This window comes from Dendrobates tinctorius, unplaced genomic scaffold (genome assembly GCF_039654945.1).
Source record: "Dendrobates tinctorius isolate UK_male_01 unplaced genomic scaffold, ASM3965494v1 ptg000093l, whole genome shotgun sequence".
Lineage (NCBI taxonomy): Eukaryota > Metazoa > Chordata > Amphibia > Anura > Dendrobatidae > Dendrobates > Dendrobates tinctorius.
This window is the reverse complement of record NW_027361761.1, coordinates 11,445,267-11,517,355: the sequence shown is the minus strand read 5'-3', so window position 1 is coordinate 11,517,355 and position 72,089 is coordinate 11,445,267. Positions and strand designations below refer to the sequence as shown.

General features: G+C 43.8%; 1 protein-coding gene across 1 annotated transcript; it reads right to left on the bottom strand.

The window, feature by feature from the left end:
* Nucleotides 1-26,742: 26,742 nt before the first annotated feature.
* LOC141098545 (cytochrome P450 2K4-like) lies at nt 26,743-59,238 on the bottom strand. The gene is made up of 9 exons (XM_073586423.1): nt 58,624-59,238; nt 55,819-55,981; nt 54,224-54,373; nt 53,364-53,524; nt 48,387-48,560; nt 40,854-40,995; nt 37,246-37,430; nt 28,971-29,112; nt 26,743-27,133 (listed from the first exon to the last, which is right to left on the bottom strand). Exons 1-9 carry the CDS (start codon nt 58,813-58,815, stop codon nt 26,952-26,954), a joined length of 1,491 nt encoding a protein of 496 aa, XP_073442524.1. The 5' UTR covers nt 58,816-59,238; the 3' UTR covers nt 26,743-26,951.
* Between the last annotated feature and the right edge of the window lie 12,851 nt (nt 59,239-72,089).

The following is a 72,089-nucleotide window of genomic DNA, read 5'->3' as shown; positions in this document are numbered from 1 at the left end:
CCAGATACTCCAGAGCTTCTGGTCAAACTAATCTACATCAGCTCCCATTTCCGTAAATCAGCTACTGTGCCGTCACTCTGGCAGTGCTGCAGCAGCGCATGCAAGTGCTAGCTCCCTAACTGGTGTGTGATTTGACCACTCACTGGAACTTCACATTGCTTATGCTGGCAATGCTTTATGAGCAGAAGAGTCCAGTTGTGTAATGTCAGCTCCACTGGAGCACTGAAGAGTGGGCATGAATGTCTGATCTCCAAGACTTTGTGGACTTCACAAAGATCGTGAATGGCGATGATGCCATAATCAGAGCAATAATCTTGCTTCTGTGCCTACTTAAACAGTCACCACTTGCAAATAAACTTGAATATTTACATTCAGACCAGGTGGAGATTGAGGTAGTCATGAGGCAGGGAGATACTACCATCCCAGCCTCATCTCATCTGCTCAGTGTGAATTGGGTAATAACGAGGAGATAGAAGATGAGGAGGAACAGGAGTTAGTTGCTAGCGCAACAGAGGCTAGTATCCACACAAGCTTTACTTCTGTCACTCTTACATGAATGAGGTGAGGAAGGGAATGGGTTGGTAGAGAGGGAAGAGGAGTTCGAGACTCATCATGGTGGAGAAGGGGATGTATTGGTTGAAGGGAGCTTGGCACATATAGACGACTTTATGCACCACTGCTTTTCCCATGACCGTCGCATTGTATTCATCTTGGCCAAAAAATAGTACTGGTTGTTCACTCTGGTAGACTCACACTACAAGGAAAACCTTGCATCTCTCTAGAGAGATCTACTAAAATGGTGCTATAACAGAAGGCCATTGTGGAAAATATGTTGAAAAAATTCCCATCAGACAATGCTAGTGGCAGGGGCAAGCCTTCCTTGCCCAACCAAGGAGGAGAGGCGTGGGAGAAACACCAAGTACAGCAGAAGTATGGATACACTTTCAAAGACCTGGGCCAATGTCATAACACCCTCCCAGCGCCCAAGCCCTGATGACTGCGTATTTTTGACAAGAAGTTTTCAAAAATGGTCAAGCAATACTTGGCCGACAAAACCTAATTCCACTGCGACCTTCAACTATTGTGTCTCCAAGCGGAACACTTGGCATGAGCTGTAGCACAATGCCATAGAGGTGTTGAGCTGCCCTTCCATTAGCGTCTTTTTAGTGCTGCCGGGGAAATCATAAGACAGAAGCTTTCGCCTGTCAACAGATAATGCTGACAGGGTCACTCTGATATAAATGAACAAAGCGTGGATTAGTCCAACTTTTGCGCACTACCAGATGACAACAGCACATAAAATGTTTTTAGTTTTCAATATTTGATTGAGGCCCTCCATTTATTGCCTTCAAGGGTGTATGGATGACTCTATTATATATTTTTTTGTACTTTGCAGTGTGTGCAGTTTTTTTGTGTGTAGAAGTACCAGAACTACACTTTCTTAATTTTTTTTTATGAGGCACTCGGGTTGGTGCTTTCAAAATTGTATGGATGACCCTGCTCATAAATTGTGGAAGGCTTTGCACTGTGTGCAAAAGCTTTTATGAGTGTGGGAGTGCCACAGCTAGACTTTCTTCGCAATATTTGAATGAGGTACTACAGTTGTTGCCTTGAAGGGTGTATGGGTGACCCTGTTTGTAATTTTTCAAAGGATTTTCACTGCATGCAGAGCTTTTATGAGTGTAGGAGTACCACAACTGCACTCTGTTCACAATATGTCAATGAGATTCTACAGTTTGTGCCTTGAAGGGTATATGGATGAACCTGTTTTAAATTTTTGGCAGGCTTTGCACTGTCTTCAGAGCTTTTATGACTGTAGGAGATTCATAACTACACTTTGTTCACAATATTTGAATTAGATACTACAGTTGGTATTTTTTAGGCTGGGTTCATATTGCGTTATGGCCCTGCGTTTAACGCATCCGTTACATAGCGGCAGTAACGCTATGTAACAGATGCGTTAACGCACCCATTGGCCTCCATTATAGTAACGCTTCCTAACGCATGCCAAATTCGGCATGCTTTAGCGATGATGCGTTACTTTGTGACGCACCCGAGAACACGGTCTACCACGTTTTCGGGTGCGTCATGTCTAATGTACAGCGAACGGATGCGTTCAATGTGCACAGACCTGTATGGCTAACGCATGGTAACAAAATGCTACCACGCATTAGCGCTAAGGGCACAAAAGATGTCAAAAATGACATCAGTGTTAGCGCATCCATGTAATGGATCCGTTAAATGGATGCCCCTAACGCAACGTGAACCTAGCCAAAGGGTGTATGTATGTCCCTGCTTGTAGTTTTTGGCAGGCTTTTCACTGTGCGCAAAACTTTTACGAGTGTAAATGTACCTCAACTACTCTTTGTTTGCAATATTTGAATGAGGTATGACAGTTGGTGCCTTCAAGGGTGCATGAATCACCCTGCTACTAATTCTTGGCAGCCTTTTCACTTAGTGCATAGGCTTTATGAGTCTAGGGGTTTCCATACATGACAGTTTGAACAGAATTGTTTATGAGGCTGTAGGGAAGGTGACCTGACGGACGGACGGACTAGTCAGAGTGAAGAAAGATAGGTTTGCACAGTGTAGGTAGGAGTCAGTGATTACAGTGGGGAAACAACTAGGAAAGTGTAGTGGACGTGCAGTACCTTGGGATGACCATTAGATGGCAGGGTGGAGTGTGAGCAAAGGACTTTACAGCAGCTTAGGGCTTTAGAAACCGTTGGTCATGGGGGGCGTGGTGACAGTTAGTGACAGTTTCAAGGAACCTGGGGAGTTATAAATACTGAGGGAGGGTTCCAGAAAGTTCCAGTCCCCAGGGGGAGCTCAGGTGACAGGAGGACTGTGACAGTCTTTGTGCTCTGAGGAGAATCTTACCAGGGGGACTGAGGAGAGAGAATGTCAGGGGGGTGGTCCTGACAGGAAGATACCGCAGAAGAGACGAGGCAGTGAGTGCTATATACCGTATTTGACACGACGACTGACCAGTGAAAGCGCTGTTGGTTATTGGGCCTAGGGCGGCCACAGTGGCGGACCTGTCAGGAGCGTCAAACACTGAAGGAGGGACGGTACGCATATGTACGTCCCTATTGTAAAAGTACGGTGTGTAAACGGCTCTAGAAACGGAGGGCCGACAAGTGAAGAAACGTGCGGTGTGCTGCGGAGGCCGTCAGGCGGACGGCATGTAAAGAAATAAACTTGGACCTGTTGCACCCAGTACCTGCCTCCATCTTGTCTCTGTGTCATCTCTGCGCGGTAGTGAAAGAGGGACCACCCCCCCCCCAGCTCGGCCCACCACCGACCCTACATTTGGCGTAGTCGGCAGGATCACCGCCGCTAATACATCATCTTCTGCGGCAGGCCTGCCTCAAAGACTGGAAAAGGACTTGGACTACTCTGTTTGGATTACAATTACCTGTGGATTACAAATGACCTACCTGTGGAATACAAATGGGAAGCGCTGTGGCGGATCTGTGTGGCCAGCAGAGGATCCGGGGCGGTACCAGGTACTGTGCAGTATGGCGGTGTTGCTTCAGCGCAGAGGAGAGGTCCGGGTGTTTGCAGTCGTGTTGAATGGACTGGGACCCCCTCCAACGTACCCCAAAAGGAAGCAGTATGTGCCTGGAAATCGACGCTTCCATATATTGGACCCTGACAGGATGGTGGAGAGGCCTGCCGACACCTCACCTCACAGAGGGAGTGGCACAGAAGAAAAACTTGGCTGCGGCTGTCTGATGCCATTCGAGTGCTGCCCAACGGACGGTATGAGACTCTGCAGGTGTCGGGGCATCGGCCGCCTAGAGTGGCAGTGGCGGCAGGGGATGGAGCTGTGCCAGAAGTCGCCCTCAGAGCCACGGGAGAGCAGCGGGATGCTGAGCTGGGGAGCGGAGCCTGAGCGGAGTCAGCGAAAACGGCCGCCACCAATACCAGCAGAGGACTTCTCATCGGAGCCCCCGAGTTTAGGGGAAAAACCCGCGGGACAGTGGAGCGAGGAACGGAGGCTGCGGGTGAAGCCACGTATTGATGTGATGGAGGCCGCAGCGCCGGGGAAGGTGAGAGTACCCCCGGCACCACCAGTGCCTCCGCCAGCGGCCCTCATCATTCCGCCGCAGCACGCTGCCCCCTGCGCACCGGAAGGCCTGGGTACATTGGGCCCAGTGGTGTATGCAGAGTTGTGCGAGGCCCCTGCTCAAGTCCCTGAGGTACCCCGCCTGGAGCCGCCAGTGCGGAAGTCATCCAAAGAAGACACTGCTGCGTTCCCCCTGCTGATAGCAGCTGCGTCGTTGGAACCGGCCGTTACTCCGGCTCCATTGGAAGTAGTGGATGCGGCCTGTCCTGAGGCCGCGGTTATGCCGCTGCTGGAGTCGGCTGCGACCGACTTAGCGGGCCCTGTGATTCCAGCCTCCGAGGACCCGGTTGTCCCCATTTGCCACCTGACCCCAGCGGCTGCTGGGCCACAGAAATCTTCGGCCGTTTCTGTCTTGCGGTCTTTTTCAGTGGAGTCCTGCCCACCGGACTCCAGGGCCCGTGCTGTTCCCTCCGTGTGGGGAGCGGAGGTGATCAGGAAGAAAAAGGCCCGGGAGCAGGAAGTGTGGAACCTGCTCCACACTCAAGGAGAGGCCGTCATGGAAAAGAAGAGGACTTGAATGGACACCCTCAGTATCCCCGAGGGCTCCACGGCTGTGGAGCCCTCACCTCTGTCCATTGAGAGTGGTATAGACTGTCAGGAGTTCGATGCACCGTTGTGCAGATTATAAGGACAGTTGCATTTAGAAAAAAAATTTTGTTGTTGTTTAACTGATGCAACTATTTTCTCTCTCTTTCTTTCTTCTTTCTATGTTCTTTATATACGAAAATATGTTTACCTGACAGAATGGGGATACGGAAAGCGGAGGAGTGTCAAGGTCCAAGGAAGGGGGGAGGAGGAAAGAAGACATGCAACGTTATGTTATATTTTGGTTTTAAAATGAGCAAAAGAAAACAAAAAAAAAAAAATAAAAAAATGGGGTACTTGTGCTATTATAAAGTTGTATGATGTATAATATGCAAAGTAAAATGCAACAGGTCCGGGTAAGGGAAGGTCTGCGGGACCAAAGGAAAGTGTGAGATCCGGTAGGGATCTAAGAGTTGAGGTCTGGGAGACCGGGACGCCGACCATGACATGTAATTGAAAGAAGGAAAATGAGTGGGAAGACGTGAGAAAGACAGCCGTCCTAGGTCAGGTCCCCAACACCACGGACACCCCTGAAGAAGGAAAGGCGGGCGCCGGCAATGATCTGGTAGGTGAGTGGCCTCGATCATGGCGTACCGGATAGTGAAAGGTAACAGTAGGGGAGAGTAGGGGAAAGATACACGCCGTAGAGAGAATACGGGTGTACCTTGCCCAATTTGAAAGACGTTGTCATGTGGCGTGCGCGCTGGTGAGTAGCAGTAGGCTGCTCAGAGCATAGTGCTCCCAGTATGGTTCGGCCCCCGCAGATAGTGGGTTTGGATCAACTTCTGGTCCGACAACAGAATGTAGGTGTAGATTCAGAACGACGAAGGCAGGGATGACGATTGTCGAGGACGACAATGGACAAAGGAAGGGGGAGTGTAGGGAAGGTGACCTGACGGACGGACGGACTAGTCAGAGTGAAGAAAGATAGGTTTGCACAGTGTAGGTAGGAGTCAGTGATTACAGTGGGGAAACAACTAGGAAAGTGTAGTGGACGTGCAGTACCTTGGGATGACCATTAGATGGCAGGGTGGAGTGTGAGCAAAGGACTTTACAGCAGCTTAGGGCTTTAGAAACCGTTGGTCATGGGGGGCGTGGTGACAGAGTGACAGTTTCAAGGAACCTGGGGAGTTATAAATACTGAGGGAGGGTTCCAGAAAGTTCCAGTCCCCAGGGGGAGCTCAGGTGGCAGGAGGACTGTGACAGTCTTTGCGCTCTGAGGAGAATCTTACCAGGGGGACTGAGGAGAGAGAACGTCAGGGGGGTGGTCCTGACAGGAAGATACCGCAGAAGAGACGAGGCAGTGAGTGCTATATACCGTATTTGAAACGACGACTGACCAGTGAAAGCGCTGTTGGTTATTGGGCCTAGGGCGGCCACAGTGGCGGACCTGTCAGGAGCGTCAAACACTGAAGGAGGGACGGGACGCATATGTACGTCCCTATTGTAAAAGTACGGTGTGTAAACGGCTCTAGAAACGGAGGGCCGACAAGTGAAGAAACGTGCGGTGTGCTGCGGAGGCCGTCAGGCGGACGGCAAGTAAAGAAATAAACTTGGACCTGTTGCACCCAGTACCTGCCTCCATCTTGTCTCTGTGTCATCTCTGCGCGGTAGTGAAAGAGGGACCACCCCCCCCCCAGCTCGGCCCACCACCGACCCTACAAGGCACGCCTTTATGTCTAATTCAGGGTATATCTAAGTCCCTCTTCCATTAAATATTTGGCAGTTCTTGCTTCCATTATAAATTGCACTGACATTTCCAGTTTTTTAATAGAGATTTCAATTTTGGTTTACAGGAAAGAATGTGTTAGGTGTCAAGATCCCACTGCTGCACAGGGGGAATCTTGAGCCATGTCCTCTGTAGTCTCCTATTCTTCTTCAGCCACAGAGGATCCTGCTCAGCAGAGATGTCAGTCCCAGCACCTTGCTCAGGCTAATGCCATGCGTTTGATTGCTGCTACTGCCCCAGGTTCAGCTATAGCAACCAGCATTAGTCAGCGGCGAGCAGATGCTCCTGGGACTAAGTCTTGCTTTTCTCCATCTGAGCATGCCCATGAGATGATCGCTCATTGGCGGTCATGGTGGTCAGAGGTCACATGCTCAGGTCCTCAAGCAGCTCAGATTGGACCATCAGCAAGGTCCCAGAAGGCTGCGGTTATAAAAGGATTGCATGGCCGCATGGCTGTGCACTAGTATAGACCATGTGGAGTGAGTGTTGTATGCATGTATGAATGTCTCTGGTGACTGACTCATTATGAAACCCCTACCCTTAGTATGCATGTGTTGTTCAGCCCTGCCAGTTAGTGCCTAGGCTGATAGTGCAGGTAGGAGGCAGAGTCAGCGCCTAGCATCAGCGCCAAGTAGTAGCTTTGCCTGTACGCCACTGTGCACTTAGTCCGCAGTCCACAGTAGCCAGAGGCTATTAGTGGCGTTCGTCAGTGCGCTTACTGGGTCTAGAGAGCCTCTTACCCCGCATCCTTGGGGCTGAGCCATGAGACCGAACACTAGCGCTGATTCAGCTGTGTCCTGTGACTGTTAACAGGGTACGATATATGTGCTCTGCGTTTCCGCGTCTCTGTGAAGTAACAGAGCTCGTCGCAACTACACACCGAGTGGCATTTAACCCACGTGTGTCCAGTGCGATATTTCCATTTTATGTCCGCCATTACTGAGCAGCAGTTAACATCTCAGCATGGTAGACCATGGGCTGCAAATGCACCTTATTACTATCTTTATATTATTTGGTGCGTTACGCTAACCTTAACAGAATGTTTCTTAACTTTTTTTTTCCTGTAAACTCCAATTTATTGTCGGTTTTCAATGTGTTATTGTCAGTTCTTCAAGTGGAGTAAAAGTGTGACACCATTGTTTTCAGCAGCTATCTGGGAGTTAGATAAGCTCCCAGGGGTCTTCCTCATGCTGTTTTCCTTCCATTTGGGTTGTCCTCCCAGGGCTGTGGGGTACTCGGTACCGGGCCGGTGTCAGGGGAACGTGTCACAGCAGCGGCGACCCGGTCCGTGGCCCTGGGCGCCCAAATCAATGGTGGTTTATGTAGTTAATGGAATGGAATAGTTTGTGACGCCACCTGTGGTGTTTGGCAAGCAAGATGTTAAGCCAACGCTGCATGCAGATCCTCTGGGGTTGATGATGTGCTGCAGCATAGATGGTGTACCTCCCCACAGATGAAGCTGTAACCCCAAAGCAGTGTAATTGCAATAGATGAGAATAGGCGCAGGCAGTGTGAGGAATGTTGGTACCCAGGTGTAGCAGTGCTGACGGTGCCCGCTTCCATGCCGTGTCGTCTGGGGCAGAGACTCAATCAACCTCCTGGGCAAGTCAGGATTCTCCTCTCCAACACTCCGCCAACATGTACCTTTCCTGAACGACTCCCCCAATGCGCCTTTTAGTGTGAAGCTCTCCAGTACCGTGGTACTCTGGAGTTCCTTCTGTCAGATGTTCCTAGCAATTCTACTCGTATGGCAGACAGCTGTAGGCTCTCTCGGGGACTCCCTTCTCCGGAGTCCTGGCTCTCTATTCAGTTGCTGTTGTGCCCCAAGTCTTTGATGGGAGTAGTGCATTTACAGCCAACTACTCCACCGGTGTCTGCTGCAGAACCATAAGTGTCCATACAACCTCGGGGACCGGGCCCCGGCCTTGCGCTGAGAACCTATAGGCAGGGTTCCTCTTCCAACTCACAACTCTTCTCTGTTCTCTCTACTCCTTCGTTCCGTACTTGTCTCTCTTTCCTATGGAAGCTTAGGTTGCAGTTCTACGTCTTTCTCTCTCTTGTTCCTTTCCCGTGCCAGCTGGCTCAGATCACTGAGGCAGCTGCAGCACTCCTTCTTCTCTCCCTCTTCTAGGGATCTCCTTACTCTCGGACAAGTCCTCAGACTCTTCTGACTGACTGTCCAGGCTCCCCTCAGACTGACTTCAGACTGACCTCCTCTCGCCTGACCTCCCGCCAGACTGAACCCGTAATTCTAAATCTTCCCCATCTTTTATATGGATCTCAACTCCACCTACCTCCCAGCACATCCAGTGTTCCAAGCAGGGAACCACCAAAGGCACTCCTAATGTCTAGGAGGAGAGAGAGACCTACATGTGGTTGTGCTGAACTACCCTGTTGCATGGGATGCGAGTGTTGGAGCGTGGAAAGGAGCTCCCAACTTATCCAGGCGGTGGGGCACTACACCTTAGGAGAAGGTGCAGTACCTCTGTGTGCGACTGAGCCTCAGGGGCACCACACATTCAGCACTTTTCCCATCAATTTCAACATTTTTACTGACCCCCGAACCTCCTTGTTGGGTCTGCTGGAAAAATACTCAGATTTTCCATTGACTCCCATTGTACTATTTACTCGAAACGAGCATCCGAGCATTATGAATTGTTTGGTTCGAGCAACGAGCACCCGATCATTTTAATGCTCTTTCATTCCCAGTTTTCACAAAAGGAGAAAATAATCTTGATGGTTACACAATCTTAAATTAGGCAATACTGTATATAATATCTGTTGATAATTGACAACTTCAACATCCAGTTAATAGTAACGAAGATTTGCTCCCATTTGAATCAGTTAACTAACAGATCTCACCCACACCTTCTTTACACTGCAGCTGTGTCACTTTCTCAAGAGCATAACACAGACTCTCATTGTTTGTGGTCCCCTCTCAACATTGTGCTGCATCTAGAACCATGCACCCAGTCATGGCCTAATCTTCTCACAACACAGTATCACACAAACTAATTTCCAGTGATCCTTGCTTGGGGCCCCTCCCCACAGATCTCAGACCCCAGATTCCTCTGGTGTGGATGTCTACCTACCTTCTTGTGCAGCCAACATGCAAAGTAACCGAGGGAGCTAGCCATTGATGAACTGATGCTCCATAATGTACTGGCATTTTACAGGAAAATTGTGTTGGCTGGGTGTTGGTGCTGTGAAGGCATTATGTTCATGTAGACCACCTGTAGCTGATGGTGTTGACTGGCCAGGACCACGAGTTCCACCAATTAATAAAGTTCACTTCCATTTAAACATGGGGTAAATACTGATCTTGATAAGGGTTATGTACAAAGGATACAAAGCACGTTTCCATCACAGTAAGAAGCCTTAACACACACATTGTTTCCTACTATACCTTTCTTCCATAGGTTTCTCCAGGGCCCTGCAGCTTATCTGTTTCGTTCTACGTCGCCACAAACCAGCTTCTACACCACAGTCCTGATCAGGGAGCGAGTCTCTCCACTTACTCAGCAGCAAGACGTCCTATCACTATGACATTCTGGATCTACCGCTCAGGACCCCAGGTAGTCCCATACTCTCAGTCCTGTTTGGTGCTAGCAAGTTCTTGGATTTCTCGTGACTCGGCATCTCAGGCGATAACATCTCATGGAACGTCACTCTGCATCGTCAGTAATTCTCTTTAGGATCTCATTATTCCTGCAAATGCATTTCTTTATACTGTGTATCACACCTTGTCAGCACTGCACACTTCTTTCTCTCCAAACTCTAGCTCCTATCTGACTATCAGGAATTAGTCTGCTTTCCCTGGCACTAGCCCCTCTCACTGTAGGCTAGTCCCAACTCTTCCCTACAAAACTATCTTACAGTCAACTACCTGTTAACATTATACTTGTCCTACATTACTACACACTATGCACATATTATACTATCCATACTTATACTATATCTTACTGTATCACATCCTATATTAATATACATTATGTATATTACACTTCTTATGTCATAATATATTACACCATTGAGGGTGTGAAGGAAGTATAAATATACTGCTCAAAAAAATAAAGGGAACATATCCTAATACACTGTATTGGTTAAGTGTTCCCTTTATTTTTTTGAGCAGTATAGATATATATATATATATATATATATATATATATATATATTTATAGTGAGGGAAATAATTATTTGGTGTTGAGGTCAGGCGAGTTTCCTTGCCAATCATGCACAGTGATACGGTTGTTTTTAAACCAGGTATTGGTACTTTTGGCAGTGTAGACAGGTGCCAAGTCCTGCTGATCAAGTGTGGCATGCTTGTAGCCTCCTATGGAGGCTATTGAAGCATACCAAAAGTAAAAAAAAGTGTTAAAAATGTAAAAAATAAAAAAACATGAAAGTCTAAATCACCATCCTTTCGCCCCAATCAAAATAAAGCAATAAAAAAAATCAAACCTACACATATTTAGTATCGCCGCTTTCAGAATCGCCTGATTTACCAATAAAAAGAAAGGATTAAGATTAACCAGATCGCTAAACGGCATAGCGAGAAAAAAAAATCAAAATGCCAGAATTACGTTTTTTTGGTCGCCGCAACGTTTCATTAAAATGCAATCACAGGCGATCAAAAGAACGTATCTGCACAAAAATGGTATCATTAAAAACATCAGCCTGGCATGCAAAAAAATAAGCCCTCACCCAGCCCAATATCACGAAAAATGTAGACATTACTGGTCTTGGAAAATTGGATTAAAAACACCTGTGACATGCACAAATGTGAACAAGTCGGTAGGACAATATTCACACCACCCACTGACTGAAACACAAACAAAGCACAGAAAGAAAAATGTGCAAAAATACCTTGCAGTAAGACATATAATAGTAGTCAGTAAGTGCTGATAAAAGGATAACAAATACAGGGTATTTAGTCGATACTTTTTTTTCAAAAAAATGTATGCCAAGCTGCTCCACCTTGTCAAGGTAACCTCTATTGAAGCAGTCCCTATCTAATATATTTAAAACCTGAACATATGAACAGTGTCTAAATGAGAAGGATTAAGACAGGCGCTTACTAGTATGGGCTCATGGTGTGAGACAGCTCCTTTTGTGCATGTCACACAAGAGAGGGGTGGGGTCACTCAAGTCATGCATAAGCACAAAAAAAACTGGATTAAAAACACATGTGACATGCACAAATGTGAACAAGTCGGTAGGACAATATTCACACCACCCACTGACTGAAACACAAACAAAGCACAGAATGAAAAATGTGCAAAAATACCTTGCAGTAAGACATATAATAGTAGTAAGCAAGGAGCTGTATCATGCCACGAGCCCATACTGGTAAGCGCCTGTCTTAATCCTGCTCATTTAGACACTGTTCACATGTTCAGGTTTTAAATATATTAGATAGGGACTGCTTCAATAGGGGTTACCTTGACTAGGTGGAGCAGCTTGGCATACATTTTTTTGCAAAAAAAGTATCGACTAAATACCCTGTATTTGTTATCTTTTTATCAGCACTTGCTGACTACTATTATATGTCTTACTGCAAGGTATTTTTGCACATTTTTCATTCTGTGCTTTGTTTGTATTTCAGGTCTTGGAAAATTGTGCATTTTTTTTAGCAAACTTTGGAATTTTTTTCTCCACTTATATAAAAGAGAACCTAGACATGTTTGGTGTCTATGAACTCGTAATGACCTAGAGAATCATAATGGCAGGTCAGTTTTAGCATTTAGTTAAACTAGCAAAAAAGCAAGTGTGGGATTGCACTTTTTTACAATTTTTTTTCGCATTTTCAAGTACACAACATGGTAAAACCAATGGAGTCGTTGAAAAGTGCAACTCATTCCACAAAAAATATGCCCTTACATGGCCATATTGACGGAAAATTAAAAAAAGTTATGGCTCTGGGAAGAAGGGGAGCGAAAAACGTAAACGAAAAATCGAAAAAAGCTCCGGTCATTAAGGGGTTAATGGAGCACTGCAGCAGTCCAGGAGGGAGTGGATCAGGGCGACAGTGAGGGTTTTTGTTGTTTCCATGGTGAGAAAATTGTGCATTCTAAACAAGCATACCACCTGCAGTAACGACTGATTGACCAAGCCACTTCACGACCAGCTCTACCCTCACCTACTGTATCCTCACCCATCCCTTGTAGATTGTGAGCCCTCGTGGGCAAGATGTTCTCTCTTCCTGTACCAGTCGTGACTTGTACTGTTTAAGAATACTGTACTTGTTTTTATTATGTATACCCCTCCGCACATGTAAACCGCCATGGAATAAATGGTGCTATAATAATTAATAATAACAATAATAATAATGTTCTTTATGTATAAGTGGCAAGATCAGGCAAGAGATTGTATATGGGAGATGAAGGGTGAAGGAAAGATTAGTTTCAAACATAACACCCAGACAGTGGACCTGCTACTGGGGTGTTATTATGGTGCCACCTATGGTGTTCTGCCCCCACATGAGGCGAATGGAGGTGTAGTTGATTGGGGCTGGGAGAGATTCCTGCCTTCTGATCATCAATGCAGAGCAGACAGGATCATGTTGCTGTTTTGTTGATCAGCGTCAGGAGAGATGATACACACCAGGGATTGTGAAGTCCAGACTTGTTTATTTGGAAATCTGGACATACAGCATATGATTGGTAATGCAGTACTCCAGAAATGCAGGTGTAACAACCAAGGTGATACAGCAAATTTGTGAAGCAAGATGCGAGCAAGGTGGATCAAATTGTGCAGCAAATGTGGTCGAAAAACTGATGCCTTTCACAGCTCAGTACAAGCGTGTCTCTCCCACAGAGAATGAAACTAAGAATGGCTGCTGGCAGGAAGAAGAAGGCTTGACCTGACCCGGAAGTGTAAGGCATGTACAAGAATTAATTAGCTGCAGGCTGCTATATAGAAAAAGGACAGCAGGTGGCAGCAGAGCAAATGCAGGACTATTATACGCGGCATGGAAAATAACACAGTCTATGAAACCATATATGCATAACTTTAGACGGAACAGCACACTCCCCGTCTGAAATTCTGTAAGGGATTTCACTATATTAATGTTTTTTTTTTTTTTAAATAAAGTTCAATAACCTGGAAAACAAACACAAATATGCATGCAATGCAATAATAACTCCAAACAAGGTAGATGACACAGTTCCTGAGACAATACAAAGATACCCATCTTCAGATCGGAGGAGCAGCACTAGGCCAAACTACCTCCGACACAATGGTAATCCAATGGATGAAGTACTAGGGCAGTGATCTGTTCATGGATCATGCTACCGGAATGTCCTCAACAGAGGTTGGTTTATGGCAGACATGCCAAGCGTGACAGTCTTTGTACCATGTGAGTTGTGATAAGATCTCGCTATGTGGACTAACTTTACGATAGTCTTGACGAGTTTCATCCAATTGGAGAAGCGTTCGAAGTGCTGGCAACCAAGGCTGGAGGTTGGTTTAGTGTTTGTCACCAGAGCACTGACCTCGGAACAGACCTCTGGATCGCCATCCAGATCCTGGATGCTGAAGACTTCCTGGACACGTTCACTTCCCTTCTGTTCCAACAGAAAATTAGGACCTGAAAGCAAAGAAGAGTTAGAAAAGGACCTTATAGACATAGGTCTAGTGGCATGGTCAGATAGGATATATTGCCATTGTTCAGGCTTGATAGACCTCCTTATTCTTCCGATGCGGTTACTGACGTACACGTAGAAGCACCTTGTTTGGTTGTAGATGTAACCTAAGACAACCTTACTGTCACTGTAGTATTCAACGTCATCTATGTTGGTGTCCAGCTTATGCTGTATAAAGTCTGCGAGTTCTACTGCAAGCACGGTCGCACAGAGTTCGAGGCTGGGAATAGTGTGGTCAGGCTTGGGAGCCAACTTAGCCTTGCCGAAAACGAACCCAACGTGATCTTGATTGTTGGGTCCCATCACTTTCAAGTAGGCAACTGCTGCAATGGTCTCCGTGGATGCATCCGAGAACACATGGAGTTCCTTCCTAGTGCTAACAGCAAGTGAGGTTCTGGCGTAGCATCTTGGTTTATGGATTTTATCCAAAGCACACAAAGACTGCTTCCAGGTTTCCCATTTTGGTTCCTTATCAGGAGGGAGTGGGGCATCCCAGTCCTTGACGGTTTCAGAAAGCTGTCTCAGAAGGGATTTAGCTTGTATGGTTATTGGTGCTACGAATCCCAGTGGGTCGTATAACCTATTCACCTCTGACAGGACACCACGCTTAGTGAATGCTTTGTCTGCACAGTTGATTTGGAAACTGAAGGTGTTGACTGACAGGTTCCACCTCAAGCCTAAGCATCTCTGCACAGGCAGACAGTCTGGTCCCAGGTCTATGTCCTTGAAACCTGGTGCGTAGTCACTTGAATCAAAGGCTCTCATGATAGCCAGGCTGTTTGAAGCAATTTTGTGCAATCAAAGCTTAGCTCGGTACAGCATACCTTGGGTCCTCTTGAGTAGGTCGATCGCCGCTTCTTCTGTGGGTAGAGATTTTAGTCCATCATCTACGTAGAAGTCTTTCTCTACAAAGTCTCTTGCATCTGTTCCATATTCAGACTCTCCTTCTTATGCGGTTCTCCGCAGGCCATAGGTTGCCACTGCGGGGGAAGGTCTGTTCCTGAATACGTGCACCCTCATGCGATACTCCAACATCTCTTTGCTGGGGTCATTGTCCTTGTACCGCAGGAACCTGAGGAAATTCCTATGGTCCTCTCTGACTGTGAAACAGTGGAGCATCTGTTCAATGTTGGCAGTGATGGCAATGGGCTCTTTTCGGAACCTCATCCACACTCCTACTAGGTTATTTGTAAGATTAGGACCCATGAGGAGGACATCGTTGAGAGATACGCCTTGATGTTTGGCGCTTGAATCAAAGACAACTCTAATTTGCTTAGGTTTCTGTGGGTGATATACTCCGAATGAGGGTAGGTACCAGCACTCCTCGTTTTCCTTTAAGAGAGGTGCTGGCTCCGCATGGTTATTCCGGAATATCTTGCTTATAAAGGTGACAATGTGTTCTTTCATCTTCGGTTTGTTGCTAAGTGTGCGCTGGAGAGAGTTGAATCTGGACAAGGCTTGTTCACTATTGTTCGGGAGTCTTACCCTGGTAGCTCAGAAGGGTAGGGGAAAAGCCCAGTGATTAGTCTTGTCTAGAGTTGAGCGACTTTTGGTTTTTTAGGGTCGCGTTTCGTTTCCTGAAACCCGACTTTTCCAAAAGTCGGGTCGAGCAAGATCGTCCGATTATAGGGAAAAGTCGGGTCGTCCCGAAACACGAAACCCAATGTAAGTCAATGGGGAATAAAAGTCGGCAGTGAGAGGAGGACAGGAAACACACCTACAGTGCCCATTTGAATGCCAAAAGCATCAATTCTTCTTACTTAAGCTTGTCAACCTTAATTAACTTCATAATACAAGTTACGCACTGAAAAATGGGGGTTATTTGGCTAAAGTTGTGGGGGGGGAGGGCTGGTTCCAGGTTTTCATGTGCCCTGGGCGAAAGAGCGCCCCTTTAACACATACCACAACTCATCATGCTCCGATACGGCAGAGAAATAGCGGTATAGTACAATGAAAAATACTTCACATTTTACATCTCATGACGAGGCCCATCTATTTCTCCATACAGAATCATTGGTCCCATATAATGTTTGAAACAGTATATGATGAGCTCCACATAATGCTACAGTATATGTTGGTCCCCATGGATGAAGCTCCACTGTCTTATGGGCCCAAATAATGCTCCAAACATAATGGGCCCCATTTCTAATGCTCTAGTGTATAATGGGCCCTGTAAATGCTGCTCCAGTGTCTGATGTCCACCCTTGGAATGTTCCAGTGTATGGTGGGCCCCATCTATCATTCTCCAGAGTATAGTGCTCCCCAAAAATTGCTGTCCCAACATTGAAAACAATCAAATAAGTCTCCTCACTAGGGAATCCCTGTACTAGTCTGGACTCCTCGTCGTCCCCATCTTCCATCTCACTGCACAGTATTTCAACCTTGCAAGTGCTGTGATCCTGAGCAAGCAGGGGGGGCCCACTCGTTGGCGACGGCACTGGCACAGGGCCCCTGATAGTACGGTGGTGTGTCTGATGGCGGGTGGGCCGAACCTGCACTTTCATCTGCAGCTTCCTCTTTGTCACCGTGTAAGATGGAACTGTATATGGGAAGGGTAACCTGAGTTTCATCAGGGTCAGATTCAGGCCGTGTAGCATGCGAGGGGAATGTAGTGGTCTGTACCAGCAGATTCATCGAGCAGTGGCTGGGCATCAGTGCACTTGTGTCGCCCCCAGGAGTACGGTCGCCACAGTGGCATTACCTTCCTCCTAGGGAGTGTGATGTCATGCTTGGGAGCAACGAAGGATCTCTCGAGCAGGTTAACTGATTGGGCGGCGTTATTCCCACGAGTCATGACCCTCCAAACAGCGTTCATGAAGGCAAAGTGTTTGTTTTACGTGGGCAGTATGGTTGCAAAGCTGAACCTTAAAGGATTGTCCAGAAGGGCACCACCAGGAGTGGAGCATACGGTTAAATTCGACTCCACCTGGGAAACCTCAACCATGCCAGCTACAGAACAGATGCACACATTGCAAGCTTAATTCCGTTAACGAACGAGACTCCGTCATGCCCCGCGGTCCGAGTCCGGCTTACTAGAGGGACACGTGAGGCTCTGGCACATGAGATTGGCCAATAACTGGTGTGTCATGCCCTTACATGTCCGTGGCTGCATGTGCGCTACACTGAAAAGGCCAGCGTTTGTCGCTTACAGGTGCAGATAACCCACTGAACAACGTTAGTGATGGGGATCTGTGATTACAATTATTACCCGCGAACGATGATTTCCCAGTAAGTGCAGGTCAACCGCAGTTCCGGAATTAGGCCTAACCGTCATTCCTGAAAAAATTAAAAACTTACGTGTGCAAACCACAGGTGCTATAGCTTGCTTAACAGCTCGCCAGCCGTTCTCACGCCCAGTATGGATTACACGTGATTGCACAAAGGTGAGAAAGGGTACCGTATCCCCAGATAACATGTATGGATAGCGTACACATTCAAAATATATGTCTATACATCAGGAGGCAGGCTTGGACGGTGTTAGGCCCAGTATGGATTGCACGTGATTGCACAAAGGTTAGAAAGGGTACCGTTTCCCCAGATAACATGTATGGATAGCGTACACATCCAAAATATATGTCTCAGGAGGCAGGCTCAGACGGTGTTAGGCCCAGTATGGATTGCACGTGATTGCACAAAGGTTAGAAAGGGTATCGTTTCCCCGGATAACATGTATGGATAGCGTACACATTCAAAATATATGTCTCAGGAGGCAGGCTCAGACGGTGTTAGGCCCAGTATGGATTGCACGTGATTGCACAAAGGTTAGAAAGGGTACCGTATCCCCGGATAACATGTATGTATAGCGTACACATTCAAAATATATGTCTCAGGAGGCAGGCTCAGACGGTGTTAGGCCCAGTATGGATTGCACGTGATTGCACAAAGGTTAGAAAGGGTACCGTATCCCCAGATAACATGTATGGATAGCGTACACATTCAAAATATATGTCTATACATCAGGAGGCAGGCTCAGACAGTGTTAGGCCCAGTATGGATTGCACCTGATTGCACAAAGGTTAGAAAGGGTACCGTTTCCCCGGATAACATGTATGGATAGCGTACACATTCAAAATATATGTCTCAGGAGGCAGGCTCAGACGGTGTTAGGCCCAGTATGGATTGCACGTGATTGCACAAAGGTTAGAAAGGGTACCGTATCCCCGGATAACATGTATGGATAGCGTACACATTCAAAATATATGTCTCAGGAGGCAGGCTCAGACGGTGTTAGGCCCAGTATGGATTTGACGGCCCAGATTACACAGCGGAGGAGCAGGGAGAGGTAAAGATTGCAAATGCTGGGGCCCTGCCCAAGCAAGGGGGGCCCACTCGTGGGCATCGGTACTGGCACTGGGCCCCTCATAGTACAGCGGTGTGTCTGACGGCGGGTGTGCACCACCACCGTCAGATACACTTGATTGCACTATGAGGGACCCTGTGCCAGTGCCCGCGCCCAAGAGTCGGCCTACCCACCTGTCAAGGGCATCGGCACTCGCACGGTGTCGTGCGCTAGGTGGTGACCCCGGCCATGGGGGGGGAGGCAGCACAGTTAGGGAGTTTTAGAAAGTGGCATATGTTGATGTTGGACATTCAGCTGATGCAAAAGGCGAAATAGGTGAAGTCCCAGGAAGAGGTGGACCAAAGCAAGCCATTTTTCTGTCACCCTATGTGTCATCAGGGGAAGGTGGGACAAAATCCTTGGAAACCCATGCATGGTTCATTTTAATGAAGGTTAGATCATCCACATTTTGGGTTGACAGACGGGTCCTTTTTTCTGTCAGGATTGATCCAGCTGCACTGAAGACTCTTTCTGATAGCACACTTGCAGCTGGGCAAGCGAGCTCCTGTAAGGCATATTGGGCCAATTCAGGCCAGGTGTCCAGTTTAGCGGCCCAATAGTCAAAGGGGAATGACCTGTGTGGGAGAACATCGATATGGGAGGAAAAGTAGTTTGTAACCATAGTTGACAACAGCTGTCTCCTGTCACTTTCCATCGATGCTGTATTACCAGTTGTGTGAGCGGTACTTGAAAAATCAGTCCACAACATTGTCATGAAACCCCTGTCTCCAAAGCCACTTCTGCTGTGTGCACCATGAACACCTCTGCCAAGCTGCCCCCGGCCGGTACGGCTCGTGTGAGAACCATCACCGCTGCTGTGTGCTGGGAATGCCTCAAGCAACCGATTTACCAGAGTTGCTTGTTTATTAGCCAATATTAGGTCAAGGTTCTCCTGTGGCATGATGTTTTGTAATTTGCCTTTATAGCGTGGATCCAGGATGCTGGCCAACCAGTAGTCGTCATCGTTCATCATTTTGGCAATGCGGGGGTCCCTTTTTAGGATCCGCAAGGCATAATCTGACATGTGGGCCAATGTTCCCGGTGTCAATGAGGCACTGCGAGTGCTGGTTGGAGGAGCACTTTCTGGCAAATCCACATCCCTCCAGTCACGCACAAACCCTGTACCAGACCTTGCCACGCCAACATTTTCACTTGCCCCACGAGATGCATCCTCCTCCCCTAAGTAATCATCCCCATCATCATCCTCCTCCTCCTCTTCTTCCTCCAACTCGTCCAGGAGAGGTCCCTGAGCAGACAATGGCTGAATGTCATCAAGGATTCCCTCCACCTCTTCCTCCTCGTCAACATTGGCTGCAGACGCCTGCTCCTTAAGGTGCATCAAAGTTTGCATGAGCAGACGCATAAGTGGGATGCTCATGCTTAGGATGGCGTCGTCTGCGCTTACCAGCCGTGTGCATTCCTCAAAACACTGAAGGACTTTACAGAGGTCTTTCAGCTTCGACCACTGCACACCTGTCAACTCCATGTCTGCTCTCAAAGTGCCTGGCCGTGTATCCTCCCACAAATGCATTATGGCCTGCCTCTGCTCGCACAGCCGCTCCACCATGTGCAGGGTGGAGTTCCACCTTGTTGCAATGTCGATAATGAGGCGGTGGTTGGGAAGGTGGAGCAATCGCTGCAGCTTCTGCATACGAACGGAGTGTACAGGCGACCGGCGGATGTGCGCGCACAGTCTTCGCACCTTATGGAGCAGGGCTGTTAACTCCGGATAATTTTTGAGGAAGCACTGCACCACCAGGTTCAAGGTGTGAGCCAAGCAAGGTATGTGGCTGAGTTTTGAAAGGGCAATGGCTGCCACAAAATTACGGCCGTTATCACTAACTACCTTGCCTGTCTCAAGATGTACACTGCCCAGCCATGACTCAGTTTGTCGCTTCAAGTACTCGACCAGCACCTCGGCGGTGTGTCTGTCGCCCAAACACATCATCTGCACACAGCCTGCTGACGCTTTCCACTAGCTGCTCGATAGGGGGACACCTCGTGTGCAACAGTGGCAGCTGCAGATGGAGTGCTCGTACGACTGCGCTCTGTGGACGAGCTTTCGCTTCTGGAGGAGGAGGAGGAGGAGGAGGGAGGAACGCCTACAGCCAACTGTTTCCTATACTGTGGGCTAGGCAGCACTGTCCCACCACCGCTGTCCCCTGTGGACCCTGCATCCACCACATTAACCCAGTGCGCAGTGATGGACACGTAACGGCCCTGGCCATGCCGACTGGACCATGCATCAATTGTGAGGTGCACCTTTCCACTCACTGACTGCTTGAGTGCATGGACAATGCGGTCTTTCACATGATGGTGGAGGGCTGGGATGGCTTTGCGAGAGAAGAAGTGGCGACTGGGTAGGTCATAGCGTGGTACTGCATAGGCCATGAGTTCGCGGAAAGCTGCGCTTTCCACCAACCGATAGGGCATCATCTCAAACGAGATTAGTTTGGCAATGTGGGCGTTCAAACCCAGTGTACGCGGATGAGAGACTGAGTACTTTCTTGACCTACTCATAGTGTCTGGGAGGGTGAGCTGGACTTGAGAGCTGCATATGGTAGAAGTAGCGGTGGACAGGGCGGACTGAGAGAGGGTTGATGATGGTGATGGAGTTGGTGTTCTTTCTGATGGCCTAGATTCAGTATTTCGTTGATATAACAGTGGGATTCCCTGACTGCTGTGGCCTTGCAACGACACCTCAACATTTGCTGCTGTGCTAACCGGTGGGCTTACAGTGGGGGAAACAATGTAGCGTTGCTGACTACCTTCTTTGTGATCAGTTGCACATGTGGCACTTGAGGTTTGGTGTTGTGTCCACGCTTGCAAGTGCATGCTGGTTAAATGTCTAAGCATGCAACTGGTATTCAAATTTTTCAGATTTTTCCCTCGGCTAAAGGTCTTTGCGCACTTCTTACAGATAACCTTGGCCTGATCATGAGGATTTTGTTCAAAAAAGTGCCACACTGCACTCTTCCTACTTTGGCAGACATTTTGCGGCCTAGCACGCTGTGATGTTTTGACCCTCTGGACAAGCTGTCCAGCAACTCTTTTGATTTTTGGAACCTGTCTTTGGAGTGCTCCGGGCCTGCCAGATAACAGCTGTTGCGATGTTGATGTCTGCTGTGGATGCTCCTCATCTGAGCTATTGGAAGCAGCACCCTCTTCCCCCAATGGATGCCAATCTGGGTCAACAACTGGGTCATCCATCACCTCCTCTTCAATGTCATGTGCACCTTCCTCTGTGTCACCGTGTATGGTGGTATATTGTGCGGGAAGGGGCACCTGAGTCTCATCAGGGTCAGAATCTGGCTCTGTACACTGCGAGGACAATGTAGTGCTCTGAGTGAATGTACCAGCAGAATCATCTATCAGCGGCTGTGCATCAGGGCACTCCATGTCAGATTCATCTTGGCCTGGGTAATTCACCATTTCACTTGATAATCCAGGCATGGTATGTGAAAACAGCTCCATGGAGTAATCAGTAGTATGGCCTGCGTCATCCTTCAATCTTGGTTGTGGTGAAGGACACAAGGAAAGGTGTGGTTCATGAACATGAGCCTCCAATGACGACTCAGCGCTTTTACTTTTTACAACTTCAGAAGAGGAGGCGATAGAGCTGGAGGCTGAGTCAGCAATGTAAGACAAAACTTTTTCCTGATGCTCTGGCGTTAAAAGCGGTTTGCCAACTCCAAGAAAACTAAGCCTTCGAAGCCTTATGGAGCCAGACGATGACGCAGGCTCAACACCTCCTGCATTCGGGCCTATTTTGCTTTTGACACTACCATCAGATCCACCACCAACATCATCATTACCAGCTGCCAACCCCCGCCCAATTCCACGGCCTCTTCCATCAGCCTTCCTCATTTTTGGTAGAAATGTAGACAAAATCCTACAAACTATATAGTAATGTAAAACAAGGTACAAGGTGTCTATAGGACAGGGGAGATTTAGATTTTCTGCAGACACTTGTGGACACTGGACACTTGTATTGTGTGAGGCCCACTGATATCTGAGCGCTATGTCACAGGCTCGATGGCACAGGTGTGAAAAAAGTGACTACAGGATAAGGTAGATTTTGAATTTCTGGGAGATTTTGAATTTCTGCAGACACTTGTGGACACTGGACACTTGGATTGTGTGAGGCCCACTGAATATCACAGCGCTATGTCACAGGCTCGATGGCACAGGTGTGAAAAAAGTGACTACAGGATAAGAGAGATTTTGAATTTCTGGGAGATTTTGAATTTCTGCAGACACTTGTGGACACTGGACACTTGGATTGTGTGAGGCCCACTGAATATCACAGCGCTATGTCACAGGCTCGATGGCACAGGTGTGAAAAAAGTGACTACAGGATAAGGGAGATTTTGAATTTCTGGGAGATTTTGAATTTCTGCAGACACTTGTGGACACTGGACACTTGGATTGTGTGAGGCCCACTGAATATCACAGTGCTGTGTCACAGGCTCGATGGCACAGGTGTGAAAAAAGTGACTACAGGATAAGGGAGATTTTGAATTTCTGCAGACACTTGTGGACACTGGACACTTGGATTGTGTGAGGCCCACTGAATATCACAGTGCTATGTCACAGGCTCGATGGCACAGGTGTGAAAAAAGTGACTACAGGATAAGAGAGATTTTGAATTTCTGGGAGATTTTGAATTTCTGCAGACACTTGTGGACACTGGACACTTGGATTGTGTGAGGCCCACTGAATATCACAGCGCTATGTCACAGGCTCGATGGCACAGGTGTGAAAAAAGTGACTACAGGATAAGGGAGATTTTGAATTTCTGGGAGATTTTGAATTTCTGCAGACACTTGTGGACACTGGACACTTGGATTGTGTGAGGCCCACTGAATATCACAGCGCTATGTCACAGGCTCGATGGCACAGGTGTGAAAAAAGTGACTGCAGGATAAGGGAGATTTTGAATTTCTGGGAGATTTTGAATTTCTCCAGACACTTGTGGACACTGGACACTTGGATTGTGTGAGGCCCACTGAATATCACAGTGCTATGTCACAGGCTCGATGGCACAGGTGTGAAAAAAGTGACTACAGGATAAGGGAGATTTTGAATTTCTGCAGACACTTGTGGACACTGGACACTTGGATTGTGTGAGGCCCACTGAATATCACAGTGCTATGTCACAGGCTCGATGGCACAGGTGTGAAAAAAGTGACTACAGGATAAGGGAGATTTTGAATTTCTGGTAGATTTTGAATTTCTGCAGACACTTGTGGACACTGGACACTTGGATTGTGTGAGTCCCACTGAAAATCACAGCGCTATGTCACAGGCTCGATGGCACAGGTGTGAAAAAAGTGACTAAAGGATAAGGGAGATTTTGAATTTCTGGGAGATTTTGAATTCCTGCAGACACTTGTGGACACTGGACACTTGGATTGTGTGAGGCCCACTGAATATCACAGTGCTATGTCACAGGCTCGATGGCACAGGTGTGAAAAAAGTGACTACAGGATAAGGGAGATTTTGAATTTCTGCAGACACTTGTGGACACTGGACACTTTTGGATTGTGTGAGGCCCAATGAATATCAGAGCGCTATGTCACAGGCTCGATGCAGCAGGTGTGAAAAAAGTGACTACAGGATAAGGGAGATTTTGAATTTCTGCAGACACTGGACACTTTTTGATTGTGTGAGGCCCAATGAATATCAGAGCGCTATTTCACAGGCTCGATGCAGCAGGTGTGAAAAAAGTGACTACAGGATAAGGGAGATTTTGAATTTCTGCAGACACTTGTGGACACTGGACACTTTTGGATTGTGTGAGGCCCACTGAATATCAGAGCGCTATGTCACAGGCTCGATGGCACAGGTGTGAAAAAAGTGAATTGTAGAATTGGGCAGAATAGGAATCTCCCTAGAGTGTAGGTCTGTAAGAGCGGAACAAGTCCTCCACTTATCCTTCGACAGTGACACACAGATAGCTTCACTGTGGCTGTGATAACAGCCGTTACACGGTACTGTGTGAGGAGCGTACACCGCTGTATGGTGTGAATAAATGCACGCTCAGTACCTTAGCAGAACAAAAAAAAAATTGGGATTGCTTTTAAAAAAGCAGTTTGCAGAGCAGTGGGGAAACAGCAATGCAGCTGTCAGGAAGCCTTAGAAGGCAGCCTAACAACCAACACCGCTGATCCACCACAATATAGCCTCCCCTTGCACTGCACACACAGTGACTGGTGTTTTGCACAGGCAAAATCGCTAACAGCAGAAGCAGTTTTTTTGTCTTCTTCCCTGCCTAACGCTCTCCCTACAGAATCAGCAACCTCTCCCTATGCTAAGATCGGCAGAAGTAAGTTGGCGGTCGGCGTGCACGCCCTTTTATAACCCCTGTGACGCCCACCAAAGCAAGCCAATCACTTGCATGCCCTTCTGAAAGATGGTGGCGACCCCTGCCTATGTCATCACGTTGCCCACAGTGTCCGTGGATCCTGATTGGCTGAAAAAGAGCGCTAAACAAACTTTTGAAACGCGACTTTGGCGCGTAAGTCGCCGACCTCGTGGCCGACCTCATCCTAGGGTCGGGTTTCGTTTCATGAAACCCGACTTTGCCAAAAGTCGGCGACATTTGAAATTGTTCGACCCGTTTCGCTCAAATCTATTGGTTACCATATTAGCCCTGTGTGGGAAACTCTTTCTGTACCATATATGTCTGTAGCACAGTTTATGCTATCTCATAGATATGCAGGTCATATTTTAAGTATAGTCATACGATAACACCATTGAGGAAGTTATGCAGTCACTGTATTGTCGCATTTGTATATTTTATGCTCCTTTATGGTGTTTCTCTGCCACACGGCTGTATGTTTACATATTTACCTTGTAAGTCTGTATTGGACATGTATCTCTTTTTAAATTGTTTTTATATTTTTGCTATTAGGCAACAATGAAGGCTATTTATTTTATGGCTAAACTTCCTCCGTCTTGTCGGATATTGTAGTGTATCGAAGTGCCATTTAATTAGGCCCAATTATTTGGATATATTTTCATCAGCACCTATGTCTGTGATAGGGGCTTGTGCTTTTGGATTTAGGAGGGAGTGAATGGTGTCAAAAAGTTTTTGGGGGTTGTTAGATAGTGAGGAGATCAGGGTGGTGAAGTAGGTCTGTTTGGCGAGGTGAAGGGCAGCGTTATAGGTTCTTAACATAAATTTGAAGTGGATGAAGTCTTCTGGTGTGCGGGTTTTCCTCCACAGGCGTTCAGCACTCCTAGAGCATCGCTGGATAAGTTGAGTTTGCGGTGTGAGCCAGGGCTGTTTTACTCAGTGTTTGGAGGTTCTGAGGGTGAGGGGCGCTACTTGGTCAAGGGTGCTTCTGAGTGTCAATGTAGTGGTGTACACCTAGATCAGGACGGGAAAAAGAGGAGACTGGGGACAGAGATGAGTGTAGGGAATCTGTGAGTGAATGAGTGTTAATGGCTTGTACATTTCTGCAAGTGCTGTAGCTAGGAGTGTGCTGGGTTGGGCGAGGATTTGTGAGTGTGAAGGAGAGAAGGTTGTGGTCAGAGAGGGGAAGGGGTGAGTAATCCACTCACTTCAGCATTGGGAGTTCAGCATTCAGCGAGGCCATTGAGATCTATCTGCAAACTCCTTGTCTGCTGGCTTGCATGCACAAGCTATAGATATCTGATTAAAATAGGTCAGAATGCCACCTACTTGCAAACACAATCATTCCCATATTTATAGACTTAACATTACTTGCCCCCACTTCCTGATTTGAAGTGGCTCCGGATAACTTCATGAACTTGAAATATCTCACTCCTGGAACTTATGTGGCCTATAGGCGAGATACAGTTGTCTAGAATAATATGCCCTCACATTGAGAGATTGCAATCCAGAAATCACTTTTGGGGAGGTGGGCTTGATAAACTCCAAAAATTTTACAATGTAGTTAATGGAACTTACCAACAAGATCAGAACTGTTGGCAAGCTTGCTGTGAGGTTTTGAAAAGTGACCCATGGGCATGACATGCAAGATGTTGCACAGAATTTGCTTTGGCATACAAATCACCCATTCATTGTTGCCAACACTCTGGGTTTTGCTAGAAGCATCCCAATTTTTCGTGAACAATTTTGTAATGTTTGGTGCCAAAAAGTGGGCGCTTGATGTGCTCCCAAGTGAAATTTATGATATCCCCCGTTAGGACTGTGGATGAGACTTAAATGTTTTTACATTGTCATCATCCATGTTGGGAAGGATACAGATTTATTGTATCGGACACAATGTCTACTTATGAAAATTGAATTTAAAAAAAATCCCCACCTTCATCACACTCTAAATTAACCCTCTAGATTGTTTTACTGTATAGTAAGAAAACTCTGCAAGAGAGAGATGAGTTTTGCACAGGAAAAATATCATTACTCATTATTTGTGTCCCAGATTAGTAATGTGACAGGTTTTGCACAATCCGATAAGTGACATGTTACACCTCCCATTGTCAGGCCTATATTTTGTGAGGTAATTTGTCTCTTGAAGTGTCTTTTTTTTCTCATATCCGGGGTACACAACAGATTTTTTGAGAAATTGGAGGAATTGATAGTCCCGTTGCACGTTTCACTTGAAATTCATTTATCTCTGGGGAAGGACGAAAGCAAAATTTTTGCATGAGGCTTGTAAAGAACAGGAACAACTCCATCTTTGCGAGTGTTTGTCCGGCACAAACTCTTCTTCCTAGAGTGGATTACATGAACATAAGGAAAGTAATCAGTATATCAACACACTGCACTTAACTATGGAAACGTACATGACTCTCCCTCAGTTCTTACCAACTCCCATACATTTATTTTGTATTATGTTTCCACTATTTTATTTTATTTGTAAATTCTATTCATTCTATATCTCTCAACAATAGATGACAGGCTTCACGACAATACCAGGCAAACCTGGGTGTATTGGGCTAATAAATCCAGTATCTAAGAAGCATGTTTTACAACCAGTCTAAGAGTAGGGTAGATGGAAAGCCGCCCAATATGAATTCCTAGCCCAAAGACCTAAATACTTGTAGTGCGAAACGCGCGTCGGGGTGGACATCTGGCCCTGGGATCACCTCTTTGATGCCCCCATAACTTTGTTAAGCCTCATACTTTGTGGTTACTGTGGATTTTCTCCACACCGTTAGCACTACTATGCATTTCTATTGGCCAGTTGGCCATGGCTTTCTATACTTGAGACGGGCATTCATGTAGTGGTGTTTTCTTCCTGCCTGTATTGTCTTGGTGCACTATAGTTGCCATATTACCATGTAATTTTTATCTGCGAGTTTGTTCTACTGAATAAAATTTATATACTATTTTAAAATTATATCACCTAGTAATCCTTCATTCTCTCTTCATTATTTAGAATTCTGTAGATTGGGGTATTCTCATTAAATCAGTGATCTCAGTGCTCAGGTGACTAAGGTCGGTGCCGGATTGTGCGGCTTAATGTATTTCTATGCTACTGTCCGAGTGCCAGCAGCAGTGCCAGGTATTGAGGTGAGAGACTTGCGCGAGTTTCTCACAATGCAGTCGCAAGTGTGACAACGGCCTAATGGTTAGAACATCATCACTTCTGATCCCAGAATAGACCATCTGAGCAACAGAATGGAAGCATCGGAGGATTTCAGGGGTAAGGCTAGTTTCACATTTGTGCTTTTGAGCGCAGCAACTGCCTGCGCACGGCCGCCACTAAGCCCCGCCCCCTGTCGCACCTCCACCGGTAGCTCCGCCTACCGGCGCATGACGCTGCATGCGTCCTGCGTCCCCTATCTTTATCACTGGGGGTGCAGGCCGTGCGCAGTATGCATTTGGTGGCGCATGCGTCCTTTTCACGGTGCGCCGACCAGCGCCAAACGCAACCTGCTGCAGTTTTGGTTGGGCTCGGCGCACTGTGAAAAGGATGCATGCGCCGCCAAATACATACTGCGCACGGCCTGTGCCCCCAGTGATAAAGATAGGGGACGCAGGACGTATGCAGCATCATGCGCTGGTAGGCGGAGCTACCGGCGGAGGCGCGACAGGGGGCGGGGCTTAGTGGCGGCCGTGCGCAGGCCATCGCTGCGCTCAAAAGCGCAAATGTGAAACTAGCCTAAGTATTTTGTTTCATTGAGATCCTTTCCTGTAAACTTTTCTGTTGAATGTAAAAACCCTTAATATTCATCTGTATGGACAGATTTTCCTGAGGCTTTCAATTTACGGAAAAGTTATTCTCCACAAATAGAATGTACCCTGGAGTCTATGGTGCAATTTGAGAGACAAGGTCTGATTTTTATTTTTATAATCCCTTTCAAAAGCAAAATTTGCTAAAATCTGCGAACTTTGCTAAATTCTAAATTAATTTGATGTAATTAAGAATAATTCTGCTCATCCTTAGTGGTGAAACTCTTCTAAAACAAAATCTAAAAGGGACAACCTCTTTAAAAAAAATGTGCAACTTTTTGAGATTCTTTTTTAGTGATTTTGACTTGAACATGGAAGACCAAAAGGAAGCATTCACGATCCAGATATTGGATTATGGAAGAGTATGTTACCTGCTGAGAAGGGCATGAAAGCAGATCTCTGGATGAACTGTCCCTCTGAATCAAGGAAATGTTCAGGATAAAAGGATCTAGGCTTCTCAAACTGTGTCCCATCATGTAAAACTGATTCCAAAAGGGGGATGATGTATGTGCCCTAAGGACCAATATATTAAAATGGATCATAATGTGAACTGTTTCATATCTGTGTCCCAGCAGGTTTTATTATTATACAATTAGATTCAGGAATATTTGGACAGTGACACAAATTTTGGCATTTTAGCTCTTTACCAAAACATATTCAAGATATAGTTATACAATCAATATGAGCTTAAAGTGTCAACTCTCAGCTTTAATGTATTCTCATCCTAATTGAAGCAAGGGTTTAGGAATTACAGTTCTTTAATATATAGCTGGTTCCTTTTCAAAGGATCAAAATTAATTGGACAATTCTCACAAGCCATTTAGTAGGTTGCATGGGGTTTTCCCTCATTATTCCATTATCAGTTAAGCAGGTAAATGGCCTGGAGCTTATTCCAGGAGTGGCATTTGCATTTGGAAGCTGTTGTTGTAAACTCACATCATGCGGTTAAAGAAGCTTTCAATACAATATAAACAGACCTTGATTAGCATGGAAAAAAGAAGAAACCCACCAGAGAGATAGAAGAAATGTTAGAGTGACCAAATCAACAGCTTGGTACATTCTACAAAAAACAAAAAAATGAGTGCACCGGTAAGACTGCAAACTCAAAAAGGCCTGGATGTCCAAATAAGACAACAGTGGGGGATTATCACAGAATGCTTTCCATGGTGAAGAAAAATATCTTCACAACATCCAAGTGAGGAACACTTCTCAAGAAGTAGGTGCTTCTGTATCTAAGTCTAACATAAACAGAAACTTCAGGAAAGCAAGTACACCATACGGTGCAAATCATTAATCAGCATTAAAAATATAAATGCCAGTTTAGACTTTGTAAAAAAAACATCTAAAGAAGCCAGTCCAGTTATGGAAAAGCAAAACTAATATTCTGAACCAGAATGATGGGAAGACGAATGTATTGAGAAGGCTTGGAACGGCTCATGTTTCAAAGCGCACCACATCCTCGGTAAAACATGGTGAAGACAGTGTGACGCCACGGGCGTGCCTGGCTCCCAATGGCACAGGGTCACTAGTGGTTATTGATAATGTGACTGAAGAAAGAAGCAGCCAGATGAATTCTGTATATACAAGGTGATACTTTCTACTCAAATTCAAACAAATGAAACAAGGTTGATTGGACAGAGCTTTATATTACAGATGGACAATGACCAAAAACATAATGCTAATGCAACCCTGGAGTTTTTTAAGTCAAAGAAGTGCAATACTCAGCAATAGCCAAGTCAATCACCAGATTTCAATCCCATCAAGCAGGATTTCATATGCTTAAATCAAAACTTAAGTCAGAAAGACCCACAAATAAGCAACAACTGAAGTCAGCTGCGGAAAATGCCTGGCAAAGCATCACAAAGGAGGAAACCCAGCCTATTGTGACGTCCAAGGCTTTAAGACATCAGGCAGTCGGCAAAGGATTTTCTACAAAGTATTAAAAATATATTTTTCGGATTATAAGATGCTCCAGATTATAAGACGCACATCAAATTTTGAGGGAAAAAAATAGGATTTTTTTTTTAAATAAAATGATGGTGCTTCTTATAAGCCATGCATCTTAATGCTTTCTGGGGGTGGTGGATGCGGTGAAGCGGGATCTCAGGGTCACTGCTGGAGGAGGCAGGAGTAGGGTGAAGCTGCAGGCCGCAGGCTGGGATGAGGGATTGTTCCAATGTGTGGCGCACAGCTGCTGATTACCGGTGGTGCTGCGGGTGTCTCTGGTGCTACGGTGGTATCCGCTGCTGCGGGGGTGTCTGGTGCTGCTGCAGGTGACCGGCGCTGCTGCGGGTTTGCCAGGCGGCGCTGCCCGGTAGTGTTGCTATGTTTGTCTCTGGACTTCGGTGGGGCCCCAGCAGTTCCATGGGTTTCCTGTACGGTGGACTCTGGGTAAATGGCCACCGGGGGCGGCGCATGCGCAGAAGGAGATCTAGGCACCAAGATCTCGGGAGATGACATTTCAGCGCAGAAATCTCATCTTCCCAGATCTCGGTACTAAGAGCTCCATCTGCGCATGCGCTAGTTCGGCAGCCATTTTCTTGAAGTCCTATATGGTAGACATAGGCACTCAGTCCGGAAACCGGAAACTCGCAGCCTGGTACTGGAAGTGCAATGGCGCTGGCCTGCACTATGCCGCCCGCTTATAGCCGAACACCGCCGATGACCGCGCCGACACCCCCTGCTCCAGGCCTGTTGCATTGCCCCCACAAGTGACCCTGCCTTCTGCCAGTCTGCTCCGCAGCCAGCCCACTCTGCAGCTGTCGCCGGCCCCTCAGTAAGAAATATTTTTTTCACTTTTTTCCCTATTTTTTTCACTATTCGCTTTGTAAGACGCACCCCCATTTCCCCCCCAATTTGAGGGAAATAAAAGTGCGTCCTATAAAACGTGAAATACTGTATTTTATTTATGGCAAATATAATTTGTCCAATTACTTTTGAGCTCCTCAAATCAGGAGACTAAACTTTTCACAGGACCTCTGCATACAACCTCTTTGACTAAACCTGAAAGTCTACACTTCAATTGCATCTCAGTTGCTTAATCTTAAATGCAAAATATTGGCCTGCAGAGGTAAAATCATAAACATTCGGTCATTTTCCAAATATTTCTGAATCTAACTGTATCTTGCAAATGCAGCTACCGCAACTCCATGTAGAATGATCAGAAATGTTTAATGCCTATGATATCAAAACACAAGAATTTTAATTATATAATGGACTGAAAGAATTTGGCAATACTTAAAGGCTTCCCTTTGTTCACTACAAATGAAGGTTAAATGGAATAAAGACACAATCTTTTTTATTAAACAAGCAATAACAGAGAAGACATCATAATAAGCAAGCACGACATACCTAGTAGTTTTGAGCAGTAAAACCTCTCTTCATCCTGGAACATCACTGCCTCAGCTGATGCTTGCAACCCGGTCATCTATTCTGTTATTTCTAAACACAGTTTTTCGGTGATTCCTTTGTATCCCCGTTCATACTGCACCCATACACCCAAATGATACACCATTTAAAAGGTAAACTTGCTCCGTTCAGCCAGAAAATAGCCAAGCAAACCACACATCCACAATTTGATCATAAAATACAGTTTAAACATTAATTTTCATAAACCTGCAGTAAGGAAAAATGACCTGCCGGAGGCACCACAGTACCCCAAAGCACACTACCAACACATTTCTATACATGCACTGCTTTTTCACTGATTACTTCGCCCCTCACACACAATACACCATTTGAAAGGTAAACTTGCTCCATTCAGCAAGAAAACAGCCAAACAAACCACACATCCATGATTTTATCACTAAATACAGTTTAAACATTCATTTTCATAAACCTGCAGAAAGACACAATGACCTGCAGGTGGCACCTCATCCGGAAAACATTTTTTGGCCTCTACTTATCAAACCACTTTATTGTATTACCAATCTACATATATAAATACCTGTCTGTGTTCATCAGCTCATGAAATACATTTACACTTGACCAGTTTGCTTTTTCTGAAATTGCCTGCGACCCCGACGACCAATGTGCAAAAATTTTGCATGGGCCAAGCTAGTCTATTAAAAGTTCTGAACACAAAAACAGCCTTGAGGTAGACCCATAAGTACCAAGCTCGAGTTATGTGTGAAATTGATTTGAGAAAATTAGGTTTATAGTAAGACTATTCAGCCCCGAGGTGTAAAAATTTTGGATGGTACCAATCTCAAGGGTTGTAATAATAATTAAAGGAGTGCTACCATATGAGATATTTTTGGCAATCATTATAATACAGTATGTATGATATAAACAAAGGCTTGGGTTTCCCTTTGGAGTGTCCTACTCTTATTGGCAGTCCAGAGTGAAGGACCTACCCTGTCCGTAGTGTGGAATAAAGGGTAAAAGGGGCCCCCTCTGTATATGGAGATATCAGATATGGAACCCCCACCTCTAAGATATTTACTGCCATCCCTGTAGTTTTCTCCCTTTGAAAACCAAATCCTAAAAAAATGACTCTAAAGTGCCAGCAACTAGGTGACACAAAGAAGGTTGGGCCTACAGGAAGTGGGGGCGTGTCTTTTTCTTTGTACAGGAAGTGATGCGGGCCTTTATCTTCAGGAGGTCGAGATAGGTATTTGCCCCTTCGTTTGTGTTCTACTGTCTGTTAGTCACAACAGACACTTCCCATCGGCTCCCCCTACGTGGTGCAGGACATTGATTGGTTACCATGGTAGTCAGTGGTTCTGCTTACAGCCACTGTTGCTGTCATCTTGATACTCCTGTAAAGATTAGGCTGATTTTCATAAGAGGCGCCGAGAATTGCAGTATATAGTTTAAATGATCAAGCAATCAGAGGTTCAAATCTCTTGAGGACGATAAAAAATAAAGCAAAAAAGTTTGTTTTTAAAATAGAAAAAAATAAAAAAAAATGATTTAAAATGAAATTTAAACGCAAAAACCCAACAACTTATTTGTTATCGATGCATCCAGAAAAGTCTGGTCTATAAAATATAAAGTTAATTAACCAATACAATAGATGTAATCCTGGGAAGAAAAGTCAAGATGCCAGAATTGTGGTTTTTCAGTTACAACATCTCCTTAAAAATACAATAAAAAGCAGTTTACGGCATATATATATCTTGGTGGCTATGATGCCTGACAGAAGTTTCCATGTTGTTGTAAGGCAGGTAATTGGGCGGTAGTTGGATGGAACTGTTTCTTTGTGAGGATCCATCTTGTTCAGCACTGTTCTACCTTGTGTTAGCCAATCTGAGTTGTAGCCAGTGGTGGAGAGGGAAAGGGCTAAAATCCTGTGGGACTTAAAGATCCAGACAGATAAGCAGGTGTTGGCTAACCAACCAGACATTGTGATAGTAGACGAGGATCAGACAGCAATGATAACACAGGTCAACGAAAAAAATTTTTTTTTCTGGTGTCCAAAATATTTTAATGAATTTGGGGTATTTTTGGGGTGCTGATTCTGAATATGTCATCAGTTTTGCCAGATTGGCTCAAGTTTTTGAGATTTTTGGTATCTTATTTATAGCACTTGTTGGTAAATGCGACGCATCATCTCATTAATTTCTTTGGATTAGTACTTGAACTGAGCAGTTCTCAATATAGTTTTGTGTTAATTAGTGTTCTAAAAGTTTGTTCATAGCTTGATTTTTGCACTAACTTTATGTTGTTGTCTGTTTTCCAGTGAAAAGCATGAACTCATCATGAAGAAGTTGTCTTAACGATCCAGACTCATTCTGTTACATTTGTGGTGAATATACACTGCCAAAACATAGAAGAAACATAACAGACTTCGTAAAAAAAGTGTATTTTGCCTATTTTGGGGTTATGCTTGGGGACCAAGACAAGTTTTGGGCACCACACATAGTGTGCAAAGCATGTATCGAATTATTACGAAAATGGAGCAAAGGACAAAGAAAAAGCTTCAAATTTGGTGTTCCAATGGTGTGGAGAGAGCCAAAAAATCATCATGATGACTGTTATTTCTGTGCAGTGCAAGTGCAAGGATTCAATAAGCATAAGAAACGAAAATGGGAGTAACATGGAATCTGCAAGAAGGCCTGTCCCTCATTGTGAAGATGTGCCTGTACCTGTGTTTACCATAAATAACAGTCATCATGATGATTTTTTGGCTCTCTCCACACCATTGGAACACCAAATTTGAAGCTTTTTCTTTGTCCTTTGCTCCATTTTCGTAATAATTCGATACATGCTTTGCACACTATGTGTGGTGCCCAAAACTTGTCTTGGTCCCCAAGCATAACCCCAAAATAGGCAAAATACACTTTTTTTACGAAGTCTGTTATGTTTCTTCTATGTTTTGGCAGTGTGTATTCACCACAAATGTAACAGAATGAGTCTGGATCGTTAAGACAACTTCTTCTTGATGAGTTCATGCTTTTCACTGGAAAACAGACAACAACATAAAGTTAGTGCAAAAATCAAGCTATGAACAAACTTTTAGAACACTAATTAACACAAAACTATATTGAGAACTGCTCAGTTCAAGTACTAATCCAAAGAAATTAATGAGATGATGCGTCGCATTTACCAACAAGTGCTATAAATAAGATACCAAAAATCTCAAAAACTTGAGCCAATCTGGCAAAACTGATGACATATTCAGAATCAGCACCCCAAAAATACCCTAAATTCGATGAAATATCTTTGGCACCAAAAATGCTGTTGACCAGTGTAATAGATGTGGCAGTGCCAAGTGATAGCAACTTCAGAAATAAGAAATATGAGAAGCTGGAGAAATACCAGGGCCTCAAAGGAGAACTGGAGAAGATGTGGAAGGTGAAGGCAACAGTGATTCCAGTGGTGATAGGAGCACTTGGAGCAGTGACCTATAAGTAGGAAGAATGGCTACAACAGATCCCAGGAGCAACATCTGAACTCTCTGTCCAGAAAAATCGCAATACTGGGGACAACTAAGATCCTGTGCAGAACCCTCACACTCCCACGTCTCTGGTAAAGGACCCGAGAATGAGAAAGGACAACAAAGACCACCCCCAGTGGGGGGGGGGGGGAGTGAGAAGTAATTTTTTTTATATATATACTGTATAACGTGTGTATATTTATATATAAAAATAACCATCAGCTCAGAAATATAAGAAATGCTAGGAGTTTCAGAAAATGCTGCAAACAACAAAGTTTTTGCATTTTTTTTACTACTTTAAATAAATTAGAATTTATGCAAGTTTGGAAAATCGCCTTTAGGCTGTGTGCCCACGTAGCGATTTTTAAGCGTTTTTCCCGTGATTTTCGGCGCGAAAACGTTTAAAAATCTTGTACATGACGCATTCCTATGGCATTCCACACATGCTGTGCTAATGCTGCGCTTTTTTCCGTGGCGGAATTGCATCGCGGAAAAAAATCGCAGCATGATCATTCTTTTGTGCGGAATCGCAAAGAATTGCCGTGATTCCGCACCCATAGGAATGCATGAGAATTGCTTACTTCCCACATGTGGCTATGTCCACCATGCAGGAAGTTAATCGTCTCATGTGCGGTTGGTACCCATGGTGTGGAGGAGAGGAGACTGTCCTCCAGGCCCTGGGTACCATACCCCTGTAAAAAAAAGAATAAAAAATAAAAAAAATCGGGGTATATTTACCTTCCGGCATCATGCGCTGCATTCCCGGCCTCAGCGTTCCCAGTAATGCCTTGCGGCAAGGTCCTGTGATGACGTAGTCTCGCGTGACTCTAGCGGTCTCGCGAGATCGCTATAGTAGCATGAGACCAACGTCATCACAGGTCTCGCAAGGCATTACTGGGAACGCTGAGGCCCGGGATGGCAGCGTGGGACGTCGGAAGGTAAATATACCCCGATTTATTTTTTTATCATTTTTAACATTCTATCTTTTACTATCGATGCGGCATAGGCGGCCTCAATAGTAAAAAGCTGCTCACACTTGTCAAACACTATGTTTGATGAGTGTGACCAACCTGTCAATCACTTTCCAAGCGATGCTTCAAATCGCTTGGAAAGTGCTTGAGAAAATCGCGGCAAAATCGCGAACAGAATCGCGGTAAAATCGCCGTGAAATTGAGCGGAAAAAACACTCGATTTCTGGGAAGGAGTCCGGTTTTCAATGTGCGTTTTAAAACGCTACGTGGGCACATAGCCTAATTGTGACCTGGAAAACCACAAAACCCTTGACTCCAGCCTCAAAAAAAGAAGCCCTTATATGGCTATGTCAGTGAAAAAATGTGCAACCCATGGAAGGATATAAAAACGAAAGTCCAAAAATGGAAATTCCCTACTGAAACAAAATTAAGATACAAGATACAGTTCATGATAAAAGAGGCAGCTCATGGACATATTAGATCGATATGTGCACCAAGCGCTGTTTTACCTTTTGGGGGGGGTGAGGACAGCAGGACCTTGCTTTTCTTTAGTTTTTGGATGAAAGGACAAGAACGCTTTAGAAAAAACCTGACAGAGAATGTTTCACCTCTTCAGATTTGCAATAGGCTTAATACTATCAAAAGTTTTTGCTAGGAGGGTCTTTGGGCGGTCCTGTCTTTGTTAATTGTGGCACAAATATTTATTTTCATGCTCCAATAATTAGGATCTAGATACACGGGCACTATCGGTATAGTCTGGTCCTATATGAAAGCAACAAAAACAACAATGCATACCTTTGGTATATTGTAGCCCTGAAAGAAAACATCCCTTGTAGTTTCTCGAGGAAGGTTCATTGGTAAAATATTAGCATATCTCTGAGTTTCATGGATGATGGCGTTGGTGTAGGGCATATCCTTACGGTGGTCAATCCGCGGGACGGCGGAACCAATCACTTTATCAATTTCATCATGTACTCGCTCTAAAAGAAGAATATTTTGAAAAGAAATATGAATTTAGTTACATGCATATTTAATGTGCTGGATTAATATCACCAAACAGTTGTTCAAATTTTAGTAAAATATCATGGAACTTGGCAATTCTGTGTGTCAATACATGAGATTCTGAAATGATTCTTATTACCTGTGGGCGATATCGGCTCTCCTACGACTTTAGACTTACTATTCCTGCATAGTAGTATAATATTAATTGGCTAAACTATATTAATGAGCCTCATTACCCCACTCTATATCTCGGTGCTTTTTGTGAAAATATTAATAAGAAAGAAACCGCATTTGAACAGCGCCGCGATTTATTGTGACATTACAAGGACCTTGCATCACATGACCATATTGACTACAGGGACAGGACCTGCAGACGCTTTGCGCAGGCGCACTGTCTAAATGTCTTTGGTATCCAGGTTACCGGTCTGGCACATGCGCCTTTGATATCCTTTGGTTGGCGCACACTGTATCTATGTAGTGTTTACACTGTTTCCATGACATCAGCACTGCTCATGCGCTCTTGCTGTTTCCGGCACAGCGGCCACACACTGAGACCGGACGCCGACTCCATGCGGTGAGTCTGTACAGCTGCTGCGAATTCGGTAATTATGTGTTGGTATACTTATACTGAGTGGACATACAAGCCTCTTCATTACTTCCTGCCCCTGATGAAGTCATATTGGTGACGATACGCGTCGGGTGATGGGAGCAGCACCTTACATCTCCATAACGGCTTAACTTCAATGGCTTTCCGTGTTCAGTGAGCATTTTCTTCTCAGCCTGCAGACTTTTGTGGCTCAGCTATAGAGGGGGGATGTTTTCTTTTTCTATCCACATACTTATGTGTTATTCTAGATGTTTTGTTCCTCACCTTCCCTGCACCCCTAAATTTAAGTGGGGTAACATTGTCTATCGATTATAGGCTATTATTTTGGCCTTGATATTTGCAGGTTGTTATTTGGTGCCATCTCCTATCATGTTTAAAGGCGGTTTTCAGTCCCATCTGGGACCTATTATTTGTTAAATATATTGTCATATAGTTATCCACTATAGGCACATTTATCCTGTATATGACATATATTACACTTGTCCTGAATTCGGATTTAACGCGATATGCAGACACGGTATAAGGTCATATAAAACTTGTCCTTCATATGTGTATCTTTGAATTAGCTGTATATTATCTTGACTCTGTATTTGGAAGCATCAATTTGTTATATATGCTATTTGGGGATAGTTGCTGCTCCCATAGTTATTAGTTACGATTGGTAACTACTTTTAAGTGTTTTTATACTTGTGGTGTTTTTGTATGTTCTACTGAATAAAATTGTGATTTTTCAGAGGTGATCCCTATTGCAATGTATGTCCTCTTTTTTCTTAATTATTGACATGCACTTTTAGACATACTATAGTTGGATCCCTTATAATAGTTGATGGTGCCCTCCACACTTTCCAATTTGTACTAGTCTGAAATGATTCACAACATTCCTCTGCAACCTGAAGCCACAGATCTGTAATTGCCGTTTAAGGATCCTTACAGTGACATTTTCTAGAGTTTTTCTCTGTTCATCTTCTGTACATTATTGTGTGATTCCATGGAACATGACTTTATGTGATTTAGGTAGATTGAGGTAGCTAAATACAACCCTAAGGGGTGACATCATGTAAAAGTCACATTAAAAAGTTGGGTCTTGATTGGCTGCTTGAAAACTTCCCATGCACCATAACACTAGCTTCATCTGATATCTTCTGGACAACTACCCTATAGTGAAACCTCCACCAGAGGGAGCTGGTGAGGGAAGAGAGGTTACACACTAAGCATAGCAACAATGAGCAACCGCACAGGTGTCACTGGTAATGAGAGAATGGTCAGATGAACCGAGTCAGAAACTATCAGGAGCAGACGTACCAGAAGTAGCAGCAATAAACGTAGTCAAAATACTAAGCCGAGGGTCAAAAAGCCAAACATGAGCGCGGGGTCCGAAAATGTGAGACTGAAGACGTGGTCGGGGTACAAGCCGGGGAATCAAAAGCCAGACAGAGAACGTAGTAGCAGAGATGAATACCAAGAGACGGGGTCAGAGATCAGTCCGGGTCATACATGTGGATACAAGTCAAAGGCAGGAGGATAACCAACGTACAAGGGTTAGAGGCTCAAAACTGGAAGCTAGAGCTATTACTAACCCTAGTTAGCAGGCTGTGACGGACTGAAATAGCTCAGCTAGCTCCAGAATGAGGCCGAGCAGATTAAACCCCGCATGACCAGTCCAGAGAGAAGACAGCAGAAAATAAACTCTGGACTGGACTATGACATACCAATTGGAATGCCAAACATTTTTACATCCAAAGCACCAGAGCAATCAATTAATGAAATTCTTTATTAGTAAAAATACATTAACCACTCAAAAAAAACCATTTGGCCAAAACGGCAGTCATTTTATATTTTTGATTGACAGGCCAATTTTTGGCCAAAACATTGCTTTTTAAAATTATGTATTTTAACTAGAATTTGATTACAGGATTGCTCTGCTGCTTTCGATACATCTTTTTGTGGATCTTGTTTCTAGGTGGCACCTGCCATTTCCATTATTGTATAATCAATTCATATGTTGACACACAACAATCTGGTGAAAGCTCACAGGATCTAGGTGAGTTGCAACATCTGGCAATGAGCACTTTTTTTCCAATCTGGGATCCTAAAAGTAGTTAAAACTGGATTAGTAAAGTTTAGGAAATCCATGAATTACTCCTAGTGGGAAATTGTAAGGGGCCTTATTCCCAGGGTCTACATCTTTTGGCCAGAGTAGATAATGGTTATAAAATAGAGTCTCTCGTTCTGGAGGACTTTCCTGTCCTGCATTTCACGGACAGCCCACGGATATAAATGGGCACCAGGTACGGACTGGGGGTCAAATTCAGTCTTGGCATTTGAAATCACACAGGCCCATATTGTCCCCGTCCCCATGAACCAGATGGGATATATTACTAATATTACCCTGGATGGAGGAAAGGAAGATTTTCTACAAGACCGATATTTGTAATGATACTCGTGGCCTGCTGGGGTAAGTGATGAAGTCAGCAACTTTATGTTCCATCACAACTCTTAACAGTATGGGTGTGTTGAGGCCACCGATTCTGTTAACAATGTAGCAGAAAAGTCAGCCTATGACCAGACAGGCATTTGCCAGAATTGCCAGATGGCCAGTCCGGCCCTGATGGGCACTGTTTAATACTTGATTTCTCCTCTGGAGGTGCTACAGGGAAATTAACCAAATTCTGTCTGGTTTCCCTATAGAGTGCAGGACATCACTGAGGTTCCAAAGAAACATAATTTGTCATCAACTAATTAGCAAGGGATCCTTCTAACAAATAGAAAGCTCGTTTGAAATCGCACAACTTACTCTGAATTTCAGGCTTGTGTACCATAAATGTAATAGCCCATCGTATAGTAGATGATGTGGTATCTGTTCCAGCCATAAAAAGTGTCGTTAAGATGCTTAAAAGATTATTTTCATGGAAATAAGTGCTGGGATCCAATTTTTCCTAAGTAGACATATAAATGTATAATACTTATACGATGGAGTTCACTTTGATTACACTTCCTGACAATTTAAGCAATTACCAAAAAATTGTGTTCACTTCTAGGGTAGACCCAATGGCTTTATTTAATCAAAACCAGCATTGTTGTCTTAATGAAGGGACACGCTGAGGTCAGGGATGCTTGATACATTAAGAGGTGCTCACCTCTTGATGAATCGGAAACATATGAAAAGGGGCGAGCACCTCCGTGTGACTTGATGAAAACCTTACTCTAGTTATAGACTGGAGTAAGATTTATGATGAAAGGTATGCCACAGCTCATCCTGAATTTGATGAATGGGCATCACCATGCACCGTTGCACCCCTTTCTCTGTCTATTTTGGGAGAAAACAACAAAAGTCACACATTTTTGCACAACTCTGTGTTGAAATTTATTTTTAACTTTCAAAGTGATTTTTTTTTTTTTTGCCAGAATTTCCGTGTAATCTCTTGGATAAATCAAAGTTTTTATATTTTCTGGAAAAAAAAAATGATAAGTTGCAAAACAAAGTTACTCTAAAATGTTTCAACTTTTGTTGTTTTCACCGCAGCTCCGCCAAAATGGACAGAACAGGCAGAAAGGGGCTGTAAAGCCACAAATTGACTCAGTCTGTACAGCCTTTAAAAAAACAAAGAAGATATATTACACAGCACAGAAGTTCCAGAAATACAAGCTTGAGTCCATAGCTCCACACTTCTGCGCTATGTAACACTCCAGCTGGCTGAACTTGTAAAATCAGGTCAAGTGACCATGATGACATCATCACAGGTTCTTCTGCGCCTCTAGATTTCTGCCTTCTTATGATTGGTTAGGGTGAAAAAGGCGAGCAGAAATACACGCCTCCAATGAAAACTGATAGCATCCACTTTAAATAAAATTATCTCAATAGGTGATAAATATTTGATGGCTAATATCTCCGTAATGGAGAGGCAATATAACAAACATAATAAAAAAAATTATTCAACTCTGTAGGCCCTTTTATAAGATTTGTGCTCTTTAAATGCATGTTTATGTAAACACATTATTTTATTTAATTTTTTTCCACCTAGAATGATTTCAGTTTTTTTTTTCCCTCAATTGAATTGTACAGATTGAGGCTATGTGCACGCGATCGGTATTCCCCCGGAAATACGCGAGAAATCCATATTTTTAATTTCCGCGTATTTCCCGCGAAAAAAATAGCGTTTGGCAAGCGTAATGAGCTTACAGAATACTAGCATTTTCCAAGCAATCTGTAGCATCACTTGGAAATCTGATTGGCAGGTTGGTCACACTCGTCAAACATAGTGGTTGATGAGTGTGACCAACCTTTTACTATTGAGGCCGCCTATGCGGCATCAGTAGTAAAATGATATAATGTTAAAAATAATTAAAAAAAATAAAAAATCGTGTTTTTCTCACCTTCCGGCGTCCCGTGCAGTGTTCCTGATCCTCGCGATGCTCCTGGCAAGTCTTGTTCCCAGGGATGCCTTGCAACAATGACCTTTGATGTAGCGGTCTTGCAAGACTGCTACGGTGTTACGAGACCGCAACGTCATCAAAGGTCATTGTCGCAAGGCAACGGTGGGACCGGAAGATGCCGGGAGCATCGCTGAGGCCTGGTGACGCTGCGTTTGACGCCGGAAGGTGAGAATATGACGATTTTTTATTTTAATTCTATTTTTTACAGGTTTATGGTACCCAGAGCCCGGACGAGAACCTCCTCTCCTCCAGACCGTGGGCACCATCCACAAATTTTCCGCTTACTTTGCGCATGGTGGGCATAGCCACATGTGGAAAGTAAGCAGAACAATGCATTCCTATGTGTGAAAAATTCACGCGATTCTGCAAAAATAATGAGCATGCTGTGTACTTTTTTGCGATGTGATTCCGCCGCGGAAAAATCCGCAGCATTAGCACGGCATTGCGGATTCCCATAGGAATGCATGGGATGCTGTTTTTGTGTTTTCGCGGCAGTTTTTTTGCGCGATAAAAAACGCCGCGAAAATGCAAAAAAATGCTACGTGTGAACGCAGCCTAATAGGAACAGGCTGCTTGTGGATATGAATCCAATGCTTCCATTACAGTGTATTATACGTGGGAAAAGTAAGCATCTTTGATTGTTCTGATAAGGCCACATTCACACGTTCATTATTTGGTCAGTATTTTACATCAGTATGTGTAAGTCATCCTTTAGCAGGTTGCAGTTCACTTTACAACCAATGGGTGGCCACATACTGTCTATACACTGTGAGGTAGCGCTGTCATGTAAGTAAGGGGTTCTCGCTTGCAGCGATCGAAAAACACATCCGGCACAGGATTTTCCAACAAATCATAGTCTATGAGGTTTATTCATCCTTCATAAACCTCCAGCAGCAATATACACAGCATTACAGGAGAGCGTCCATTATACAGGCTATTTAGCCCCAGGGTTATCTCACCCACGTCAGGGTTCCCATATGGCTGTTTCTCCAGGCCGCAGAAGTCCACTCACTCCTCAGGGACTCTCAGATACTGGCCGCCATTACACACACAGCCGCTCCACAGGCTGCTGTTAGTGAGGAGATCCTTCTCCTCACGGGACCTTCCAAACTGGACCAATCAGGTCCCAGCATTCACTCCATGTGGCCTAACCTGGCCACATTATATGGTCCATAGCCACGCCCACCGGGTCACATGACTATGACCTCACCACAGGTCCTTCACACAGACATATATACTTTACAATAGCATTCATAAACATACATATGTCTCTATCTCAAGGTCACCCACCTTGAGATACATAATGGCTCTTCAACCACTCACACTCTTGGGACATCCACACAGCGCCCCCTCGTGGACACAGTGGTCATTACACCACATACCTCCCCCCTATGTTCAAACTTGTGGGGTTGAACCCACAACATCACACCAGGGTCTCGAGACCGGGCACGTATTGCACCTTGTCCCACAGGTCGAGAGAACTGTCTCCATTTGTCATACGGCCTCATCTCTACATTAGGCCTCCCCCACCCCCAGCGGTCATAATACCGGTCATTGTCTTTGACCCTCCAGTCACGGTCTGTCTGCATCATCAGACACTGTTTAGTCACCACACTGTTACAGTGCCCCTTGTCACCTGATCTTTCTCTCATTGACCGTCTCTCTCGGTTGGTGCGGTCATAAGTCTTAGTCGATCCTGCTGTCTGGCACGAGTCTGACTCAGTCAACGTCTCACAGGAACTACAGCCCTTCAACCTCGTACGGTCTGTCGAATTGCCACTCGCTGACATTCTTCGGCCATCTGCCATGTCACTTCTTGGCGGTACCCCTGGGGTCCTTACATCTTGGTATGAAGGCGGCCGTCACCTGGTATTCCGCACTTCTTTATTAATCCGCTGGCGGTCCAGCTTCAACTGTTCAATCTCTTGCAGGTACCCCACTCTATACTCCAAGAGCAATTGAAAGTTCCTCAGGCTTTCCATGGAGCCAACCACCATCATGGGAATCCTTCCCACTTCACCAGACACCTGGTCTTCGTCATCAGGAGGGATCCTCACCCTCACCACACCGGAGACATTCACAAGGTCCTGCATCACCTTCCCGGACCTTCCAATGATTCTCCCAATCAGAGCTTTGGGTACCGGAACCACATCTTTCCTCAAACCCAACCGATCCATAGCCTCTCTTGCTATCTCTAGGCGTCGAGCAGCCTTCATATTACTCCGCCTAACCAATTGTTTGACACGTAGACACTGCAAATGCATCTCTTTCAGGACAGCTACTCGGTTTGATGTGTTTTCCCTAGCTGATACTATCACCAACTGCCGAGTCTCAGGTGCCCAGTGCACCTCACACGCTTTGACCGCCTCTTTGAAAGCCTCATGCACACCTTCCTCAGCACAGGCTTCTTGCATGTCTTCTGGTACATCAATTACAACCTTGAAGGTCGTGGACTTGCTCTCATCCTGGACAGATGGCTCTGGGTTCCCCACGGACACTTCCCTCAAGATATCTGTCATGACCGGATGACTGTCTTGTGCAGCTCTTGGCTCACCATCTTCCTGAGATTTACAGTCTTCAGGACCCTTTTCCAAGATGGGCTTTGGCAGTTCTGCCTTGCTATCAGTCGGGCACGGCCGCTGTACATCTTCGCCCCTCCACTTCTCCTGCAGAAGACCTTTTACTACTCCACTGAGTTCTTGCAGAACTTTATCTTTCTCCTCTGCCAGGTAGCGACGCTCATCCTCTCTCCTGAGAATCTCCTGTTGATGCTTCTCTTGGGCCTCTCTGAGCACCTCCATATCTTCCAACAGGGTCTTGTTCATGGTTTTACACGCTGACAGGTGACCTCTGAGCTCAGAGACTTCCTTCTCCAGCTCATCCACTCTGTGCTCAGCTGCTTGCCTTAGGACTCTTTCCCGTTCGACATGTTCTGTTACAGTCTCCTTTATCAGCTGTATCTCACGATCCTGCTCTCTTTTGTCCATCACGTGTCTCACTACTACCTCTTTAATTATATCGTTAAAGGGTACCACTGGGTCAGTCACCCCAATCGAGTGAACCCTCCAGTTACCGTCCAGCACCAATGTGTCTAGTCCAGTCGTCTCATCTCCCAGCCCACCATCTGTCTTATCACGAGACGTCAGGTCCGTCACTTGGGCAGATGTACTTCTTCCTCTGGTCAGTTCTACCTCTGACCTGTCCATGTCAGGAGCCGTCACTGTCTCAGTGTCTGTTTGTCCCACAGTCGAAGCATCTCCATCGTCAGACCAAACGTCATCAAACAAAAGAAAGTCCCGGCCCCTCTCCCAGGCATAGACTAAGTCCCGTGGTATCCCTCTACCTTGGCACTCACCACCTTTGGTCCCCTCAAACACTACTCTGTCTACTGCGTAGTTCACCGTGACCCCGTGTTTACAGCGAACCCTGATGTTTTTCTCGGTCAGAGAGAAAACGAGAGGAGTTCCTGTCAGAGTCACCTGACTCTGAGTCCAGCCGACCAAAGGCTCCTTCCCGGTGCAGCATCACTGTACACATCTGTGGCCCATCATTACTCCCCGGAAAGGATATTCCACATTCTGAAAAAGACCTGCACATACACTGCGGTACTCCAGACATACCTACTGAGTCACCCAGTGCTGTCACTTCTTCACACTTGGCCACTTTCTGGACCACCACCCCACTTTGGGTTGCCACTCCAATTTGGGTCACCGCCCCCTTTTGTGACTCCACCCCTTTTTGGGTTACCACTCCAATTTGTGTCACCGCCCCCTTTTGGGTTACCACTCCAATTTGGGTCACCGCCCCCTTTTGGGTCACCGCCCCCTTTTGGGATTTCCCCATGTCCGTCCTGCAGAACCTCTTAGGCCACAGTTCACACAGTACAGTTTGTCTTTTAACGATACCACACAAGTCTTTGCTGGCACCACCACAGCTCCTGCTGTCACTGATCACCGGCACCTCCGGCTGCTGTTCACACACACACAGCGGCTGGTGTCACTGCAGCTCCTGCTGCGCCATCTTCGTGGACCCGCCGATCCACCGGAAGCCGCTTGTCACCTTCGTAACCCCGCCGGGTTACTGGAAGCCGCTTGTCACCCTCAAAGATAAAAAAAACCACAAAAGCGCACCCATAGGGCCTTACCAGTGCAGGTATAATGGTATAATGACATAATACAGGGTACTCACCCTTAATAGTTGTGTAAAGCCACAACTACTGTACCCGCTTAGTCACATGCAATAAAGCTGCAGCAGGATGGTGTAGACAGACAGCGTCTGCTACCAATGCTCCCAGGGCAGATCCCTTAAAGAAAACACCAGGTCCTTGTGCTGCGAGACCTTCGTGACCCCACTGAGCCACAGCAAGCACCTTCAGGTTTTGCAAAGAAAAAAAAAAAAAAAAAAAAAAAAAAAAAAAAAAACACATGCACAGTCTCTCACATGTCCTGTTCGTGTGCCACTCAGGACGTACCGTCTCCGCCTGAGACCGTCCACCACACAGGGCACACCGGGTGCTATTCAGGGAGCCGACCCTCCTCCCAGGGTCTCCCAACACACCGGCCTCACCAGGTCCAGGGGCTCAGCGGGTGCTATTCAGGACATCCGTCTCGACCTGAGACTGCCCAACACTTAAGCCTCACCAGGTCCAAGGTCCTACCATGTGCTCCAGGGCTCTTCCCAACACTGACCCTCCAGGACCTTGCTCACTGAACCCTCCAGGGACACAGTCTTTACCACTGACCCAGGTCAGTAAAACACCTTTTTTTTTTTTTTTTTTTTTTTTCCCTTCTTTCCCGACCGGCACCTGCTGGCCGCGCAGGTTCTCGGACCTCTCTACTGCAGAGGTATCCTATAAGTCTTTGCCACTGACTCCTGTCAGCACATCACATGGCTTTAAGACCGTCAGCCCTCCTGGCTCAGCGTTGCCCCCAGCAACCGAATCTGCAGTCCTTTTCCGTTGCCCCTAGCAACAAGGCTACAATATTGCCCTTTGCTTTCTCCACCATATGTGAGGTAGCGCTGTCATGTAAGTAAGGGGTTCTCGCTTGCAGCGATCGAAAAACACATCCGGCACAGGATTTTCCAACAAATCATAGTCTATGAGGTTTATTCATCCTTCATAAACCTCCAGCAGCAATATACACAGCATTACAGGAGAGCGTCCATTATACAGGCTATTTAGCCCCAGGGTTATCTCACCCACGTCAGGGTTCCCATATGGCTGTTTCTCCAGGCCGCAGAAGTCCACTCACTCCTCAGGGACTCTCAGATACTGGCCGCCATTACACACACAGCCGCTCCACAGGCTGCTGTTAGTGAGGAGATCCTTCTCCTCACGGGACCTTCCAAACTGGACCAATCAGGTCCCAGCATTCACTCCATGTGGCCTAGCCTGGCCACATTATATGGTCCATAGCCACGCCCACCGGGTCACATGACTATGACCTCACCACAGGTCCTTCACACAGACATATATACTTTACAATAGCATTCATAAACATACATATGTCTCTATCTCAAGGTCACCCACCTTGAGATACATAATGGCTCTTCAACCACTCACACTCTTGGGACATCCACACAGCGCCCCCTCGTGGACACAGTGGTCATTACACCACAACACATATAGCATAAACATTTCCCAACAGAATGCCACAAAATCATGTTGTATATGTAATTTAAAATTGGACATGTCTCCGCAATTTTTTGCTGACTACTCGGTCTGTGAAAATTCAGGGACATTTGAGTGTCCCCATAGATAATCACAGGTATGAGTGTTGTTCATGAAAAAACATGGATAGCACTCGTATGTGAAAATTGAAAGTGTGAATGAGGCCTTAGAAAGAATTTATTATTTATTACTAAGCGTGAGTTTTCACACATTTTTTTTTACCTGTTCCTGTTTAATAAGAAATGCATCAATATAGCCACGCTGGTCATCTTTGTCCAGTGCCTTAAGGCGTTCCACGAACTTTTCGTTAAAAAAGGTGTGCAGCTCCTTTATGTTATTCATTATTTTGATATGGGCATCAGACACGTACTGAAAGCCTGGTAATACATTGTAAAGCTGTAAAAAGATGGTTGGTAGAATATTAAACCACCTGGAGAAACTTCAAGACATGAATATAGTATATACAGAATCCGAAATGCAGGAGAATATATGAATATGCCCTTCTGCTCCACGGGAGGTTTCTGGCCTCCCTGAGCTCGCCTTACAGACAACTGTCTTCCAGTTCTAGAGGCAAATAGATGAAATACAGCAATTGTAAAAAATATACACTTGATGTGGGAATGCACTTTACTTTCACAATGCTACTATACGTGTGTGTTAGTGATGACAAAATTCAACTCAGAATTTGACCAGGAAATTAAATGGAAAGAACTGTGCTCAGAGGTTTTGTTGGACTCCAGAGCATAAAAACATGTAAAAATAAAAAAAATATTGAACTTTTCAACAATCATGTGGAAGAAGGTGCTCTGGTCAAATGAGACCAAATGAGAATTTTTGGGGCATTAAATTAAAAACGCAATGTGTGGTGGAAAACTTACACTGCACATCATACTGAAAACACCATCCCCACTGTCAGACATGGTGGTGGTAGCATTATGCTGGGAGGAGGCTTTTGTTTAGCAGGGACAGGAAAGCTGGACAAAGTTGATGGGGATATGGATGAAGCTAAATAAAGGGCAATCCTGGAGAGAAATAGAGGCTGAAAAAGACTTGACACTGGGTGTAGGTTCAACTGCCAGGAGTTCAATGGCCCTAAAAATCCTGCCAGAGCTACACTGAATGGTTAATGTCAAAGCATTTTCATGTGCGTGAACGGCCCAGTCACAATCCAGACATAAATCCCATTGGAAATCTGTGGCAAGACGTGAAAATGGCTGTTCACAGACACCCCCATCCATTCTCACTGAGCGAGTGTGCAAAGAAGAATGGACAAAATGTCACCTGCAGATGTGCTAAGCTGGTAGAGACTGACCAGAAAATATTGGCAGCAGTAAATGCTGTACAAAGAATTGACCCCCCCGAGGAAGCTATCGCGAAACGCGCGTAGGGGTACGCACTTGCTGATGGGCACCAGCATGGGTAATGTCTAACTTCCCTCATTAATTCCTACCTTTCTCCTTGTCCTCTCTTCCTTTGCTATAGCCATATTCTGGCAGGACACAATTATGGACACTGATACCGACAGATCATGGTATTTTTTGGAGGAATAGGACGTGATTCCCACTTTATCTCTCCCAATTGTTTGGGCTTACATACATTTAGACATATGTGTGGGGTCTCGAGGGTATTGTATTGACCTCATCCTGTGCTTTGGGGCTCATCATGCAGCACGTTTCATTTTAATGGTGGTGTACTCTGACCTGTGTCAAATGGCTCTGCAATTGATTGAATAACACTATATGTATGTTCTTAAAATTTTTGTACTATTAAAAGCAAGGTTTATACTGATATCTTGTGTCATCTTTATGGGTTGCATGCTCCATTTTTTCTGTATGTCCACACATGCATACATGTCATTTATGCTAAGCACTGTACATTATATATATATATATATATATATATATATATATATATATATATATATATATATATATATATATATATATATATATATATATAGTGGGGAAAAAAGTATTTAGTCAGTCAGCAATAGTGCAAGTTCCACCACTTAAAAAGATGAGAGGCGTCTGTAATTTACATCATAGGTAGACCTCAACTATGGGAGACAAACTGAGAAAAAAAATCCAGAAAATCATATTGTCTGTTTTTTTTTTCATTTTATTTGCATATTATGGTGGAAAATAAGTATTTGGTCAGAAACAAAATTTCATCTCAATACTTTGTGATATATCCTTTGTTGGCAATGACAGAGGTCAAACTTTTTCTGTAAGTCTTCACAAGGTTGCCACACACTGTTGTTGGTATGTTGGCCCATTCATCCATGCAGATCTCCTCTAGAGCAGTGATGTTTTTGGCTTTTCGCTTGGCAACACGGACTTTCAACTCCCTCCAAAGGTTTTCTATAGGGTTGAGATCTGGAGACTGGCTAGGCCACTCCAGGACCTTGAAATGCTTCTTACGAAGCCACTCCTTCGTTGCCCTGGCGGTGTGCTTTGGATCATTGTCATGTTGAAAGACCCAGCTACGTTTCATCTTCAATGCCCTTGCTGATGGAAGGAGGTTTGCACTCAAAATCTCACGATACATGGCCCCATTCATTCTTTCATGTACCCGGATCAGTCGTCCTGGCCCCTTTGCAGAGAAACAGCCCCAAAGCATGATGTTTCCACCACCATGCTTTACAGTAGGTATGGTGTTTGATGGATGCAACTCAGTATTCTTTTTCCTCCAAACACAACAAGTTGTGTTTCTACCAAACAGTTCCAGTTTGGTTTCATCAGACCATAGGACATTCTCCCAAAACTCCTCTGGATCATCCAAATGCTCTCTAGCAAGCTTCAGACGGGCCCGGACATGTACAGGCTTAAGCAGTGGGACACGTCTGGCACTGCAGGATCTGAGTCCATGGTGGCGTAGTGTGTTACTTATGGTAGGCCTTGTTACATTGGTCCCAGCTCTCTGCAGTTCATTCACTAGGTCCCCCCGCGTGGTTCGGGGATTTTTGCTCACCGTTCTTGTGATCATTCTGACCCCACGGGGTGGGATTTTGCGTGGAGCATCAGATCGAGGGAGATTATCAGTGGTCTTGTATGTCTTCCATTTTCTAATTATTGCTCCCACAGTTGATTTCTTTACTCCAAGCTGGTTGGCTATTGCAGATTCAGTCTTCCCAGCCTGGTGCAGGGCTACAATTTTGTTTCTGGTGTCCTTTGACAGCTCTTTGGTCTTCACCATAGTGGAGTTTGGAGTCAGACTGTTTGAGGGTGTGCACAGGTGTCTTTTTATACTGATAACAAGTTTAAACAGGTGCCATTACTACAGGTAATGAGTGGAGGAAAGAGGAGACTCTTAAAGAAGAAGTTACAGGTCTGTGAGAGCCAGAAATCTTGATTGCTTGTTTCTGACCAAATACTTATTTTCCACCATAATATGCAAATATAATGAAAAAAAAACAGACAATGTGATTTTCTGGATTTTTTTTTCTCAGTTTGTCTCCCATAGTTGAGGTCTACCTATGATGTAAATTACAGACGCCTCTCATCTTTTTAAGTGGTGGAACTTGCACTATTGCTAACTGACTAAATACTTTTTTTCCCCACTGTGTATATATATATATATATATATATATATATATATATATATATATATATATATATATATATATATATATATATATATATATATACCCTGAAAAAGATATATATGTACATATTTTTAGTATATATATATATATATATATATATATATATATATATATATATATATATATATATATATATATAGTGCTTAGCATAAATGGGTACACCTGCTTTTTTAATCAATATCTCCATGAATACAAGAGCAATTTCCAACTCTGACAATGCTGACTTTTAACCAACATGTTTTAACCCTTACCATGACAGAATGATTTAACTTTCATTATGAAATATTCAACTTTACTCAAGTTAGATGATAAAAAATGAGTACACTCCACATCAAAACTTGCTACATATGGTATTTTGCATGGTCTCCATGATTTTAAGGACATGGCTAAGTGTTCTTGGAATGGAATGAACAAGTTGGTGACATATTGCAATATCTATCTTTTTCCATTCTTCAAGAACAACCTCTTTTATAGCCTGGATGTTGGATGGAGAGTGATGACAACTTGTATTTTCAAAAATGTTGTGACCTCTCAGTATGCAGATTCACTATAAAATATTTGCTGCCTTCTCTGCCTCAGCTTTTACACAGGCAATTATAGTCCCTCCTGATTGGCTCTGCTTTATGATATGAAGTTGTTACGGTCTTTAGAGAAAAAACCCAAGAGTGGACCCTCTGGGTCATGGCTCCAGGGCTCTCGAGGGTGAGCGGACCAGGTGAAGACCACCCCCTATACAGGGAGTGTAAGGAGCAGGCCAGTCCCAAGGGGGGTGGAGCCACAACAGCCGGAGCCAAAGGGGTGACTCAGGGCAGAGCTGGAAGTGTATGAAGGAGAATGGAAATGAATCTGGAGGTACTGGGAACCAAGGAGCATAGGAGGCGAGCTGGACCGGAAGGACCTGGAGCAGGCAGTGTCTGGATGCTGCAAGAGAGGAAAGGAGGTAACAATATTTGGAGTGGCATTGGATAGGAGTACACAGAGGCAACAGGAATGGATGGACAGCAGAAGCCACAACAGACAGGAGTGGCTGAGACACAAACAGGCAGACAAGGCAGAGGTTCTGGACAAGAGGGAGAGGCACAGACACAGGGTAAACTGGTACGGCAGAAGCACAGGGCAAGCAGGAAAAGCAGGGGCAGAGGACTAGCAGGCACGGCAGAGGCACAGGGCAGGAAGGTATGGCAGAGGCACTAAGCCAAACAAGTAACACTGAGACACAGGTGAGGAGAGACAAGCAAGGCTGAGACACGGGACAGATGGACAAGGAGGGGGAAAGTGGGGGAACGTGGTGGGGAGCGGTGATGCGCCGAGAAGCGGAGCTGAGCAGGTGAGTATCAGTGGCGGCCGTAACAGAAGTGATAGTTTCACGGCATTATGCAGAAGTCTGTATGGCTGCAACTGAGGTCTCATGAACCTTCTCTGACTTCCGCAATTTTCTGCTTTGCGTTTGAGAAAATTGCGCAAATCGAATTGCAATTTGTTTAATTTTGCTGGTGCAGGTGCAGTGTTTTTCTTGAAGTTCTACATGAACCAATTTCCTCATCTCTATGTTCAAATATTAATAATAAAGAGGTGATAGATCTGTATTACATTACCGCAATTGTCGAGCTCCCAAGAAGTCTCATATTTTCATCTATAATTGTCATTACTTTGAACAGAGCAGGATCTTCATAGTCAAGTCGGTGACCAAGGATAATGGATATGATTATGTTCCCAATGGCGAAATTTGTTTTAATAGTCAATTCAGTAGGTTTACCTGTATGGTAAGAATAAAAAAATAAAATATATAATAATATATAATTTCAAACTTAGTGTTAATTTCTGTAAACATAATTCATCACTTCCAGGAAAATATTCATGAAGTCAAAGGAGATTCCTTCTCAAATTTAAATTATTGCAAAAAAAAATTCCAGCTTTTTCTGCGTAGTTCTGTGGGGCTCTCACATTAAAGGGGAGATAATTATTTGTTTGACCAAATGTAGCAGGGTAAATTAAAGTTGATAATTTTGTGTGGTCCCAAATGATAGAATATATATTCAAATGGCCCCTGGCAGAAGAAAATGTTCCCCAACACTCAACTAGAGCATAACATGTCTTAGTGATATGCCATCACAAAATCTACAGAAAAAACAGTTCCAGGTGTAGATTGAGAAAAATGAATATAAAACAATCCAGCTCACCGATCAGACATCATAAAGCTCAGAGCACGGAACCGCCGTGTCTTGGCGTAAAGAATTCCAATAAAGAGATTGGAAGTTGCGTTAGTCATGACTAAGGGTGCTGTGACACCTGAAACGCATTGATAACGCAACTTCTTGTCTTACTATGCTGAATTTTATCCTCTATTTTTGCTCAAATCTGAATGAATAAAGAATCGTTTTTTCACTTCATCGTTGAGCTGGATAATCTCTTCATTGTAGAGTGTGAAAAATACCTATTACTTATAGTCTTATACCTTCCAATGCCTCCAATTTCCTAGTTAGAAATCCACATTCCTCAATAATCCGATCCTCTATTGTCCTCTTGCCCATACCGAAGTCTCTTAATGTAGACAATGTGAATCTTCTCATTGCTTTCCAGTTCTCACCATGAGAGAATGGGATGCCTTTAAATGGAAAAAGATGAAAATGTCATCTAACACCGGACGTGTGTCATGAAACGCTGAAATTGCATTGAAAAATTGGATGTTATTTCCTACGTTGCCGTCACGTGAACTGCAACTTAATGTGACAGCGACACCGAGTCACAAATGTTTCCAAATGTGTTGAATTTTGTGTTTCCGGTTGCAAGTAGCAAACTACTCTCTTGCCATAGACTTTAATCCAGTTCTCATGCAACGTTTGTGCAACTTGGCTCGTTCGTTTAGTGAAAAATTAGACCTCTAAAATATTTTCTGAGAATTGCTGGCACGCGGCAAACGTTGCAGTGCAGCCCTAGCCAAATTGTGATATGATCATTAACAGAGATATGGCTTAATCAGGCTTATCATTAGTATGGACCGTCAATACCTCATCAGGGAGGAGTGCGACACCCGGCACCTCCACCGATCAGCTGTTCCCCGTGCTGGCCACAAACCAAAGTGTTCAGCTGTGAAGCTGAACAGAACAACTCCATAAACTACATGATGGCTACTGCTGGTTACTTCACATCTGCCCCCTATTTATTCGAATAAGGGTTGGATATGCAATACCCGGCCATGGTCACTTTATTGTTGACAAAATTTTGCTGCAGAACACCACTTCTATCCATGTTCAGCATCGGGAACAGCTAATTGGTGGAGATGCCAAATGTCGCACTCCTCACTGATGAGGTATTGATCACATATTTTAACTATGGACTATCAATGTAAAAGCTAAAGCACAAAAGCAGTGTGGTTTATACAAATTTCCCAAAGTGGGCATATTTGACTGCTTTTGCCATAATTTTGGGACGTTCCCAGAGCTTGGGTTTTGCACATGTCTATTTTGGCAGTTTAATTATGGCAAAGTTAAGAATTAGGTTGCAATAATGAGTCAATCTTTAAAGGGCAGCTTAACAGGACAAACTATCCAGTTATAAGCATCTAAAACATCTTAAAAAGAACATAAGGAAGCTCTCACAGCAGTACTTTTTTCTATAATTCCTGCTAAATGTACTGTACAGGAAATATAGTGCCTGTGTATTAAAATACTTTCCGATCGCCATCTTCCCTAGTTTCCAGCATGGCTCCTCTTCTTGATCGTGTGGGCAGTCCTCAGCTTTGCCGTCACACACAGTAACTGCTGCAATTTTCCTCAAAGCGAGGCACCATAACCTAACATTGAATAAGCGACTTCTGTTTTAAGCATAAACTCCTTTGTCATTCAGAGAGCATTTTTTCAGGTCAGTTGACTTAGAAGAGGACCGGAAAGAAGCTGAAAAATGGTGAATATGGCAATAATGGTACTTTAATGCAACAGCACTACATACTTATTTAGTAGGGATTGCAGAATAAACATTGAGCTGGGAAAGCTTCTTCCACTAGTGAGTTTAATAGTATGAAAAAAGTAAACTGTGGTGTGATAACTTTACCCCATCCCTGGTTAATTTCTTCAAATATTCGGATATGAGCTCTTTCTGCAAATTCGTCAGCATAGTCCACAAGTGCACTTTTCACTGTCTCGTACCCAGACAGCACCACCGTTTTTACGGTACCCATTTGGATGCTGTATACAGGGCCATATTTTTTTGCAAGCTGAAATAAATTAAAAAAAAGTTCGAGGATTTTAATATTCTCATTTTTGTAAACAAAAATAAAATAAAAAATAGAAATGAAGAGAAAGTGGAAAAAAGAATTCTGCATTTGTGTCATAATAGCGCCCAACTTTCACAAAACAGAAAGAGGGACAAAGAATGTGGCGTGCAACATAGGCCACAGAAAATTTTGCGCACACCCCTAGCCATGCAGATTAACCATTCTTTCTACTCTGGCAAGAGGCGATGTCAGAAGGGACGGTGATTATTTTTGCTTTTTTTTCTGATAAATTTCTAAATAAAATTTTTTTGGATGTGTTTTTAGCACTTTTAGGGGTGCAGTTTTTAGAATGGTGTCACTTTTGAGTACTTTCTGCCATATAGGACCCTCAAAGTGACTTGAAATGTGATGTGATCCCTAAAAAAATGTAAATGTTATTGGAAAAATTAGAACTTGCTAATCAACTTTTAACCCTTCTAACTTCCTATCAAAACAAAGTTGTGTATCAATAATGATGGAGATGTAAAGTAGACATGTGGGAAATGTTATTTATTAACTATTTTGTATTACATATGTGGCACCCCTGAGGGTCCAGTTGCCACAGAGGTACTGCACCTCAGCCAGAGGTGTGGTACTCCGCTCTCAGGTAAGGAGGGGGCACTATCCAGGATCCACACACTAGCACCCAACACTAGACCACTTTAGGCCAGGGAGGAATTGGGTAGAGGGTGTGGGTGGAGGAAGTAGTTAAGAGTAGGACAGCTAGAGAGAAAGCTGACAGTTGGTAGTGGAAAGTTGTCATGGTAACAGGAGTGACAGTTGGAGGAGGAGTCAGAAGGAGTCAGGAGAAGAAGTCAGTGGGTGAAGGGGACTGGAGGAATATGAAGCTCGTCCCAAGACTAGAGAAGAGTGAGAAGAGAAAGAAGGGGCCTTAGGGGCACGGGAAGTGAAATATCCACCCATGGCACCCGAATCCATGCCAACTGTAGTTGGGTGGAGGGACCAGGTGGCAGTAAGGGACCGGCCCCAGACTAGTAGAAACTGAGGACTCAGCTATCAAACCGGAGGCTGTGGTGACTGTATGTGCAACAGCCAAATCCGCACAAATTCACTGAAAAGGCATCCGTATAGGATCAAGGGGACCAAGAGAACGTCGCCCGACAGGATCCGAGGCTGCTGGCTTGGGACACTGTGTGTGAGGCACAGGGCAGGAGAAGAGGGAGCGAGCAAGGGAAGGAACATCAGAAGGGGGTTCTAGTAGAGTGTACCTCAAATTACCTAAGAGCTGGCTGGACCACCAACCCGGAGGACACAGCACCCCGGCTGGGGATTTTAACTCGGAAACATTGTGAGTAAAAGTGTGAAGACTGCACTCCGCTGTGTCCTCCGACTTATTTACAGCGTCACCTGCCTTGCACTATGACCACCACCATCAAATTTAACACCATAACTGCCCTGGGGCCTAGCTCTACCCATGGAGAGCTGAACCAACTCTGCTGCATCACCAATGACCCCAGTGGACCTGAACTTCAGCATCGGCCATATTATCATTGCTGAACACCACGGGTGGCGTCACAAATTATTCCCCTATAAACTTCCCCCTTTCTCATTTTATTGCACGCCCAGGGCCCCTGACCGGGTCACCGCTGCCATGAAATTCCCTGAAGAACTGACTGGCATGGACCGAGTACCCCACGGCCCTAGCGGGTGTTGCACTTATGTCTCTGGTTTAAGGGTATAAGCATTACAATTTTGAAAATTGCTAAATTTTTCATCAAATTTCCAATATTTTCACCTTAGCAAACAAATTTTACCACTCTCATGAAATACAATATCTTGCCAAAAAGTGTCTTAGAATCACTGGGATTTGTTGAAGTGTTCCAGAATTATTACCACATAAAATGACCCAAGTCAGAATTGTTAAATTTTGTTTGATCAAGAAGGTGAAAACAGGCTGGGGTTTTAAGTGGGTTCAAAATGGCATTTTATTTGGGATTCAAAAATTGGAAAGTGGAAATTTTTTTTGTAATACAAATATCACTTAAACTATGCTATAGTAGAAATAATAAAAGTATTAAAAACAATAATAATCAGTATTTATAGAAATAATATTAAGATTAAAGTATAGTATTGATCATGAAAAATAAAAAAAATCATATATAAGGGATACAAAAGTAGTAGCAGTAGTTATAGCACTAATAAAAAGGTAGCAGTTAACTAATTATGAAAATGATTCCAATAACAACATGAGAGTAGTAATAACAGTCACCGCAGTTTTACTACTAATATATAAGTTACTGTGGAACTAAAATTAGCAGCAATAATACTATTTGAAAAATTAGAAAAATCCTCTTCAAGTGTGCTTCAAAGACTAGTATCTTGGCAAGAAATACGGTATGTAGCATAAAATACATGCATTTTTGTCACATTTTTATTTCATCTTTGATGCGTATTTTGTCTGCAGTTTTTCCATTGATCACTATGGGGAAAATATGCAAGAAAAACACCGTATGGCAAATATACTGTAAAGCGCCAGCTTTTGCCGCAGCCCCTGAGGAAACCCCATGACTTGCCCCAGAAAAATACTGGTGCTCTCTTTATAAAATACACATATTCAACACTATGAAAAATTCATAAATTACCTTCATATAAGTTTCATTAGGTCTTTTAATATTTATCATGTGAAGATTTCCAATCACCGGCAGCGCCCAAGGTCCAGGAGGAAAGTTTCCAGAAGGAGCATCCACGGTCCATAACTTAAGACTTTTCAAAAAAAGTACAATTAGCAGGAGAGAGAGTGCGTAAAGTGTTAATGTATAGTACGAGAAGTCCATAGCGGTTCCAAAATGTACAGCAAGGTGCAGAGCGTTCCCTAGATAACCACAAAGCTCAGAAGATCATCAGCCTCACTGTGTTTTATACTTTGCAAAAAGAGATGATTCACAACGCGGGCTAATCATTCTCTACATGGAAAACTTTGCCTCTTTTCTTTGCTTTGAAAACTTAAAGGGAACCTGATATTACAAAAATGTATACTGTATTAATCTGACCCTATGATCCTGCGTGCAATTGACTAATAATAATACTTTTTGTCGCTAAGTTTTATGATTAGTTTTGGTTGTATAGTTATAAACTAAAAAAGTATCTACTTGTGTAAAAACAAACTGTTGCTCGGAGTGATTTGGGAGTCACTCCTTCATCCTTGTAAGCATGCCCATTGTCTTTTGATTCATTGCACCAGGCTATGGTGACATGATGTGACGTCCGTCTGCAGTCTGGGCTGCAGTAAGACAGCACCCTGAGCAACCCCGATACCTTTTACCCCTATACAGGGATCTGGATTTACAGCAGAGCCCAGGAGGTGCTGTCTGAATAAGAGCAGTGGACCAGAGCAGGACGGTCGCCAGAAAGGGGTTAAAAAATGGGACCAAATGTGTAGTCAGGAATCCAAGTCTAAACCAGGCGGGCAGCAGAGGTACAAAAACGGCAGACAGTAGCAGAGTCAAATCCACGCCAATGTCAGAGTCGTAAACCAGGAGGGCGGCAGAGGTACAAAATCGTCAGGCAGGAGTAGAGTCAAAAATCCAGGCAAAGGTCAGAGTCAAAGATAGCAAATAATAAACTAGCACACTGGGGAAACCAAGACTATATCTGGCGGCCTGCAAGACAGACCCCAAGGTATTTGAAGGATCAGGCTATCCCTCACAGGTTCACGGTCTGATGACGTCATTTGGATCGTCCCCAGGACCAGGCCAGATGGTGATGAACCAACCCTTTCATGACTGACAGAGGAGCAGAGCCTGCGCCCACCAGATGCCTACGCAGGAGCCCCTTCTCTGACACCACCACCCACGGGCGAACCACGGCGCCTCCTAGTGGCCGAGGCAGGAACAGCCATCCCCGAGTCTGACGGCGACATGACCTTCCGGCACCTCCCAGTGGTTGAGACAGGAACAGCAGTCCCTGTATCTGACAGCGACGTGACAGTCCGGCACCTCCCAGTGGCCGAGGCAGGAACAGCAGTCCCTGTGTCTGACGGCGACGTGACAGTACCCCCCCTTCTAAGAGGGGCCTCCGGAACCCTCAAAGCCTGGTTTGCTAGGGTGAAGGAGGTGAAATTTCCTGATCAACCCATTGGCATGAATGTCAACAGCAGGGACCCAGGACCTCTCCTCCGGACCATAGCCCTTCCAGTGCACCAGATATTGCACGGACCCTCTCACTAAGCGGAAGTCAAGGATACCCTGGACTTCATATTCCAAGGCACCCCCGACCAAAACTGAAGGAGGAGGGGACCGGACAGGATGAATTAGGGAGCGGTACAATTTGAGGAGAGACTTGTGGAAAACATTTGGCAGTTTGAATGACTGAGGGAGTTTCAGACGAAAAGCTACTGGGTTTATGATAATCACCTCAATAATTTCGTACGGACCAATGAACCTGGGACCCAGTGTGGCAGATGGCACTTTAAGCCTAATATTCCTGGTAGAAAGCCAGACTTTGTCTCCAACTCCCAGATGTGGCCCTTTGGATCGCCGTCTGTAAGCAGCCGAAGCTTGTCAAACCTGAGCCCCTTTCAGGTTTGTGTTCACTTCTGACCAAATCGGCTTTAACTGATGTATAGATTTTTCTACCCCAGGGAGCTCTGACATCTTAGCAGAGAATGAACCAAAGCGTGGGTGCAGCCCAAGATTGCAGAAGAAAGGGGTAGTCTTGATTTCTCCTGGTACTGATTATTCAGGGTGAACTCTGCTAACGGCAGATGTTCCACCCAATTGGACTGATGCTCAGACACATAACAACGGAGATATTGTTCCAGAGCTTGGTTGGTGCGCTCGGTTTGACCATTGGTTTCAGGGTGGTAGGCAGAGGAGAAGGACAATTGAATGCCAATGCGTTTGCAGAATGCCCTCCAAAATTTCGAAACGAACTGGGTACCCCTGTCGGACACAATATTCACAGGAGCGCCATGCAGTCGTACGACATGAATAATGAACAGTTTACTTAGGGTTTTGGAATTAGGTAGTCCAGACACAGGAACGAAATGACACTGCTTACTGAACCTATCCACCACCACCCAGATACACGTCTTCCCTTCTGAGGGCGGTAGGTCAGTAATAAAGTCCATGGAGATGAGGGTCCATGGACCCTCAGGGGTAGGCAAGGACTGGAGCCAGCCAGCAGGGCAATTATGGGGAGACTTCGCGCAAGCACAGATTTCACAAGCCAGTACATAGTCCTTACAATCCTTTATTACAGTTGGCCACCAAAAATTCCTGGTCACCAGTCTGATGGTATTATTGATACCTGGATGCCCTGCAAGGATGGAATCATGCGATTCCTTCAGAACTTGCAGGCGGAATGTGCCGGAACAAACAATTTTTGGGGAGGCGTTTTGTCAGGGGCTTGTTCTGGGGATCTATGGATCTCCTCCAGAAGATCCAAGGACACAGCCGAAACAACAATCCCGTTGGCTAATATTGGAGCTGGTTCAGAGTCCTCGGCCTGTGAGGGGCAAAAACTTCGAGAGAGGGCATCAGCCCTTACATTTTTAGTACCTGGTCGAAAAGTGATCACAAAATCAAATCTCGAGAAGAACAAGGCCCACCTTGCCTGTCTAGGATTCAGTCTTTTTGCTGATTCCAAGTAGGTCAGATTCTTGTGATCCGTGATCATGGTGATCTTATGTTTCGCATCTTCGAGGAAGTGGCACCATTCCTCAAAGGCCCATTTTATTGCCAACAGTTCCCGATTCCCTATATTATAATTCCTCTCAGTGGAAGAGAATTTTCGGGAAAAGAAGGCACATGGACGAAGTTGAGTGAGGGATGCCGTGCCTTGTGATAGCACTGCTCCTACTACTCCAACCTCAGAGGCATCAACCTCTACTACAAAGGGGCGGTCTAGATCAGGCTGAATCAATATTGGGTTAGACACAAAACATTCTTTTTAAAACAGAAAATGCTTGAAGTGCCTCAGGCTTCCAATTAACCACATCCGCCCCTTTCCGGGTCAAATCCGTGAGTGGTTTAGCGATCTCCGAAAAACCTTTGATAAATTTGCGACAATAGTTCGCGAACCCTAAGAATTGCTGCAGCGCTTTAAGAGACTTGGGTTGTACCCATTCCTTAATTCCATGCGAAACCCTTTAGCTGAGACAATGTATCCTAGAAACTGTATCTCCTCAGCCATAAAAATGCATTTCTCTAATTTGGCGAATAGAGAATGTTCTCTTAGCCTCTGGAGAACAGACATGTTGGACGTGCATCATAAGATCAGCAGAGTAGATCAGGATGTCATCCAAATAAACGACTACATATACTCCAGAGATATCTCTGAAGATATCATTCACAAAATTTTGAAACACGGCAGGTGCGTTACTGAGCCTGTTAAATATTAATAATCCGTTAATTTCTTATAAGACCCAGTTCTGTAGAATGCTTTAGCTTACATGACATAGGCTATTTTTAAGCTTGGCTCATGGTAGAAAGACAGCTCCATATATGTAGAGACCACGTGCTTTAGGAGACGTATATAATTCATGGCTAACTGTAGAGGTCGCTCCTCTTCTTCCCTCACCATCATGAGAGACAGACGCAAGATGACATGACATAACAGCTGGTATATTACTTGACGGCGATGGGAGAAGCCGAACTGAGACACAGCAGCCATTTGCTATTCAGGATCTCGGAGAGAAGAAGAATACATGTTGCTTTTGCCATGTGGGATCTCAGAACATGATCTAATGGACAATTTCTCTTTCACCTATTTTTATTCACCTGTTTTTCTGTAATAACCTTTCTTTGATGGAAGAAACCAAATAAACCACTATATTTTTATCTGGTAACTAGTCCTGAGTATTTTACAGGATATGCATTATTTTACATTGGAGAGCCAGCCAGATCTGAATTTTTGTACTTTTTTGCGGATTTCCCTCAACTTGCACACACGGGGGATTGGACTTTGCTAACGTCAAATCATATGTGCAAGTTATCGGGAATTCCACTACTTACAAGAATCACATAGAACCTAGAAGTAAGAAGTACCAGATAGATTGAGAAGTACTACAAGTGCCAAAAGTACCAGACCTAAGCCAGACGTGTGAAGACAGGAACCCAGCGTTGTCCATCAAAGGAGCTGAGACATTTCAAGGTAAGATAAAATGGATGTCATTAATTGTCTTGCTAAGCAGAGTAAATTGAAATTTAAGTCTGTAGACAATTCTAATTCAGAAGTTTTATGGTTAAGTTTATATGCCGAGTGTGAACTCGAGAATCAGAGGTTAGATTCTAAGTTTTTCAATAGAGAAAGAGAGAGATTAAAAAATATTCTACAGATGGTAGATATATTTCATAGATCTGTGTCAGAGAAATCTAAAAATGATTGTGTAGAGGATAGTGATATTCCCGAGATTCACTGTAATGTGGAGAAACAGTTACAAGTAGCAGTCATTGAAGGTGACCTTGCAGACGTGGAACAAGATGGAGAAGTAGGAGGAGACTTCAGAACTGACGTAGAGGACGTACAAGGGAAAGACGTACCACTAAAAATAGAAGACTCACAGGCCCAAATCCGAAGTAGCGTGAGGAAGGATTTGATAAAAATATGCCAAATAATTCCTGCTTATGACAACAAAATAGATGTTTATAGAAACTCTGAGATCTTTGAAAGTTGTACTGATAACTTTGATTTATCTAACGAGGAGAAGAATCAGTTGTTCAAAATGTGGATCCCTGTAAATTTTGCTAGGAGATTGTCTTTAAAGTTATCTGGTGAGACACATGAGAATTTAACTGATAAGGACAGATTAAAAATTCTCATTTTTTGTTCATCAAATGAAAATCATCCAGATATTGATATTCTTCAAAAATTAAGGATTGGTCGGAAGGAATGTATTTTTACGTTCATGTCCATATATGAACGTTTGTACAAAATGCTGAGTGAGAATGTCAAAACACCGTCCCTCATAAGGAGTTTGTAAGCAAATTTTGGTTTCTAAATCCTGCATCTCGTGTTATTGCGTCACAAAAAGATTCTTTGTTTGAATGTGCGCAATTTCTTGATTTTGCCAGGAAACACGAGAATCGTGAAAGGAAAGTAAATTGTGCTAATTTTGTAAAGACAGGCAGAGTAAAATCTTATCAGAAGCCTGTATTAGCAAAACCTTCTAAAATGAGTTTTCCCCAAAATCAAATCTACGAAGAAAGAAAAAGAAAATCACATGTTTGTTATAAACCATATGGAATGATGCAAAAGAACACCGAAAAGACACAAATTGAATTAAGAAAAATGATGAGTTCTGATTTTCTTTCTGTAACAAAGATGGCCGAATTTAACAGACAGAAACAGGTGGTGAGTGACATCATGGCCTGTAAACTGAATACTCTGCTCCAAGAATCTATTAGCTTTAAAATGGCAAGAACCTTTCAGGATATTTTTTGCAGAGAAATAAGTATGGGTGTAGGAATTGGTTAGAAAAAGTAATATATATTGTGTAACAGTGTTATACAATTAGTGAGTTATATGTAATTATTTTATAGAGTATAATCCTGTAGTTTTATGGTTTGTGGATATATACATAGTCATACAGTATATATATATATAGAGTGTTTGTAGAAGTAGAAATAGTAGAACTGTATTTTTTAATGAAAATTAAAATCTACATCAGTAATAATATTTAGAATTATATGATATTAACCTTATTTTTTATGTTTCCTTAGAATTTTCATTTCAAAGCAGGACTTAATCGAGAAAAATTCTCTTCCAAGGATTTATGCCTTTATTTACACAGGAAGTTGCAATAATTGCATGATTTTATATATCTAACCCTTAAAAGGAAATAACCAATTGCTTTTTAAAATGTTCTGGGTGTGTGCTTTTTTACTGCATGGTTTGAATGACAACCTCAACAGGTGAAAATTTCAACCTTGTTCTAATAATAAGTATACCAGACCAGTATACTATGTCCCTGTTCCTTAGGAAAAGAATTTTAAAGGGGGTCTCAACTTTTGCAAAGCAATGGAATTTTTTTTCCAGGCCTAAATGTCAAGTATAGCTATACATATATATTTATGTCATGTGTATTTGGGGAATATTCAAAGAAATATTAAGAGACTAAATTGAAATAGTTTACAATGCATTGATAATTAGGATAATTTGGGTTAAAATACGTGTATTCATCACACTTTCTGAGTGACAGTGACTGAGTGTATGAGCAGCTGCTGAGCGAGTAATGTGATACGTTTGTGAGACCTCAGGATCCTGAATGCATGAGAGAAAGAAAAAAAAAAAAACCCCCCAAAGCTTTTATCTTTAGGAAATTATTAGAATATTAAGATACATAATGAAATATTATCTACACAACATATATTTCTGTATTTCTATAGTAATTATTTCTTGATTTAGTTAATTGTGGATAAGTGCAATCGCACAACAAAATAGAAAATAGTTTAGGAAGAAAATCTATTCTTTCCTTATCAGCTTTAGCTCTTTTAAACAGGCACCAGCACAGAGCCTGGTATTCACCAGCTGCATCTGGGAATAGTGGACCTTCCTTCTCTGTCCAAGTGTGTTAATCTTAAACTACATTTAAATTAATTTTTCCAAAGGATAATTTTATGATATTCAAATTAATTTTGATGGTTACACATCTTCAGACAAATAATGGTATAAGCAAGTATAAATTCACATAATTTATACATTAATTATTTTTAATTTTGGTTTTGATAAATGAATTATTTCATGAAACAATATTTTTTGGTATTAAGGGGGAAATATGTTTTTTATCCTGACTACATAATCACATTTGATTAATACCTCTTCTTCACACATTTTAATAGGAAAAAAAAAAATATTAATAAGGTACAATGGTATAAGTATTGGGTATAATAACAAGTATTATAAAGAGTCATTTCTTTACACTAAGAGGAATTACATGCAAAGTTGCATGATTTGAATATTTTGATAACACAAGTTTATGACAATTATGAAATAATCCAGATCATGGAAATATTAAGGGTATATGTTACTGAAGACATAACTACTCTGCATCAACATAAAGGCCTTATTCTTATTTTTATTTTTATTCTTATTTTTCATTATTTTTAATTCTTTCACCAATATTTAGTAAAGTAATATCTACTGAGAATATTGCTTCATTAAATATAGCAATTATATGGTTCTATTACTAAGGAAAATGTTTCACTTCTGAGTTATATGCAACAATTCTTTTATTCATTCATTCGCTCACTCATATATTCTTATTTTGGTTCATGGCTATACATTCCTACATATTATTAGTATAATAAATATATTCCTTATTAATAAAGATGAAAACACTGGTTACATAAAACACAGTGACACCTATGGGTTGAAAAAGGTAATTACACCTATGACATAAAAATGTTCTATCACATGAAAAAAATGGATAATAATGTATTATCACTTATTATTGGTTTATTATTTCAAATATTGAAATCCATATACAGTACAAATTCTGATAATAATTATATGGATATTACTGATTGCTATGGTACGCTGTGATATTATGGGATAGGGAAATTACCAGATTTGGTATAGAATAGGGAATGAAGACTTCAAGCAAGATACTGAAATTATGTTAATAAAGACTTTTCACATTTCTAAACTTCATTGATTTTTATCAGTTGCAAGAAGAAGAATGCCGCGATCCAGAAATCCCAGAAGGTAACAAAGCTATGATTACTGAGTAATAGACTGTTAATTACAAATGCAGTATCCACCACTGACAGTCACAAGTGCAGTATCCACCACTGACAGTCACAAGTGCAGTATCCACCACCGACAGTCACAATTAAAGTGTCTAACCTGACAACCAGAGGACGATGATCCTATGATGCTGAGATGAACGGTGTTATCACGTTCTTATCAAGTTCCAGAGGTTTTCAATCACCTGAAAAGCTTCGATGAAAGCTGGTGAACAATGAAGGTAATTATCAGGAAGCTACAACCCTGACATATGTCCTGTGCATTAGGACAAGGACTGGTTATGGTGCTATGTTTAGCAAGGAAGAGTCATTTTAACCCTTGCTTTGCTGACCAAAGACGTCACACCTGTTCAAAGACCAGTACCGATGGAGGATTCCAGAATATCCAAGGCGAGCCAATGTAAGCCCAGGTTTTTAAAGATGACACTGCACAGATATTAAAGCTGCATTTCATCTATAGATTTTGTTTCTTATCAACATTTGAATTTATGGACTTTGATTTGATACACCACACAATTCCTACAACATCTATATGCTATAAGAAAACTGTATTTTTAAAAGAACCAAGAAGAAGACAGAAGACATCAAAATGAAGACCAGATGACATCAGATGATGATGACTGGACCTGAGATGCTTCAATTTAGACTTAGGGAAGTATAATTATACATATTTTATATGAATATTGTTCACGGCTTACCATAACATGAATTCACATCAATTATGTCATTGAGTACTTATAACGGTAATCTAATATTATTATTATTATTATTATTATTATTGATATTAAATTATTTTGTCAAAGAAGAAGAAAAGAAGAAAAAAAAGATCATTATATTTGAGGGTTCCAATTAATGTCTGTCTCCCTCAAAAGGGGGAATTGTTAAATATTAATAATCCGTTAATTTCTTATAAGACCCAGTTCTGTAGAATGCTTTAGCTTACATGACATAGGCTATTTTTAAGCTTGGCTCATGGTAGAAAGACAGCTCCATATATGTAGAGACCACGTGCTTTAGGAGACGTATATAATTCATGGCTAACTGTAGAGGTCGCTCCTCTTCTTCCCTCACCATCATGAGAGACAGACGCAAGATGACATGACATAACAGCTGGTATATTACTTGACGGCGATGGGAGAAGCCGAACTGAGACACAGCAGCCATTTGCTATTCAGGATCTCGGAGAGAAGAAGAATACATGTTGCTTTTGCCATGTGGGATCTCAGAACATGATCTAATGGACAATTTCTCTTTCACCTATTTTTATTCACCTGTTTTTCTGTAATAACCTTTCTTTGATGGAAGAAACCAAATAAACCACTATATTTTTATCTGGTAACTAGTCCTGAGTATTTTACAGGATATGCATTATTTTACAGAGCCTGAACGGCATTACGAGGTACTCAAAGTGGCCAAGGGGTGTGTTAAACCCAGTCTTCCACTCATCTCCCTTTCTTATACGGACAAGATTATATGCTCCACGGAGGTCAAGCTTAGTAAACCAACGGGCTCCCAACAGCTGATTAAAAAGATCTGGGATGAGTGGAAGTGGATACTGTTTTTTTACAGTGATTGCGTTTAACTCACGGTAGTCAATGCAAGGTCTGAGACCACCATCTTTCTTTTCCACAAAAAAGAACCCACCTCCAACTGGTGAAATGGATGGTCTAATAAACCCCTTATGTAACTTGTCTGCTATGTAGTCTTTCATGGCCTGACGCTCTGGACCAGAGAGATTAAATATTCTCCCCTTTGGGAAATGAGAATCTGGTATCAAGAGGGGAGAAGTGGAGGAGTAGCGAGGAGAGAGATGAATTAATCGGGCAGCAGAGTTAAGGATGGACTGGAGTGGTGCAAGTGTGGGGAGGAGGACTCCCAGACAGTGAAAGGGCAGGTACTAGGGATGGGCGAATCCTGAAATACTCGGAATCGCTAGACTGTAACGAGTCCGAGACGGAAACTCGCTACTCGTTGCGAGTCTAGCGAGTCCAATGTTAATGAATGGGGATGCGAGTATTGCAGCGATTCCTGTGCTGGGGAGAGAGAGAGAGAGAGAGAGATATTACTACAAGCAATTCTAGTTTCTTAGCGATTTTGTGTCCCCCTGCTGACACAAAATCGCTAAGAAACTAGAATTGCTTGTATTAAACTCTGAAAAAAAAAAAATAGGAGTCTTAGTGATTTTGTGTCCCACTGCTGACTAGTGTTGAGCTTTCCGATTGGCTGCCGAAATGACGTCATCATGATGCGCTGTCTGTGCGCATCATGATGCGCCGTCAGTTCGGGCCTTCGAGGGGGATGTGCCGACTGTCCGGGGGTCTGTACCGGCCTGCCGGTGGTCTGTGCCGGCCTGCCGGTGGTCTGTGCCGGCCTGCCGGTGGTCTGTGCAGGCTCCGGTGGTCTGTGCCGGCCTGCCGGGGGGCTGTGCAGGCTCCGGTGGTCTGTGCTGGCCTGCCGGGTGGCTGTGCCGGCCTGCCGGGGGGCTGTGCAGGCTCCGGTGGTCTGTGCAGGCATCGTCCGATGGGACTACAAGTCCCATCGGGCGATGCCTGCTACCATGACAGTGATTGACACATTAGCCAATGATGGGACAGTAGTAGTCCCATCATCCGGCTAATGTGTTGAATGTAAAAAAAAAAAAAAATTACATGCTACATACATGCTACATACATACATACAACATGCATACTACATATATACTACATGCAACATACACACTACATATATACTAGATGTAACATACACACTACATATATACTACATGCAACATACATACTGCATACATGCTACATACTACATACATACTACATGCATGCAACATACAACATATATACTACATGCATGCAACATGCATACTACATATATACTATATATATTACATGTAATATACATACTACATATATACTACATGCAACATACATACTACATACATGCTGCATACTACATGCATACTACATACATACTACATACAACATATATACTACATATACTACATGTAACATACATACACTCTACATGCTACATACATGCAACATACTACATACATGCTACATACATGCAACATACATACTACATACATGCTACATACATACAACATATATACTACATATACTATATATACTACATGCTACATACATACACACTACATGCTACATACATGCAACATACATACTACATACATGCAACATACATACTACATACATACTACATACATACTACATACTATATGCATACTACATACATACTACATACATACAACATATATACTATATATAATAATAATAATAATAATAATAATAATAATTTTTATTTATATAGCGCCAACATATTCCGCAGCACTTTACAATTAAGCGGGGACATGTACAGACAATAAATTCAATACAAGTTAAGACAATTCAAACAATGACATTAGGAGTGAGGTCCCTGCTCGCAAGCTTACAATCTACAAGGAAATGGGGGGACACAGTAGGTGAGAAATGCTTGTTAATTCAGGTCTGGCAATTATAATAGGGATTTTCATATAAAGCTGCATGATCCGGTCATCAGCCCGTGTGTTTAAGCGCAATAGACAAGTATCAAGTGCAGTTATCATGTGCATGAAGGGTGTGGAGACAGATGAATAGTAGGGTGCAGATTCAGAATAATATTTGGAAGGAGGGAACAGGGCAAAGTTAGCTTGCTGAGTAGTTGATGTGATAGGCTTCTTTGAAGAGATGGGTTTTCAAAGCGCGCTTGAATAGGTCAGGGCTAGGTATCAGTCTGATCGTCTGGGGAAGTGCATTCCAGAGAGCTGGAGCAGCACGAGAGAAGTCTTGGAGACGGAGGTGCGAGGTTCGGATTACGGGGGATGTTAGTCTTAGGTCATTTGTAGAACGGAGGGCACGTGTAGGGCGATAGACAGAGATGAGAGAGGAGATATAAGGCGGTGCAGAACAGTGGAGAGCTTTGTGGGTGAGAGAGATGAGTTTATACTGGACCCTGTAGCGAATAGGTAGCCAGTGTAATGACTGGCACAAGATGGAGGCATCGGTGAAGCGGCTGGACAGAAATATGACCCTGGCTGCCGCATTCAAGATGGATTGGAGAGGAGAAAGTTTGGTAAGAGGGAGACCGATCAGAAGAGAGTTGCAGTAGTCCAGACGAGAATGAATAAGAGCGACAGTAAGAGTCTTAGCAGTTTCAAAGGTGAGAAAAGGTCGGATTCTGGAGATGTTTTTAAGATGCAGGTGACAAGAGCGACTGAGTGATCGGATGTACGGAGTAAAGGAAAGTTCAGTGTCGAATATGACCCCAAGACAGCGGGCATGCTGCTTGGGAGTTATGGTTGAACCCTCCAGGGTTATTTCGATGTTAGGTAGAGTGAGGTTAGTAGAGGGGAGAAACACAAGAAGTTCAGTTTTAGAGAGATTTAGTTTCAGATAGAAGGAGGACATGATGCTAGAGACAGCAGACAGACAATCCTTGGTATTTTGAATTAGGGTAGGGGTGATGTCAGGGGAAGAAGTGTATAATTGGGTGTCATCAGCATAGAGATGATACTGGAACCCAAATCTGCTGATTGTTTGTCCAATAGGGGCAGTGTATAAAGAGAAGAGGAGGGGGCCTAGGACTGAGCCCTGCGGGACCCCGATAGTAAGGGGACGAGAAGAGGAAGAGGAGCCGGAAAAAGATACAGTGAAGGAGCGGTCAGAGAGGTAGGAGGAGAACCAGGAGAGGGCTGTGTCCTTGAGGCCTATAGAGCGGAGCATAGTGAGGAGGAGCTGGTGATCCACAGTGTCAAATGCGGCAGAGAGATCCAGGAGAATCAGCAGGGAGCAATGACCTTTCGATTTAGCTGTTATTAAATCATTAGAGACTTTAGTGAGGGCAGTTTCAGTAGAGTGTAAAGAGCGGAAACCAGATTGTAAGGGGTCGAGAAGAGAGTTATCCGAGAGATAGCGGATTAGACGGGAGTGGACCAGGCGTTCCAGGAGTTTAGAGATGAAGGGAAGGTTAGAGACAGGTCTGTAGTTAGCAGTGCAGTTCTGGTCCAGGGATGGCTTTTTAAGTAAAGGGGTTATGATGGCATGTTTAAATGAGGAGGGAAATATACCTGAAGAAAGAGAGAGGTTAAATATTTTAGTCAGGTGAGTGGTGACCACTGGTGAGAGAGACTGCAGGAGCTGTGAAGGAATAGGGTCACTGTTGCAGGTTGTAGGCCGAGCAGAAGCGAGGAGCTTGGAAACTTCTTCTTCTGAAACAGGCTCAAAGATGTCTAGTGAGCTTGAGGTGCGGCAGGGAAGGGGATCCAGGCACTGAGGAGATAGGGCTGAGATATCCTGATGGATGTGGTTGATTTTTTCTAGGAAATAAGTGGCCAGATC

Excerpts from the sequence above, each read along its gene's own strand:
- LOC141098545 (XM_073586423.1), bottom strand. The coding sequence starts at position 58,815 with ATGGACTTCTCGTACTATACATTAACACTTTACGCACTCTCTCTCCTG. Across the intron at positions 48,561-53,363 it reads TTGGGAGCTCGACAATTGCG|CTTTACAATGTATTACCAGG; the intron begins GTAATGTAATAC and ends ATCTTTTTACAG. Across the intron at positions 29,113-37,245 it reads AGGGCTACAATATACCAAAG|GGCACATACATCATCCCCCT; the intron begins GTATGCATTGTT and ends ATTGGTCCTTAG.